General features: G+C 37.6%; 1 long non-coding RNA gene across 1 annotated transcript; it reads right to left on the bottom strand.

Annotated features, from left to right (window-relative positions):
• Positions 1 to 42,107: 42,107 nt before the first annotated feature.
• On the bottom strand, positions 42,108 to 65,069 carry LOC311435942. Its single transcript, XR_014692497.1, has 3 exons — positions 65,036 to 65,069; positions 55,275 to 55,361; positions 42,108 to 43,629 (listed from the first exon to the last, which is right to left on the bottom strand). It is a non-coding gene; the product is annotated as an uncharacterized lncRNA (long non-coding RNA).
• Positions 65,070 to 72,089: the final 7,020 nt, after the last annotated feature.

Raw genomic sequence — 72,089 nt, 5'->3', positions numbered from 1 at the left:
GAGAACAGGTGGAGTATGAAAGAAGAAGTAAAGGGCAGATTATAGGGAAAATGAATTTGTAGAATTATTGACTTGTCATCTCAACTTCGGATAAGAGAAAAATTCTGGAATGGAAAAAATCAAACCATCTGTAAGCTCCTGGAAAATCATCAAAGAGATGAGTAGCCGCCAACATGGTTCATTTGTTCAACCCAGTTTCCTTCTGTGACAGAGTAACTGGCCAGTGGATAAAGGAGAAGCATTAGATGTTATATTTTGAGATTTGTAAGGTTTTTGCTACTCCCTTGCATCACACTTTCAAAAATATGCACGTAAATTAAATTACAGGGTGAAATGTCAAACCAATTGGAAATTATGCCCAGAAAATTAATCAAATATCTGACTCAACAAAAACATGAAATGAGGTTTCACAGGGTCTTCTGAACAGAATACTGAGTTAGCTTATTATGTATGATTTTAATAGCAAGCTAGAAGCAAGCAGAATGATATTATTACCGAGCTAGTCCTTCAGTCTTGATAAACTTAAGATATAATAAAGAGATGGAAATTGAATTTAGAGGGGAAGTGTAAGGTATTCAGTTGGGGCAATCAATAGAGCAAATATGTGATGGGTAATGTTGTGTGGTTCAGAAAGTTTCCTGGAAAAGGAGATGGGGAAAAGGGGGATTTGGCATGTGATAGTAATCAGAAGTGTCATGTTGTTTTTTTTGGCATAGGATAGAAGCAAGTGTCACACCAATAAATAAACATTTATGTTGTCTGCAAAATACAGACTGTACTTCCATTATGCTCAACATTATCAAGGTCTTAGCTGTAGTGTTATGCCTACTTTTGGGCAGTACACTCCAAAGAAAATTCAGAATGGAGATTTTCCAGAGGAGAGAGATTGGAATTATCATTTGTTTTTAGAAGTGGTGTTCTTGGATGAGAGAAGGCTGAATGTGACAGGTCTTCTAATAGAAAAAAAGCTGTTATGAATCTGTTCATTGAGACTGTTACACACAGGATGATAAACTTTATTAGTGGTTAAGATCACAGGAAAGATGTTCAGTACGTATTTTCATATCCTATCTTTCCTGAGCTTACTGGTAAGGCCCCGTAACAATGTGATGGGTTTCTGGAAGTCTGTGGTCTCTCTGCTTTGGATATCTTATAGGTGGGACTAAAGAAGGAAGCTTAGCCCAGTGTTTTGACTGTTTTATGCAGAACTAGTTATCAACCAATATTCATTACAATTTTGCTAGTTTATGTAAAGGACAATTCTTAACAAGTTGAACAAAAATTTTTATCTTGATATCAGGAGCCTTCCTGGATGAATTTTAGTCTGGTTAAGGAAAGTAAGAACTTGAGGCAAAAAGAAGAAAATGAAACAGGAGAGGAAAGGAGATAGCTGGCTAATTCTGAGGAAAGATGAGAATAGTATATGTTAACTGGGTTTGAGAAAATCTTCTGAATGTGTCCACAGTGCTCTTGTTTAATTCCTTTTGCTTCTTAAACATATCAAATTTTTTGTATGTACTGGACCTCTCAGGGAGCAAGGTCCAAAAAATATGCTGATCTCTTTATCCTGGGGCTTTATTCAGGACTATATGGACTTGGATCTGTGCAAACCACCTCCATAACCTGCCAGAAGGTGACCTGGGGGATTTGCATTTCTTGCTAGGTGTGTGACCCTGAGCAATACTGCTTCTAATGCAAGCAAATACATGTGACTCTAGAGCAGTGCCAAAAATAGACATGGTACAGATTTGCTGCTGTGAAGTTACATAGGACCAGCATAAGCTTCTGGACCAATAGCAAATCCCTGAGTTTGAGGCCAGGCCTGTACTTTCAGCAAGAGGAGAAAGTACTGGAAAATCCAGCATTCCAGCCAGTCTCCTGATATTTGCCATCTTGCACCTTATCGAAACTTAAGGTCTGGCTGACTATTTGCATATTGCTGCACAGCCTGTGTTAGGACTAGTTAAAAGACATCTGCAGCTCTTGAGCCTCAGATTGGCTTATACCTGTAGACAGAAGGGGTGTTTACTGGTGATATGGCTCTCTTGCAAACAAATGTTGGCTGATCAGACCTCCATCACAATCCATCTAATGTAAGTCTTAGATCTCCACTGGCTGGTGATGGTTTAGCTGGAAAGGCTATGGAGGGAGAGGCAAACCTCTCCTCTACTGGTCTGGCTTCTCACTAGGGGATGGGTTTTCTTTTGAGAATGCTTCAGGGGCACTTCCATGTATTCTTGCTGAAAGTATTGGACACTACTTTCAAGTCTGTTGGGTGTGACCATGAATTTTAGAGAAAACATGTTATTCATGGTACATTCAAGTGCTAGAGTGTCACGCACGTTATATACAACATTATCTAGGCTATGCACCAGGTTAGGATATTTTTTTTCCACACTATGTAACAGTGCGGCTATAGACAGCTCACCCTGCAAGAAAGGGCCAGCCTATCCTTAACTGAGTCTGCAGTATTTGGCTGACAGGATGGAGTGCTCCCCCTTGCTGATATGTTCCACAATAAATACATGCATTGATCCTTCTTTGTTGGGCTGATACAGACCTTCCATGATTTGGTGCAGGAATTTAACCTTTGGGAGCATTGCAGAGATATCTTCTGAAAGTGTGCTGAAACATAGCGAAGCTACCAGGCTTCATGCTGCTACTGCCCTGGTTGGGGGAAGGCAGAATGGTTCTTGCTGATCACTAGAAAACAGCAGCATTTTTATACATTGATTTCACCTCAGCACCTCTTTGTTGATGCAGCTACCATGGACTGGCCTGACTATGTAGCTAAGTCTGTAAGATACAAACAGGTATATAAATAGTCATCTCTGTTAATGGCATCGCTTGGCACCAGAAGAGAGGACTGGGTGTAGAGGTTTCATTGGCTCTTATCTAGAGCGGAGCTCAAGCTTTTTAAAGCTTGACTTACTTACAGTAAACAGCTAATGACCTTCAGAGGTCTGAGTTTATTAGGAAGTGTTGTCAACAAAAGTGTTCAGGGATAGATTGCTACTGTTCAAACAGCCTGTCATCTGTACATGAACCATTTTTCCCCTCCTGTCTACTCTTTTCTGGATAGAAGGAAGAGAAAGAACCACTCCAGTCTGAATTGTGCAAGGAAGAGGACAAGGAGTTTAAAAAGGGGCCCCAAGGAGAGAAAGGGGTTTTAGGAGAAGGGAAGAGCTAAACAAGAGCACACTCAAGTGAAAACCTGGAAATTTAACCAGAATTTTTGTGTCTCTGTAAAGCAGTAAGTATCTGAAAAGTGCAGGGGCTTCCAAACCTTGATATCCTGGCAGGTTATCTATTAGCCTTAAATGTCAGAAGCACAAAATTGCATGTTGGCTGGTGGTGTGGTAACACTCCTGCTGCTGTGGTTCACCTTCGTAGAAGATAACCCTGTTACTGCCAATTTGTTAGGTCTGTGGTCTGGTCCTCAAGGTCACTGCATGACTCAATTCTTGTTGAAAGAAGAGATTAGTATTCTATGTCACACCCTACACTTTGCATGATATACTCCTTAGTTTATCTGCTTTTACCTTTTTTTTTTTCCTACATATGTGAGCAGATTAATGTGCAGATGTGCAGAGCTGAGCTTGCAGTAAATGTCCCATGAAAAATCTAATTTTTGCATCCTCAGGGCATGCTTTTTTTTATTTATTTGAACAAATAATCTCTGAAGTCTGTAGAAGACATACATAAGTATGTGTTGTGGTGTAACCTGCAAGGCTGTTTACTGAAATATAACTCTTCATTTATTGCTTTGACAAAGTTAGGTGATGTTTGTCATGAAAAACTACATTGACCTTTCACTGAGTGCTATCTCATGGGTTTGCATGTATTTCCTGTGATGAAAGTAGAAAAAGACATTGACCCATGATGTTTTCTGAAGCTTTGAAGTTGGTCTTAGCATATTAATAGTTGTAGCTGAAGTTCAAAGTATAGGTGGGATGCTGTTTGAGATTCTTATGTGCTATAGTTTTGTCTTTAAGTTTTAGTGTCTTCTCTAGGCATCTGTCATATTTTTAAAGAGCATGGCTTGTACTTGTGTGGTTTATCTAACACTGTACATGTCAGGAATTGTGTGGCTAGACTCATGCTTTTTGACATGGGAGTTCATGTGGATGAAAGACTGGAAAAACTTCAAAGCTGTCTTAAAGTTCTCTGTACATTCTCTATTTAATATTACACTTAATCTAAACACCAATATCCAGATCTGAGACTTTGTGAGTTTTTGTTGTTATTTGTTTTGTTTTGTCTTGTTTAACCCTTTGAAGTGGGAGCCTCTTTATACCACTATTTCAGAAACTTTATTTTATGGATGCTTGTAGCTCATCTATAAAAATAAAATTCTTTTTATTAGACAGGAAAGTTCTTCTGCCAATTTCCAACTTCTGCCAGAGTTTCTTCTTTTGGTAGCGGTGATAGTAGGATAGTAGAGAAGAGAATATTTTAACTCTTGCTGTAGAGAAACATATTATCGTCTCTGGGAGACAGGGATCTGCTCTTCTAATAAAAAACAATAATAAATAAATAAATGTATATATATATAAATGCTTACATCATGGCACTCCAGGTTTCTCTCACTTAGTATAAATCTGTACCATTGAAAAATTTTGCACAGTTAACATGAACATCTGTCTGTTCTCCTGCTGTCCTCAATAAAAGTGATCTGTTCTGTCTTGAAGCTTACTTTTCAGCCAAATGTCATCAACTGTATTTGACAAATGTTTTTATATTATATTTGTCTTAGGTTTATATCCCCACAACTCACGAAGAAGGAAAGGAAAGACAATCACTGTAATCTTTTCCTACAGATATTTTGGAGAGTACTTCAAAATCAAATAAAATCCTAATGACTAGACCTCCACTCATATTGCTACTTTTTTTTTTTTTTTTTTTTTTTTTTTTTTTTTTTTTCCCTTTTGGAAGTGTTTTAAGATTGGTTCAGCATCACAGGGATGGGTTATAAGATTGTAGTTGATAGAGGGGATCTAAGGACATCAATGTTTCTAGCACATGTTTAGACCAACTCACTTATTCTGCCTATTCCAGACAAGCAGGCCTATAGTGGTAACCATATTTGGCAGTTTTTTTTAAACTAATCCCGATGAATGAATGGGCCAAGTACTAACCATCATAAAAACAGTATCTGACTCTTTGTCTTGAGGGAACCTCAAAACTTCTCTCAGATTTCCCTGCTTGTAGTAGGTAACATTGAAACAAGTAACTGTGCTTAACTTGGTACTTTTCCTGACCTAACTTTGATTCTCACTTGCAGGTTGATAAGATTTTTCCACTGACCTTAGACAGTGAGTGCCACAGTCATGTTACTGAAAAATCTCACGGGATCTCTTGATCATTTCTAATCAAGGTAAAAGTGCAAGTCTAACTTCTTACCAGCAGTAAGAGGAAAGGGAAAGGGAAAGGGAAAGGGAAAGGGAAAGGGAAAGGGAAAGGGAAAGGGAAAGGGAAAGGGAAAGGGAAAGGGAAAGGGAAAGGGAAAGGGAAAGGGAAAGGGAAAGGGAAAGGGAAAGGGAAAGGGAAAGGGAAAGGGAAAGGGAAAGGGAAAGGGAAAGGGAAAGGGAAAGGGAAAGGGAAGGGAAGGGGAAAGGGAAGGGAAGGGGGAAGGGAAGGGAAGGGGGAAGGGAAGGAAAGGGAAGGGAAGGGAAGGGAAGGGAAGGGAAGGGAAGGGAAGGGAAGGGAAGGGAAGGGAAGGGAAGGGAAGGGAAGGGAAGGGAAGGGAAGGGAAGGGAAGGGAAGGGAAGGGAAGGGAAGGGAAGGGAAGGGAAGGGAAGGGAAGGGAAGGGAAGGGAAGGGAAGGGAAGGGAAGGGAAGGGAAGGGAAGGGAAGGGAGGGGAGGGGAGGGGAGGGGAGGGGAGGGGAGGGGAGGGGAGGGGAGGGGAGGGGAGGGGAGGGGAGGGGAGGGGAGGGAGGGGAGGGGAGGGGAGGGGAGGGGAGGGGAGGGGAGGGGAGGGGAGGGGAGGGGAGGGGAGGGAGGGGAGGGGAGGGGAGGGGAGGGGAGGGGAGGGGAGGGGAGGGGAGGGGAGGGGAGGGGAGGGGAGGGGAGGGGAGGGGAGGGGAGGGGAGGGGAGGGGAGGGGAGGGGAGGGGAGGGGAGGGGAGGGGAGGGAGGGGAGGGGAGGGGAGGGGAGGGGAGGGGAGGGGAAGGAAAGGAAAGGAAAGGAAAGGAAAGGAAAGGAAAGGAAAGGAAAGGAAAGGAAAGGAAAGGAAAGGAAAGGAAAGGAAGGAAAGGAAAGGAAAGGAAAGGAAAGGAAAGGAAAGGAAAGGAAAGGAAAGGAAAGGAAAGGAAAGGAAAGGAAAGGAAAGGAAAGGAAAGGAAAGGAAAGGAAAGGAAAGGAAAGGAAAGGAAAGGAAAGGAAAGGAAAGGAAAGGAAAGGAGAGGAAAGGAGAGGAAAGGAGAGGAAAGGAGAGGAAAGGAGAGGAAAGGAGAGGAAAGGAGAGGAAAGGAGAGGAAAGGAGAGGAAAGGAGAGGAAAGGAAAGGAAAGGAAAGGAAAGGAAAGGAAAGGAAAGGAAAGGAAAGGAAAGGAAAGGAAAGGAAAGGAAAGGAAAGGAAAGGAAAGGAAAGGAAAGGAAAGGAAAGGAAAGGAAAGGAAAGGAAAGGAAAGGAAAGGAAAGGAAAGGAAAGGAAAGGAAAGGAAAGTCTCTGCTGTCCTGCTAGTCAAGCAGCAGTGAACTTTGTCTCTTTATGAGGAGGTTTTTTAATCTAGAGAGTTACTCTAAAACTTGGGTATTACTGCATTGCTCAGATGGGTCCGAGGTCACCTGCTTCACTTTATTTGAGGCTTCATCAGACCTTTGTTCATGCTCTGTTCCCAAAGCAATGCTGGCTTGTGTCAGTCCCCTGAAACAGCTCACCCAGTCTTTGAATTTTTGAGACAGTAGCAGTTGAATGACAATTCTGCAATGACTTCTTGCTACCCATTTTATCCAGGAAAAAGGGTAACTGTTTATGTTCTCAGAAATTAAATGAGTTAACAAGACTTGTTTGAGTAGAGAAATGGAAATCACAAAGCGGATGGAAATTAGAAAGAGTAAGGAAAGAACTCTGCTAAGCCATTAATCAGAGGAAAAGAACCAATGATTGTTACTGATCTAGGGATTTTTCCCCCCTTTTCAAAACAAGTAACCCATGTTTAGGGTTAAAAAAAAACTTCTATTTTTAGAAGTGAGAGAACAGTTTCGTAATGGGGAATAATACTAAACAGAAGCCAGAGGAGATAAGAGGAAAGCAAGTTTTATTCACCTTGCAACTGTGAGATTTGGTCACAGCCTGTGGACTTTATTCCATGCCTTGATGAAGGATGTGTGAATCTGTGCATCTCCCAGAATTACACTGTTGAGACCAAACGGTCATCTCCTAAGTGAATGCCCCTGTTAATAGAGTTGTTCTTCCCCTCCTACTCGCAGCACAATGAGTAATCAAATATCCTACCACTGAGTTAAACAACGTCAAACAGAAGATTGTTTCTGCACATTATTGTAGCCTGTTATATCTGGGATGCCTGTCAAAGATGAGGTTGGTGTGTTTGAAGACAGAAATGAATGTGTGTGTGATATACTAAGCACTACTGAGCTACTTGACTGTGTTCATCCTATTAGGATGGAAACAAAGAACATCAAGGGGTGTTTTGAGCAAACTTAGCAAAAAGGCTGGGTGTTCTTTCATCATGATGACTGTGGATTTATTTTCTGATTTATTACTTTTTTTTCTTTCTCCCCAGACATTACAATTGACTGAGTAAAATGACTTTCCTGGAGCATTTTTTCTTTTCCTCATGGAATAAGGAGAGTAACTGATGGTAAAATTTATATGGTGAAGAATCTCAGAACTAAAATATTCACCAAGTGTCCAGATACTGGATAAAGGATTTTTGTTTTTTTGTTTGTTTGGGATTGCCTAGTTTTGCCTTAAGTTAATGCCTTTCTGCAATGGGCAAGATTATTTGAGTATGTGTTTCTGAATTCATTTTCATGTTTCTGAATTTTAAATGTTTGTTTTTCTTCTTGTTGATTTTTTTCCCCTCAAATACTTAGCTTCTTTGAAAAATTTTCTTTCTATGAACATAAATTTATGTGCATAAAAATAATGAAAATGGCTGCAGAGATTGCTAAAGAAACTGAACTTGTTATTTTATGGATAAACATATATTTGTACAGCTCAGACAGACATTGTCTTTCCTTGTTTCACCTTGCAGCTTTGAGATCGGTTTCATTGTTTGTTGCCTTCCTGCTGAGTCTAGAAGATCCTAACATGGAAAAACAGTCTAGAAAGCTAATGAATGTTTTTATTTGAAAGCATTGTGCGAAAACAGGCTTTTTGTGAGCTACAACATTCAAACAGGAATTCTGGACCTGTCAGCTGTCCCAAGACCTCTCTTTCTTAGACCTTATTTTGTTGATTTTCTTGGACGTGTAATAATAAGCCAAATATAGTTTTTGAATAGTGTTCAATATCATGATTTGATGTAAAGACATTGTATTTTCAGTTTTCCCTTCTTAATTAAGACTATTTTTGACAGTTTAAACAAGCACCTCTTAGTGATAATGCATAAGTCTTTTAACTGAAATGTAAAATGTTGATCAGAAATTAACGGTATGTGGGTTGTTTTTCTCACTTAACATTTTGTTATCCTGTTTTAATTTTTCATTGCCCCAGTTTATTTTGGCCTTCATTATAACCTTACTATGACCTGTGTCATCAGCATGGTATTTTTTTTTTTTCTCTGCCTCATATCTCTCCTCTGTTTACTTCACAGAACTGAAGTAGACCAATGTTGATCTGAATATCTATTCACAACTGTTTTTTGGCAGTATTTTCCCCTAACAAAATTGTTATTTTCTTTTCTCTGGCTTTTAACCAGTTCCTAATCTATAACAGGGCTTGATTTCCTAGCCTTGTTACCCTACTTTCCCCTTCCCAATTTTCTTTAATAGTTCTGTCCAAAATTATCATTATATGCCTACAAACTGCTTTTAGATATTTGTCTAGTAATGTCTTTCATGATCTTAGACTTGTAGGGAGGATCTCTGGATCCATAGCACCCAGAAGGAAAGAGATACCCATCCGAGGATATTTAAGGCAAGTAGTGGTATCCATGCCATGCCATATCACTGTCAGTCTTCCAGAGTTGAGGATGAGGAAGAAACTTCTCCAGAAGACCACTTTTTCCGAAGTGATAAAAATCCTGTAGTGAGTTAGAAAGCATGAACACCTTCCTCTGTCAAAAGTGTCTGTTTCTGAAAATTCAATTCAGCCAAGTTACTTCTAGCTGAAGTATTACCTTTTCTCTGAGGTATGGTTTTCTCCATGCAGTGGGTTAGCGTCATTTTTAGGAGGACAAGACAAGGAAGTTCTGAAAGTACTAATGCAGTTGTTCTCCCTCTTTACTGATAGACCTGTAGTGTAACAGGAAACTTCAAAAGATTCTTCAGCCTGGGGGCCACATTGTTCATGGATCTCTTGCAGTCCATATAATTCGACCTTGAAGGTCGAATTATAGAATTATAGAAGAATTATGGTTCAGAAGAATTTCTATTCAGTTGTCTACTATTATGTTTTCTTATACAAAGGCATAGGCTGGTGCCTTCCAGCATATAGCAGTGAATATAAGATTATTTTTTGTCTACATGAATACTAGTATTTATTCCTCTTATAAGAGGCAAGTCTGCTACCAAATTAATGGATACTAACAGAAGACATCAAAATGTCAGCCCCGAGTTAATTTAACACGATAATTAATATAATAATTTTGAGATCTTGCACACAAAGCCCATATCTTGTTCTCCTAGTGGAGAGAAGGAGAGAAGAACATCAATAAGTAGAGACGCAATCTGCCCTATCCTGAGGAATTGTATCACTTCAGGAAGGTTCCTCCCAGAACTGATATGGATTTGTGCAGTTTTCATCCAGCACTTATATCAGTGCTGTGTTTTCCAATTCCTAATTGTAGCGTTGCCATTTTTATTTAAATATCCATACATGACAGATGAAGCATTTACATTCCCATTTCTGTTTAGATATCCCTATCCCCTCCTCCTGCAAATGGCCACGGTAGCTATACAAATTGTTTTCCTTCCCTAGCCTCTGAACACTGCTCTTACTGATAGCTTATGATGGAAACAAATTATTTTTTAACCCAAAATAACTTAAATTAGCATGAAATTTGAATTCATCTAATACTCCTTTGTACTGCTAAATCGAAGAGGTTGCAACCTGTATTTCAGAGTTGTCTGTATATATAGCTCTTAAAGTCATGCCCATTTTCTGTCTGAAGAAAATAAATTGTAGTTGAGCAAAGTTGTTTATAATCTGTTGTGGTTAAGTAGTTTTGGAGCTATGTTTTGTTGATTTGAAAAGACTTTTTGAACAGCAGCCTGCTTGCAATAATATTTACTGTGGAGAATCTTTTGTCATTTGACTTTCTCAACAAAAATGTGTGGTGCATTTTTGAGCACTTATTCCTTTGGCTGCTCAAACCTCCAACCTTCTGTAAAAACTGCATTTTGGTTTACCACAGTGTGTGACTGGGACAGCAGTACCTTCAAGAATGATGTGCCATGACAATGGCAGAAGGTGCTTCTGCACATGAAGGTCTCACCTGAGCTGAATCCCAGTTAGCTGTACTGAGCTGTGTAATAAGAACTATAGTTAAGGACAGTCATAACCTTCATCTGCCACCTTTCTCCTTTGGGTTTAGAGCTGTTTGTTCAGTCTCTAAATATATTTATGATAGAGACTGTGTTTCTCTACTTATCTATACAGAATCCAGCAGAGTTTTGAAAAGTTACTGTGATTAAAATAGCAATTCCATACTATTAGCTGGCTTACAATGCAGACAGCTCTCAACCTAGTTCAAGGTGAAGGCTCCTAACTACTTCAGGAGGAAGGTAGTTCTGATCTTGTATCTCCAGACTGTTTATTGTTTACAGACCAGTTATCCATAGCTAAATCTGTGACACAACAATATTATTTCTAGGACTGGTTTTGATTGTGTTGTCAGTTCTCAGAGAAGAAAAGTATACTCTCATATCTTGGAATGAGCCACTGAGATGTCTTCAAATCTGAAATTTCTCAGTCTAAACACAGATTTTGGAAGACAAGTAAGTATTTGTTCTTTTAATGTTTCAAATAAACATACATATATGCACTATAATAAACATAATATATATTTGTAATATATATATATTACATATTATACATATTATATATATATAATATATATTTTTACATATTATTTATATTATTTATATAAATATATAATATATACTATATTATTTATACATATTATATACATATAATATAATATATAATATATTATTTATACATATTAATACATATTAATATATATATATATTATATATTATATATATACACATATTATATACATATATATATATATATAATATGTAATAAACATACAAATATATGCACTATTTTGGAGTCCCTTAGCCTGCCAAAGAACATCCATTATATATTTGAATTTTAAACATTAGAAGGTACTGAAATCTATAATAGACCAGCTGCAAGTCAGAAATGATTAACAGTTTGAAGAAATATCTGCTGTTTGAAATGGGTAACATTCTTGGTTAGCAAAGCCAATAGGAGAAAAGACAAAATTAGACATGAAAAATGCAGTGTTTGCTCTCCCAGATAGGAAAAGTAATTCCAGTATATGGGGAGTGGGGAGTATGTGGGGTGGAATATTCTTTACTTTTTGCAAAATTGTCTCACTTGTTCAGTGTCATACCTTTCTTTAGACTTGTTCCTCCCTCCTCCCCCACCTTTGGATTATTAACTTCTTCCCTGATGTAGAAAAACATTGAAGACATACTCATTGCCACACACTAAGAAAGTTCTGCATCATTTCTCAGTCAGCTTTCTGGAAATTAGTTCTGTGGGAACACAAAATTTCAGCTTCTTTACAAATCTTAAGTGGAGTGAAACTTTGAAATGCAGCAACAGATGCAAAGTGTCACAAAAGCATTGTTTCAGCTAACCTCTGCCTTTTGGTAGAATTTAAGTCTTTTTCAGATGTCAACTGGAGAGAATATAATGATGGAAACTTAATCTCATTTAGACGGAACTGGTCTAAACAGCATTTAGGCTCATTACTACACTGCTAACAATAGCAGCAACTGCCTCCTATTTATGTTTTGAAATGAAAGCAGCAGTGATTTTACTTTCTGAAGGTTCTGATTATCTTTCTGTAGGTGTACTTTGTCTGACAAATGAAAATTTTATCATGCCCTTTGTCCTACTCTGTTCATTTCTGGAGTAGAAACTTATGAGTAATGAGCAATGTCCAGAACAAAAATGTAATCACCAAGACAAAGATAAAATCAAAACAGGGAGAAGGTTAGACATTTATAAATATATAAATGTATAAATTTAGGTGTCCTAAATTTGGTCGGAAATTTTTGGTCTGAGGAAGTAATATTCATACAAATCAATAATTTTTGCTTAATTAAAATGGACCAAAATAAATATACTAAAACGAAATAGATTAACTGTAAAATAATGTTTATTCTCTTTTGGGAGAAAGATTTCTGTGTTTGGAGACTACAAAAATCTCTTACAAGATCTTAGAAAAAAGTCCTAAATTTCTGACATGCATGGGATATGTCATAATTTCACATTTGCAATGGTGGTAGTATTTTGCAATGAATCTTGGGCAAAGAAAAGGTTGGTGGTCATTTGGCTGACAGCAACTCAGAACTCCCTAAAACAGGGTAAAATCTGGGGTGTTTTAAGGATCCTGAGCTCGATGTGGGTAATTGTTTTATTTTCTACATCTTTACAAATTGAAAAGTTGAACAGATTGAATTGTTGCTGATGTAGAGCACTTGAGGAAGCTATTGTTTTTCATAGTTTATTCAACCTAAATGCAAAATGAGCATTTGTTTGGGAATGTAATGACTTAAGGTCAAACATTTTTTTCTTTACTGTGAACAAATCACTTGAGCCTCATACTTGCATTTGGCAGCTGTTAAAGTGCTTATGTTTTCTATTCTTCATGCCAAGACTGACATGTGAAAAGAGAACTTTCCAGTAATGTTCTTGCCACAAAGAGAAGCTTGAACTTTCCATGTTAGTTAGCACTTTATTTTTCAAATGCTCTTGTCTTGTCATTTCCTTGTGCTCTCTAATATGCTCTCTAGTAAAAATATTTAAAGCCACATATATATATATATATATTTTTTTTTTTTTGAGTAGTATTTCTCCTTAGACCCAAGACAGAATTCTGCAACAAATACAAGATGTTGCTTAGCGGCCTTAATAGTCTTGCAATCAAGTTGCCAAAAAAAAATATAAATAAATAAATAATAGTGTATGTGAGATTTCTGAAATATGGGGACTACAAAAAAGGTATAAAATTGATTGTTTTCAGTAAGCTAATAAGCTTTCAGGATATGTAAGTGAGTGTACTACTTTTCTTTTTAAACTCTCCAAGTATTTTTCTCACTTCTAAAATTTAGCTTGGCAAGTGATATCTGAATTTGGCTTGTTCTAAACCAAAGTATTTTTGACTCTCATGAGATCACAGAAATTGATTCAGTTAAGTAGAATAGTTGTCATATTCTTTTCTTTGTCTAAAACCCTCACTCTAATTTCTTCCATGGGTGTTCATTTTATTTTAGGAAAAATTTATCATCTAAGATGATGAAAGCTACAATTTTCTCAGCAAGCTGTCAAACAACTGTTCTATTATCCTGTCATTTACACATGAATAAAATGTCTGTTAGATCTAATAATAAATTGGCTTGCATTTTAATGAGACTACTGATGTATTGCTCAAGGAAGACTGCAGAATACTATAGGAAACCCAAACTGAAAAGGCAGTGAATGTCATTTTATCCCATCTTCTGATATGTGGGAAACCCATCACCATCTGCAAATGCTTGTTTGTGCATGTAAAGTAGGAGCAATGAAGATCTACCTAAATTAGTGTTTGTTTAACTACTATGATTCAGGCATGATAATAGGTGAGTTGGAATATCCTAACTCATGTGGATTGCTGGGCAAATCATCAATTAATGTGACAGGAGATTCTCTGTAAGTTTATCACAGTTATTGGCCTTTTGATTTTTTGCTTTTTTTTTTTTTATGGTGTGCTGTGAACATTTCTTAAAGGCATAATTATTATTATTTTTTTTTTATGTTATCTTAAATATTTGAGGGAGTTAGCCATGTGAGCATGCTTGGTGTAAAAACATAAAATTCTACATTCTATTTCAGATTTGGGGGTTTTGGGAATGAGGTTAGTGAAAGGAAGGAGGGGAGGGAGAAGGGAGAAGGGAGAGCATGCAGTCATCTGGAGAAAAGATTAAACATTCTTTGATCATAAGCAGTGGGACTGATTTTCCCATACTGTGTCCTGCAGCTCTGACTTTAAAGTGCCAGGGCTGAGAAATACAGAGATTCCTCTTTTTCTCCAGAAGCAGATTATGCCACCTGAAACACAAGGATCTGGATTTACAGGAAGGTTTAAAGCAGGACTGCCTTGCCACAGGTGCAGGTTTCTAAAAGCAGGTCCACAGCCACATTGCCTTCATTGTGGTGCAGATGTATTCAGTCTTCATGGGGCCACAGCTGAAATCAAGTCTGTAAAACCATGATCTTACGCTGTCCCACCTCTTTATAGGCTTTATGTTTTGAGGAAAGAGTGTTTTGAACAAAACATGATTGTCTGATTGCTGACTTCTGACACAGTATGTCTCCAGGATCATGCGAGCCCTTGACATTGGGGCAATGCCAGCCAGATGTGTTTATTCCCTGTATAGTACATGGGCAAAGTATGGGCATGTATGCCCCCATGTGCCATCAATATCAGAATGAAGAGGAGGCAAGTGTGTCACCTACTGAGATACTTTTCTACATCATTACTGCATTTTGCGCAAGGTAAAGAATGTGAAGCTACTTTTGAACTGCAATGGCAAGCAAAAGTTACACCAGAAAATCAGAACAAGAGCAGTCTTAGCCTTCCAAAAGGCATTTCTTGTTGTTCATCATGTTCAGGTTATGGGGCACAGTCAAAGTTAAGTTTAATGTAAAGGAATTAAGACATAACTGTACTCTAACCTTTCTTATGAAATAGTATGGTTTCTAATCCATTTTTAATCTACCTTGCAATGTACATATACACTATGAAAAAGGTATTTATAGTCTCATAAATATGTGGATTGATGCAGCAAATGTAATAGAGATAAGCAGCTCAATTACTGCCACATGGTTAATATTTTTCGTAAATTTCATCTCTTACTCAGTATTTTTTGTTGTAAGCATGAAAAGGAATGTTATAAAAGGACTAATCTTTAGAACCAGACATAATATTTGATCCCAAACAAAGTGCAGAGAATTTCTGTGAGAAGTTGAGCTGGTCTCCCACCCCAGTTGGCTCCCATCCCTTTTTAGACCACTTTTTAATACACAGCTATGAGGGATTAGAAATACGATTCTTGTGTTGTTTACAGAACTGTGGAGTTAAATCAGAGTTCAACTTTTAATAATAACAAAAGTGGTTTACAAATATTTTTGATCTGTATAACCCATTTAGGGCATAGAAATAGTACAGTTATTCTCTTAAGAAGAGAATAGAAATTGTGAGAAAAATGAATTTGTTCCTGTGTTAATAGCTACGAAACTTAAATGAGTTTTAAGTAAGAAACTCAGGTTTGTCTTTAAGTTATAATGAAGCTGAGTGCCAAGGCTGTGCCTGTATGAATAACCAGTACACTTCTGTCATAAACTCCTTGGCTGGCTGAAGAGCTCCAGGGTTTCCCACAAGCACAGTTGAGATAACTGACAGGTTTGAGAAGATGGATCAACTTTACTATCTGTTCAGTCAATCACCTTACTTCATCTTCACAACAAATTATTTGATTAATTGGTACAATCTCTAGCTGGGAATGTCATAACAACCTGAAGACTCCTTCCAGAAAGATTCTACTGTATCTAGGTCAATTTCTGTACTTGAGTTTTTTGATTAAGCTCCTAGAAGGACAATCTGGTTCTTCCACCCACAGACTCGACTCCACTAGAGGCTTCTGCTGCAAAATTGATAAAATAATAAATAGATAAGATGCTTTCAAATGCGTAGAAGCTCCTCCTGCAGGTGGAAAAATGATCATTTAGAACATAGTCTTCTGCATTTAGTTACAGTGATCTGTAGTAGTGAATCCAGCATATGCTGGGATGGTTACGCAGGACCATGGGCCAGTTGGATTACAAAGGTTTGGGAAAGCAGTGGTTCAAAGAGTCTCACATAATCCAAAGATCCTTACAAGAGAGACTCCTGTTGCCATCTGGACAAAAACAAGACATCCTGTTCAAAATTTTAATTCGACTCATTAACATTATCCTATGCAACATCTTAAGATGTTGCTTTATTTAATTTTAACAAACACTGAGTGCCTATGTAATGTTTCCTCTAGGAACTCCTAGTACTTTTAGTTGTGCTTTTCAGGCAGTCCTGACTCTAGATTATTCTTTGTGTCTTGTTGGGTGTTTCACAGTACTAGCTTGAGCTGGAAGTTAGAGTCTGAGCTCAAAAGTGAGTCATGTTGCCTGGAAGAAATAGACTGGTTCTGTGGAACCCATTTCTGACTTCAGCTTTTATAAGTGGTAGTAAAACACACACATCAGAAAAAAATAAAATAAATTAAAAAAAAATAAACTTTTCTAATCACTATAGAATTGGAAATAGATTTTAGAGTTCATCTAGAATCACTTTCAAGTGTTGACAGAAATGACATGTTCTCACAAAACTGTCTTTTTTTTTTTTTTTTTTTTTTTTTTCATAGTCAGTAGACATATCTCAAGCAGCAAGCATTTGGAACTGAAGATCTGATGGAAAACTTGGAGTGAGGAGTTCATGAACAACTTACAGGCAACAGCTGAAGTTCCAAATAAGAGATATTTGAGCTTCTTTGTTATGGACTGTTTAGATGTGTTGCTATTCTGTTTTGTTTTATTTATATTTCACATTTGCACAACAGCATGTTTGGAGTAGAGGTTGTAAATCAGAATGTCTCCCACCTAACAGAATTTCCTAAATCACCAGAATGAGAAGCTGTGCAGTCTTTTATGATAGCTGGCTGGGTTGATGGACATCAATTCCATGACCCTTTCCCTCCAATAGTTTTGGCTGAGAACTAGGAAAGAAGCTATATAAAAATAAAAATAAAAAATTGAAGTATGCTTGTCTTATTGATGTTAACTACAACTAAAAGAATTCTTAGTTTTCTTTCCTCTGCTAGAGAATGGAAATGTCTGGTAACTAAGACGGTAAGTTTTTTGTTTGTTTGTTTGTTTGTTTGTTTGTTTAATGGGTTGGCTCCTTTATTCTCCCAGGTCTTTGCTTTCTACACCTCCTTTTTGATCCATTGTCTAAGCTGTAACATTATCAGTAGCACTTGATTTGAAGAGATGTTTGTAGAGTAGTGTTTTGGCCTCTAGATTTGTTATAGTCTTGTAAATTTTGTTGTAATTTTCCTGCAGAATAGCATGATATTCAGTGTGCACTTCTCAATTTTTGTGGAAGATATTTTACATGTAGGAAGTCTGGTCTTTAGGAGTGTGTCTGCTTGATTTGTATAAACAGTATTGTTTTTTCCCCAGTTCTGTTTCTTGTGGGGAAATGCAGATTCAAACTGTCTGATTTAATTTTATTAATAATCAGTTCAACTACTTATTCATAGTACAACCAAATGGAATATGTAGCACATCTTATTATATAGATACAAATTCTTTTTCAATAAATGTTTACTCTGTTCTGTGTCTATTTATTCCTTCTGTTTCATTCATTGTGTAAATAAAGTTAACAGCTAATGCATGCAAAGGACATAATTTCCCTCTTCCTTTTGTTGTTGGTTGTTTTTCTAATATGATCACAGGCTATAAATCCCCTTGAGATCTTGGCAGAAACTTAAAGCTTAAGAAACTCCAATTCATGCTTATAGTGATACCAGATGGGAAGAATAAAGCCATAGGATGCTTTACATTCCCAAGCTTCTCTCTCCTCTTAAACAGTTTCTGGTACTATCATTGTATATGCATGTGGCAGTAAGAATAAATCTCATCTATTAAATACCTGGTGGAAAAAATCTCCTGCCTCTGAGAATACTGGATTACATTTTTATCGCCCATATATACATTTTCTCTTGGTTGGTCTTTTTGGATTTGAAAACATAGAACTCATCACTGCTCTACTTTAAAAAGACAAGAAGTAAAACTGTTACTTCAGAGTGCGAAGATGAAAAGATTTTCTATCCAAAACTTCAGAAATCAGAGAGCATTTCTTGTTTCCACTTAGTCAGCACTTCTATCATTATAACTGCCAGGGATCAATTCTATTCAGGCCCAAATAAAAGCTGCTGTGCAGCTAAGTGTGCCTGTCTGAGGGAGGACTTGTCTCAAACCTTTTGCTCAACCACAGACTTTGTGTGAGACTTTGAGTAAATGTGCTTGGATTTAAAAATAAAATAAAATAATAATAACAATAATAATAATAAAATTTAAAGCATTTCATCAGTCTACCTGACTCATTATTATTAGTTTTTAATCCAAAATGCAGAAATTTTTAAGAGATAAAAAATATGATATTTCTGTAAGTACTCTATACAGCTCAGACGACAAGAAATAGCAGTTGGTGATTATCCACTAGTGTCAGCGTTGGGATTTGTCCTCCATGCTTTTGTGTTTTCCTAGCATTGATGATGAACTGAAATTGGGTACTGTAAGAAGCTGCTTTCAAATTCCATCTGCATGTTGACTCAAGCACTGCTGTTCCTATGTTTGTGCCCCTGGAGAGATAGGATTTTCAGAGACCATGTGGTTGTGGTGCATGTGTGCAGTGGTGCTAGAACATGATGACTGGAAATCTTGAAGAGGGCATTATCACTATATGTTTTAGCCGTTTCCTCCCATATGAATGTGTAAAACTGTTATGAGACCATATTCTTAGAATGAAAGGCTGGTGAGATCTTTGGGAAAAGTTTGTTTTTATTTACCTTCATTATCTGTCAGTACAATCTGATATGTTTTGTCATAGTTCAATAAGAAAAAAGGTGAACAAAGTGAATTTTTTTTTTTTTTAATTATTTAAATTTACTTGCTTTTTTGCATACCAGCAGCTATGCTTTTGTACAGTCCTAAAATTGGGGTTATGCTCCTATTGTTTGCTTCTGAGTAATAACTCTGAAAATTTGCTTTGATACACAAAGCTCTAGGCCTCTCGGTGTTTGCTTTGAGGGGCATTCGTGGCTTACAGTAAAATAAAATAAAGCTACATTATCACCTGGAGAGAAGCTCCCAAAGTCAAGTTAACTAATACATTGTGAGAAAGCACAACGTGGCCACTGTTTCATTACTATCTGATCTGATCTGACTGTCAGCACTTGCTCAGTCCTTCTCTGCTCCAACCTGTGTGATTCTGCCACCGTCTTTCCAGTGACCCCAGAACTTGTCACACCTTCTCGTGTGCCAGTTTAGTTCATTAACCCAGTAGAAACATTATCTTTTTCGTTTGTTTGTTCTGCTCAGCTGCTGAGCTGAATCTGTCCTTAGAAGCATCCAGCAGCTGCCAGATCTGGTGCAGGTTAAGTTGTGACTGAGCATAGCTTGCAATGTGGTAAAAGAGAAAAGATAGATAAGAAGAGCAAGGTCAGAGATACCACCCAACAGATATTTTTGTGGGTGATTGATTGGCTTACTTTGTGCTAGGAGACAACTCATGGTAAGAGGAGTCAAAAAAGCTAAACATTAGATTAAAGCTTCTCATCTGCCATGGTTTGCAAGAGTCACTGGAGGGGGACTGTGCTCTAGGTGTTAAGTGTCAAAATGTCAATCCACCTCTTGCCACAAATCAGCATCTTTTCTCAAGCAGGGCCACAAAGAGCAGATTGCCCAGGACCATGTCCAGGTGGCTTTTGAATATGTCCAAGGAGGCTCACTCCACCACCTCTCTGGCAGCCTGTCCCAATGCCCTGTCACTGGCACAGTAAGGAAGTGTTTCCTTTTTCTCTCATCTTTTCTACAGCTGAAATTCTGTTTTCCAATTTACGCTTTTAAACTTTGATTTAATTTGCATCTTCTGAATAATATAATGTCTTAGGAAGTCTCAAATATTACACTAAAAATAGAGACAGAAAGTCGTTACAAAGCTATGGTATACTTTGTCTTCTCAAATAACTTTCTTTTCATCTGTAGTTGAGAAGACATTTCATTCTTTTTGTTATTATTTCAAGGAATTGAACATTGATCCATGGAAAAAAATAAGAAACCTATTTTATAAAATTCAGACATGTGGAATAATAGTTACAATTTTAAGACAAATAGAGAGCTAAAGTCTTGAAGGTAGCTTGTCTGCTTTGGTGTGTGTAGGTCAGGTATTCTCATGGTGACTAGGCAAGGGCTTAGACTGAGGGAAACATTAAACATCAAATAAACATTGTCTCAAAGGTAAGCAGAGCCAGTTGTTTGAGGTATTGTAATATCTATGAGTAGGAACCATAACAGAAAGTGGATGGATTTCAAAATGAAATGGACTTAAATATTTTAATGTTGTCTTCATTTACAATTAGGGAAGAGGGGAAAGAAATAAGATTCTGCCTTGCTTATATTGTTATGACTACTGCAAACAGAAAGCCTCAGAGTTCTGAACATAGTAGTCCATCTTCATGGGGTGTTTTGAAGTGCTGCTGGATGAATAACTGAGATACAGGGAAACCAAGGGACCCAGACAGCACAAGGCAATCCACACAGTAGGCTCAACAGGCATGAGTCAGATAGATTTCTCTGAAATGCTAGAAGAGAGCTAGCCTTCTTGGAAAGAAACTGGGAAAGTTTAGAATCATGAGCAGAGAGCTAGTTATTACAGCTCTACAATCAGCACTGCCAGATCTGTGTTGCACTGAACTTTCTGCTATGAATACAGATGAGAGAAGAATGAGAAGGTTTGGAATAGATGGAATGGATTCACCAAGGTTAAATCATGCCTGATTGCCCTGACTGCCTTTGTGATGAAGTGACTAGTTTTATGGATTAGGCAATGACAGTGAATGTAACTTACCTTGATGTTAGCAATGCTAACAAATATATTCTTTTGTCAGAGCTGGGACATCAGAATCTGGGTGAGTAGGCAACTGGGTAGGTAGGCAACTGGTTGGATAATCAGGCTTGGATGGTCAGGTTTAGAGGGTAGTGGTTAAGGAGTCATATACAGCGTGGAGCCAATGGTAGGTAGAATACTGTAGCACCCTGTCCTGGCACTTCTCATGTGTAAAATCTTCTGTCTCTGAAACTGAGAGGACTGGGTTTGTTCAGCCTGGAAATAAGAAGGCTTTATGGGGACTCAGTAGCAGTCTTTCTGTAAGAAGATTATTGAGAAGATGTAGAATCATAGAATCATAGAATATCCTGAGTTGGAAGGGACCCTTAAGGATCATCAAGTCCAACTCTTGACACCGCACAGGTCTACCCAAAAGTTCAGACCATGTGACTAAGTGCACAGTCCAATCTCTTCTTAAATTCAGACAGGCTCGGTGCAGTGACCACTTCCCTGGGGAGCCTGTTCCAGTGTGCAACCACCCTCTCTGTGAAGAACCCCCTCCTGATGTCAAGCCTAAATTTCCCCTGCCTCAGCTTAACCCCGTTCCCGTGGGTCCTGTCACTGGTGTTAATGGAGAAAAGGTCTCCTGCCTCTCGACACCCCCTTACGAGGAAGTTGTAGACTGTGATGAGGTCTCCCCTCAGCCTCCTCTTCTCCAGGCTAAACAGGCCCAGTGACCTCAGCCGTTCTTCGTACGTCTTCCCCTCCAGGCCTTTCACCATCTTCGTAGCCCTCCTCTGGACACTCTCCAACAGTTTCATGTCCTTTTTATACTGTGGTGCCCAGAAATGGACACAGTACTCGAGGTGAGGCTGCACCAGCGCAGAGTAGAGCGGGACAATCACCTCCCTTGACCTACTAGCGATGCCGTGCTTGATGCACCCCAGGACACGGTTGGCCCTCCTGGCTGCCAGGGCACACTGCTGGCTCATGTTCAACTTGCTGTCTACCACGACCCCCAGATCCCTCTCTTCTAGGCTGCTCTCCAGCGTCTCATCGCCCAGTCTGTACGTGCAGCCAGGGTTTCCCCGTCCCAGGTGCAGGACCCGGCACTTGCTCTTATTGAACTTCATGCGGTTGGTGATCGCCCAGCTCTCCAACCTATCCAGATCCCTCTGCAAGGCCTTTCCACCCTCATTCGAGTCCACAACTCCTCCAAGTTTGGTGTCATCAGCAAACTTGCTCAAAATACCTTCTATTCCTACATCCAGATCATTTATAAAAATATTGAAAGGTACCGGCCCTAAAATGGAGCCTTGAGGGACCCCACTGGTGACCGCCTGCCAGCCTGACGCAGCCCCATTTACCATAACCCTTTGGGCCCTGCCCGTTAGCCAATTGCTCACCCATCGTATGATGTTTTTATTTAGCTGTATGGTGGACATTTTGTCCAGTAGGATCCTATGGGAAACCGTGTCAAAAGCCTTGCTGAAGTCCAAAAAAATCACTTCAGCTGGTTTCCCTTGGTCCACCATACGGGTGATCTTATCATAAAAGGAAATCAGGTTAGTTAGGCAGGACCTACCCTTCACAAACCCATGCTGGCTGGGACCAATGACTGCTTTGTCCCCCAGGTGCGCCTCAATAAGTTCGAGAACCATCTTCTCCATGATTTTACCAGGCACTGACGTGAGACTGACAGGCCTGTAATTGCTAGGGTCTTCTTTCTGACCCTTCTTGAAAATTGGCACAACATTTGCCAGCTTCCAGTCTACCGGGACCTCTCCAAATTCCCAGGATCGTTGAAAAATAATTGAGAGAGGTTCCGCGATGACATCCGCCAGCTCTTTCAGCACCCGGGGATGAATCCCATCCGGACCCATGGACTTGTAGGGATCCAGGTGGAGTAGCAAATCCCGCACACGTTCAGGGTCGGTTGGGAGTTTGTCATCCCCACCGTCCCGGTCCTCCAGCTCAGGGCACCCTGGGTCCCGAAGCCCATCATCGGCATTGAAGACAGAGGCAAAGAAGGCGTTAAGCGTCTCTGCTTTGCCTATGTCATTGTCTGTGAGGAGACCTTCCCTTTCAAGGAGCGGCCCTATGTATTCTTTAGTTCTCCTTTTTCCATTCACATATCTAAAAAAAAACTTTTTTTTTTCTCTCACAGACACAGCCAGCTTCAACTCTAGGTGTGCTTTGGCCACACGAGTTTTCTCCCTACAAACACGAACAGCATCCCTGTATTCTTTCCATGACACCTGGCCCTCCTTCCAGTAGCGAAACACTCTCTGTTTCCGCCTAATCTCCATTAGAATGTTCCTTGTCAGCCAATCCGGCCTCCTGCCCCGCCTGCCTGACTTGCGATATTTAGGAATTGCCTGATCTTGTGCTTCTAGGAGGCATCGCTTAAAGAATGACCAGCACTGGTGGACATCGAGGCCTTCAAGAGCAGTTTCCCAGGGGACCTTGCTGACTAGTTCCCTGAGCAGCCTGAAGTCCGCTTTCCCCATATCTAGGGATGAGGTTTTGGTGGCACTTTTCCTTCTGTCACCGTAAATTTTGAACTCAACCACTTCATGGTCGCTATGACCAAGGCAGCCACCAATCACCACATCTCCCACCAGACCCTCTCTGTTTTCTAGCAACAGGTCTAGGAGGGCACCTTTCCTAGTTGGCTCCGTTAGCACCTGCACCAAGAAGTTATCATCTAGGTGCTTCATGAACCTCCTGGACTTGCTCGTGTCAGCCGTGTGGCACTCCCAGTTAACGTCTGGCAAGTTGAAGGCCCCCATAAGGACAAGGGGAGTTAATCTTGAGGCCTCTCTTAGTTCTGTAAAGAATAATTTATCGGCGCTATTGTCCTGGCCAGGCGGTCTGTAATAGACTCCCACAACGACATCCCCTTTATTCCCTATGTAGCCAGGTTCTTCACAGTGGCAAGCTCTCTCACATGGCAAGAGAATGAGACAGTTAACATAAACATAAGGACTTTTTTTTTTTTTTTTTTTTTTACTGTGAGGACAGTCAAGCCTGGAGAACCTTTTGCTACAGTCATTAAGGTGCCTTCAGAGAGAGATGTGGCCTTGAATGTTTGATAAAGATTGAATTTATTCACCAAACTACATATGGGTTTATAACTTTTGGGGGAAGACAGACATCTTCCAAGCCTAGCTCTTTTATGGAGTCATTCTTAGTTCATGTTAAGATTATCTGAATTTAGTTCCAAGGCAGAAAACTAGCGGTCTGTAAATTCCCATATTTGCTTGTGTAGTTATATCCTCCAAATGCAATAAGCCATGGATCTTAATGGAAATATACTTTTCTCCTACCAAAATGCAGTAGCTATTGTCTCTTGTGGCTGAGAATAAAACTCAGTGTGACTATATAAATTGTTTTTTTTTTTCTTTCTTCTTAAATTTACATTCTGGTGTTGCACCACGTCTTGTCAAATTTTCTGGTCCTAATCCCTTACCGGTGTTGCACATGACTTTGAATGAGTAAGAATTTAAATACATAAAAAAAATATTGTCTTCTAACCACAAAATGAGGCATAAAAACATCTTTACCTTTACTTTTTTATAGGAAAAAAAAGAAAAAAGAAAAAGTGAGTATAAAAGGCTGTCTTCTTTATATCTTGAATCAGGCCCAGAAATGTGTCTGTTTTTCCTACATCTAAGCTACCAATCCTGAGGTTTGCTATAATGGTGCTATCAATCTCTCCTCTCCTATGACAATGTGGAGGAGGAAAAACTGCTTTTTGTCTTTTTTAGCTTTTATACATTAGGTGTGTCTTTTTTTTTTTTTTTTCCCCATGAATTAGTCTTGAATTTGTTTATGTGGTAACCAAAAAATTAGCTCTTTGTTCTTGGATTCTCTGTCATGTTTCACATCCTCAAAGTATACAGCATTTATTAGCTCATCTGGTTTGACCTGTTCATTTCTTCAAATCATTCAGTTTCCTTAACACAATAGAATTTCATTTTAACCAAAACCCTTCATTCTCTCAGAAATTCCATTATATTCCATTATATGCATTATACTATGTGCTATAAACAGAAACTTCAAGCAGCAGTTTTCTTGTCTTTAGCCAGACAGATTCTGCTTCACACCTAAAGAAAAGCTTGTGTCATTTTTGTTGTTTGTTTGTACTTTTAACTTCTGTTTATACTTGTTAGTCTAGCAACATTCCCACTCACCCTCCACACCCACTCCCCTCCCTGCCCCATGAGTTTTACCTCTATTATAGGTTTTAGAATCATAGGGCTAAATCAATGGTTATTGGCCTTTGCTGCTGTTAAATAGTAGTATTATTTTCAACAGACTTATCAACAGTGGGACGAAATGCATGGAAGTCCAGATAGGTATTATTTTGTGCTTCAGAGCAATGTGGAAAAACAGCATCCTTCTTATCTGGTGCAAGAGAAATATTTGCAGGACTTCTGAGATATTTTAATGAAACTAAAGAATATCAATTCTCACTGTAAGGGAATAATGCTTATTCAATGCAGCCCATGGTGTTTTACTATCATTTTTTTTTCAGACTGCAAAACTCAAACTTCAAATGAAATATAAAAATGTTCCATTACACACTTTCCTCTTTCTTTAGAGCATGCTGGAAAATAAGCATGACATCTGAGGCCCTTTTTGTAAGGTTACTAAGAAATAAAAACTGACCCAATCCCTAGTGTACTATGCTGTCTACAAACAGAACAAAAATACCCTTGCTTTCCTCCATAAAATGGCTATGTAAACATAGGAGGTAGAAGTTGCATTCAGACAAACAGAAAAATGTACCCAAGCTGCAAGACTGCACTCAGCAGTGGACACTTGATAGTCTCTCCCTAGCAATGGCCAGTCTTAGGAGTTTCCATGCGGTATAAACCCCCAAAGACACATGTGCACCCACTACAGTAAATGCTGTAGATAAAGAAGCTGCCTCAGCTACTGATGTTACCTTACCGGTGCAAGAGCTGCCTGCCCTTTTCCAGACCTCCCATATCACTCTTTTGGTGTGCATTTTATGGGCACTCTCAAAGCCAATTCACAAATGCCTCTCTTAGTCTTGGGAAGACACAGGAAAAGTGCTTAAAATAACTAAAAAGCTGAGAGTGAGTACCGAAGTCTCAAATCCCACCATGAGTTTGATTCTTGAAATGAGAGTGTTTTTTATTGTCACTGCAATACACACAGCAGGGTGTGGTGGAGGAAGATGTTTTTGCATTTCTAGTTTTGACTGTCCTGATGTGTTTAGTATGCATATTTATTCCATCACATGTTCACTGTGAGTTGCTGCTCTGAACTTTTCAGTTCTGAAAGACAAGAGTGAATCAGTGAATGCAAGTGGAGAATGTGGTTGTGTAGTCTGCAATCTGTGCGCATCCTCCAGGGCTGCCAGTTAAAACTGGGGTCTCTGCAAAAAGGAGATCTGCCTACTGTGGAATAGCTCAAACATTGTGGTTGAAATACTATAGTTGTGCAATCAGTAACCATGAATGGAATCTGGTATTCTGCCTCAAAAAAAGATTAAAACTACATAAGGTCAAGCAGCAACCCATAACCTTCTGGCTCTGCCCCCAGTAATTGGCCCTGGCTTTTTGATTCCTCATTCAGAGCCAGAGAATGTGAGACCACTTGGCTCTTGCAAAACTTCATCATCTCACAGGACTATGAGTGCAAAAGAGCTGAGGAAAATGAAAGAACACATGGACTGAAACTTTTAGGCTTTATTAGAGGTGTATTTGTTGTATCACATAGTGTTGTATGCTTACAGCATGAGAAGGATGCTACCACTGCAGTTTGTTACACCACTGCTGCCTCAGCCTCCTATCCTTGTGCTTCTTCATTCTGGCTTTCAGTTATTGCAAATTTAACTTAAAAGCACATAGGGATGGAGCCTCTCTGTATGTATATATATGTACATACCTAATGCAGGAAGGCTCTTTGGTGTCAGGGTCTCTACCACTGTATGAGGCCATTATCAAAGAGCTGCTGCTTCTCCTTCAGTGACCAGAGAGCAGAGGTCAGTGTGGGGCAGCAATGGGTTGAAGAGCAATGACACCATACCATTCTTTGTTTTCTCCACCTCAGTTACTTGGATGTCATGGGCAGAGGCTTCTAAGGCAGTTGGAAAGTTGTCTTTTAAGTGTCCAGTTTATTTCCCTTTTAACATTAATATTTTTATATTTTTGCTGTCTTCATCACAAAATAAGTGTTTTTTTTTTTTTTTTTTTCTTTTTCTTTTTTTCTTGTCAAGCTTCGGGAAGAGCTGCTGATGGGTAGCTCTCCCATCTTATCTTCTTCTTATCTTCTTCACTTGATTTTTTCATGCTCAGCACTAGTCTCTATTAAAAGATGGTGTCCCCCCACCCTGTAGTGCACTCTGATTTCTCAGTGCACTTCCATACATTGTCTCAAGTGTTGACTCCCTCTTTGTCAGTCTCATTTCACAGTTCTGATATCAGGTCTCTTCAGCTGATATGTATCAGCTTCCCTTTTGAAACAGGAAGAAAATATTCCCAGGTGTTTTTTGCTATTTTTAAACTTTCAGAGAGTGTAGAAAATTTGGGGTGAAATTTTATACCTTGTAGGAAGCAGAAGGTCAGGGCACTTTCAAACCATGCAGATTCTTTGCAATGCTCTGATGATGCTTAACAGGCTTTGTAGGATATCAAGAGACAGCAAAGTCAAAAGTGTACCTGACTGGTCTTGGCTTGTAGTGATCTCAATGACCTCTCCATTGCTTTGAAAATTACCTTCAAAGACATAATGCCTGTGTTCTGTGCCATGACTTTTATGTTTTTAATGGAACCATTGCACACTCTCATCATTCTCTATAGTGCTTCTCTTCGGCCTTTCACAGTACTTTGAAGAAGGTTTTTACTTGATCTGAGAATTAAATGCACAATCCCCATGAAGGCATTTACAGGTCTCCTAAATATTCAAAGCTGAGATGAGACTGAACAGGACATAATTCCTTTTGATGTCAAGTGGTGCTGAGTATTTCTAAACTGACAAGAATAAGCTTCAGAATGCTCAAGAGTTTGTATCTTCACCAATTAGCTTCATGGTGCACAACAGCAGGCTGAAATCATTGATTCCACCTCCCTGTTATATGGATTGCCCTCCAAGGGCAATACATTTATAACACCAAGGATATATTTCCTAGATAAGAGACAGTCTTTAAATTAGGAATAGAAGAAAAGCACTGCCAAAGCTGAACTACCACTAGAACATACTTTATGGAATAACAGCTGTAGTCCTACCACTTACATGGTGCTTTCCATCTTCAAAGTGCTTAAAAATATTAACTGCTAAGTGACTACATCAGAAGATTGATTCCCATCTACAATAGGGCTTTCTGACTCTGCTCTAGTGAATAGAAGCCTTCAAGTGGAAGTTATTGATGTCACAAGTACTTTTCAAAGTATTTGGCCATCGTAAATTGTTGAAATATAGAAGAAGCTTAGCATGAGGGAGCATGAGATTTGTTTGGTGTCTGCTGGCCTCAAATCAGCTTTCAAATGATCAGTACAATCACAAAGATAACAAAGAGAAAAAAATCAGAATAATGTGTCTAATTTGGTCTAATTCAAATAATTGTTTATTGGGTAATAGGTGTAATAGAGAAATTATGTGCATTTACCAGCAAAAATGAGCAAAACTGTTGGAGCACTGGCTCACTTATTAAGGTTTTGGCTGGGAGAAATAACACAATTTGGAAATGCTTTCATTATTTTTTCCAAGAAATCACTACTATAATTTCGAGGTAGTTAGTGATGCCAAAGCCACAGTGAACCACTAGAAGGTGATGCGTTTTAAAAACAACAAATCAAATAGCACATGATTGCAATGAGCTCATTATACAGTCTTTTTCACAGGTAATGTTTATGCATTTTTTTTCACTCTCACCGTATCTATCATTGTTAAACATCTGAGAGCATAGTCTGCCTTACTATTACATATACTTTTGTGTTGTACTGTACGAGTGTCTCAGAACTTTTACTGATACTCCCCTAGGTGAGCTTTCCTTATTCCTTCTCATGTGTGTTTCTCTTCTCCCACTGCACAGACTTCATTCATTAGCACTGGACAACATCAACATAATGTATTAAAGGTATACTCAGAGACAAAAGTCACGGAAGTTTTTAAGGAGAGTGTGCTTTCTTTCCAGGAGGATAAAACTGAAGCCTTTTCTCAGTTGTCTCAATTCTGTTTCTTATTATGCTCTTTCTACAGCATAATTTGCAACTACCAGAGAAGCACAGCATGGGCGTGAGTCAACAGCAGGTGAGGACATGGCTTGCTTAGCACTGGCTTGTCACACAAGTATTTAGGGTTCACATTTCTGTGTATTTCATGAAGCTAAAATAACTCAGTGCTTGTAACTCACAAATATATAATTCTATTCAGTGAAGAGTTCAAGTCTTGTGAATTAGAGGATGAGAGGGTGGAACATGTTTTAGAGGAATCTTTCAAATGTCATTTTAGTCAACAGCAGGTATTGATTTTTTTTTCCTCTTGCACTTTTGGATATAATAAGAAAAAAATGTTTTAAAAGGAGATAAAGAAATATATCTAATGGCAGTGCACAGTTTAGGAATTGAGATGCTACCTGCGAGGAGCTTTTGAAGATGTTAACTGCTAAAAGCAAGAAGGGTTAGAGAAAGGAGCACTCTACTAATTCTCTGTGGCTTACACATCATCTTAAGCAGTGGTCAGTGCTGAAAACAAGGTTCTGGCCTGGATGGACCTGCTGCATGACCTGACATGGTTGTCTTCTGTGTGTGTTACAACTTCACTTATGAATTGGTAGGAAAGGTGGGATTTAAACTGGGAAGTACATTGTAGTAAGAACGCACAGTGAAACATGAGTGTGAAATATACACTGGGATACAAACCATTAAAAAACTAATGGACAGGTGCTACTACATCTCTCCTGGTCTTACCAGGAGACTGTGTATATCCTCATGGATAGTGTCATCCTTGTTTTTCTTGGTCTCTGAGGAATAAAGTATGAAACAGCAAGAAAAGAGCTGCCCAACCTGCCCTGAGTTCTTATTTCTATTCTTCAGTAATTAGAGGCTGTCCCAGCTCTTGCAGAATTGAGTCTTTGCTAACAGACGAATCTTAACACTGCAAAGAGAAATGTCATTGTAAATTAAAAAATGAAAGCAAAGAAACACTACCCTTTTCACCCCTCAAAAGAGGAGTCAACTACTTATATATTTGTTCCTAGACAGTTTTCTTCAAGCGAAGGAGGGAAACATGCCTTGACTGGGAAGAAATCCTATGAATTAGAGTTAGTCATAGGAATGGTGATGAGTTAAATTTAAATAAGAAAGAGGTTTGCTTAACAGCTAGTGAGCTCTCCGTAGAAGTGATGCCATTGAAGAAGAAACATAATTACAGTTTAAGCATTCTGAAATAACATTCATAACATTTTTTTTCTTCGTTCAGCAAATGTAATGTGAGGACTGTGAAGAGGAGTTAAATTAAGCAACTTCTGAAAACCCTGAGTGAGCTGTTTCCTTCCAAGATATACTTTAATAACACCATAGCTGCCATCTAGAGGAATGATATTCAAAGATGTTACTAATACAGGCATAAATCCTGTATATTTGTGTTAAAATCATATTCACCTAGGCAGAGATCTGATGTGTTTTGTAATATACTATCTGAACCTATCATTTTTGAAATGATATATCAGACTGAGCAGAAAGTAAAAGAAAAGCTATTCATGCAACTATCTCGTGCAGAGAGAATCTCTCCCAAGTTTTCCTTCTGTGAAGGAACTGGACTACATAGCCTTACTTAACTGGTATTGGTGGTGTCAGGGTGGCTCATTTCCTTCTGCTCAGGGACAGAAATAAAGTGGCTTCTGACACTGTGAACTAATCCAACAAGAGAAAGATCCTCTTCAGTCTCTGCAGGTAGCTGAACTGCTGTCACCAAAGATTATGTAAAATGAATTTGTTTTTAATTCTTAAATCTCTGTCCCTGCCCTTTGAAATGAGGGCTTGCAACTAGACACCCGTTGTTTATATTTCTCTGTGGCAAGTCAGGGTGTAAGGGCTAGGAGTCAACACCAAGTCTGGCATACAGCCACACGAGCATTCAAAATGGGCTGGAACAAGCTTTCAGGGTTTGGATGTTTATTTGAAGCTTTTTCATATTGTCTCAAAAGTTTTTTTTTTTTTTTTTTTTATATGTCTTAAACCTGCACTTGCAGTTCTTCATAGCTAGCTGCTGTATGGTGTGGTGGTGGAGATACCTCCTTTTCTTCTACTTCAAGCACCCATGTCCCAGGCAGAACTGTGTATGTCTGCAGTGCACAAGTGTGAAGTGAAAATGATGCCAACCAGAGCCAAATGCTTCACAGTCTCCATAGCTAAATTTAAGCTGAGCTTGTTTGTACAGATGAACACTGGCTCCAGAAGGGATGTCAAGCAAGAGAAATTGGGGTGTTACTGGTTTGGTTGCTAGTAACAGCTTTCCAGTCACCCTGAAATGCCCTGGGAGGGTGGTGGGAGTAAACTTGCACTATGTATGGGTTTTTATACATCTGTTTGGGGAGAAAAATAAGTCATTTCACTTACTGTCACCCTGGCACTACCTCTAAGCATTTGATTCATTGAAAAATAGCTTTCCCTAAACAAATCATTTTATTATTGCTGTGACTTTTTGTATCTGGATCCAGGATGTGGCATGTGGCAGATGTAATTGATTGGCATTAGAGATAGCTGGAAGTTCCCATTTTCATTCTCTGTCCCTAAAATAATACTAGTAACAAATAAATAAATAAAATGAAATCCTGTTTCTTCTCAAATGGTCTACTGTGATATCTCCACCCATAGATGCACGTTCATGTATTTGACATAAAATTCAACATCCCTAAATTCGCAGTAACAAAAGGTATTGCTAGTCATGGTTAGTCACTTGCTGGTTGTCTTTTTCCATATCCAAACTGACTTGCTACATGTGTTTTGCCATATGGGTGAAGCTGTGCAATAAGTTGTCTTTGTGCCATGGGATATTGAAGTCCCACAGATGAAGGTTGATATTACTTGATCAAATCTTTTAAGTGAACAAGTTGAATTCAGCCTCCTAGACAATTCTATTCATGCATTCATTTTCAAGAGTTTGGCCAATATAGGTAATATTTTGAAAATCACTTGCATTGCTTTTTGTCTGTTATTTAATAACTTGTAATAACTTGTAATAATAATTTACAGTCAGAGATGAATGGATTGCTACATCTCAGTCTGGCATCTTAATATTATTCTTAACTGTCGTCTCTTTGAGAATGCTTGAATGTTTCAGTGTTAGAAAATAGATGCATACGTATATAGATTTTTTTTTCCATATGTATTCATTATTCATAAGTAATTCATAGAATAGTTCAAGTGAACAAATTGCAGTCTATGGGTACTTTCTGAATTATTGATTGTAAACTACTGAGCATTTGTGGCCTTTTATTGAAATAAACTCTTATGTGGCTGGAACTTCAGAATTTCAGAAAACAAAATCAGAAAAATAGTAAATAATTAACATAAAATTTATGGTGTTAAATTTTATTTAAATAAATTTATGTCATGCTTTGTGGACCTTGTATGTTTTGCCAAAGAGCTAGTTTGATCCTGCAAAACCATTGTATCTGTCACACTTATTTGCAGAAACTACTTGAAAATTTCCATAATTATTTTCTAATCTAAGGACATAAAAAGTAAAGCGATGATATAACATACTGACTGCTATGATTCAGATCTGTTTTTAGACCTGCAAAATATATTCAGTTCAAGCTGTTGGTTTTACTATAGGCTTCACAATAAGGATATGTTAGAAAGTATTGATAGTTTTGGTTAATGTTTTCTTTGTTGTTGTTTTCCACATGAATTTATTGTAGACAGAGTTTCAGTCTGTGATATTCAGCAGAGAGCAACATACTGAATTATTTTATTTCAATGTGTTGGCATTTCCCACTGGCACTTTCACAGTGGAAAAATACTAGATAAAATTGTTACAGCTTTCAGCAAGCTCAGAAATGAGGTTTGGTCAACAACCTCAGAGGGTTTACCTTTAATGGGCTATCCTTGGATTGCTCTTTTGATGACAACAGAGTTGTATAAAATTGAATATAAATAAATTTGAATGTATTTATATTGTGACTTTAAGGTAGTAAATTGGCTTCACTTTCCAGGAGAACCTAATAAAATACCTCTGGTTTTCCTTGGACTGATTGGACTGATGCCTGAGGATATTGGGGAGACAGTACCTCTTGTTTGCAATGCTGTGCCCTTCCTGGGTACACAGATTACTGGTGGAGCTCCCATAGACATCTTCTTCATACAGGGATTGGTGTTACACATTTCTAGAACAAAACTAGGGATGACGGGAGAAGAGTTTCTGTGTGCACTGAACATATCTATTTTGGATTAATGTCTCCTTTATATATGTATAATTTTCTCCCCACAAGAGAAACATAGGAAAGATTCTCCTAGCAGGCATTAGTGACCTGGGAGTCTTAGTAATCAGTTATCTACAGGTTACAAGTAAACTACCTACCCTACCCAGAAAAAAGGATAGTGAAAGCGCAGATACTCAGCCACAGACTCTAATGCAAATGTTTGCTTTTCCTAGGGAAATGTATTCTGTGCAATTACTATTTCTACTTGCTGCTGCAATTATGTTTGATACCAGCAAAACCTCATGTTTCAGTCACTGTCATTTTCACAGAGGTTGTGAAGTATCAACTTCAGCTGAACTGTTTCCAAATGTGAGAGAGGGCAGAATCAGCCTTCAGGGAGAAGAGCATAACTTCTTTTCCCAGGTTGAGAAATTATTTATCTTTGCTTCATATGTTGTAGAAACAATAAAACCAAGCTCTTATTCTTCTTTTTCACATGCATTATTAAATAGAGCATCTATTCATGTTATACTCTTTAATTTATTAATTTCACTTTTGCAAAATCCTATTCACACACATCCTTTGGGTGTTATTTTTCTTAGTGAGGTGAGTAAAATATAATTGTTTTCTCATCATCGTTATGCATTATGGTAAAAGGCAGGCAAGTACATTCTGCTTCTGTGCTCATAAACTTTAAAGAAACATTTGTTTGATTGATTTTATTATTTCCTCAGACTTATTTCAACTCCATTCTAAGTATGGATAAGTAATAAGATAATTGTATCAGAGTCCAAGTAATCAAATGTGTAAGAACAGTCTGAAATGCATATACTCAATCTCAATAATGTTGAACATTAGAAATAACATTCTCCTTAACTCTGATGTTTCCCTTCCTCTGCCCTCAGCCCAGATCTTATTATCTGTCTACCTCTCAGAGCTCAGATCTTTTTTCTGTGTGTGTCTATCTCTTAATACCTACTTTAAATCCATTTCAGGGAGGGGAATTTGTAGATTGCCTAGGAGATTAACAATTAAAAGTTGTGGGAACAGCATCTCTATGCATCTCATGAGGATATAGACCCACATGAAGCTTCTGTTTTCAGGCTGGCCACAGGAACAGAGTTATACTAGACCTAGGAGTTGTTTAGCTTGAGATCTCTCTACAGGAAACAGGAACGGTGGAAGTGCATGGGCAGTGAAAGTAGGGACATGTGGCCCAGAAAGAGTACAGGGATGTTGTCCAGATGTGCAGGGATGGGATCAGAAAAAACAAGGCACAGATGTGCCTGAGCTTTGAAAGGGATGCAAAGAATTTTCCATTGGCTGGAAAAGAAAGGCCAAGGAGAGTGTTCCCCCTCTGATAATGAGAAGGGAGAACTGGTAACAACAGATGCAGAAAAGGCTGTTATTCAATAACTTCTTTGCCTCAGTCTTCACTGCTAGTCAGACTTCCCATGGCTCTCCTTTCCCTGAACCTATAGATACGGACTGGGGGAACAAAGTCCCTCCCACTGTAAGCAAAGAGCAGGTTTAAGACCACCTGATGAAAGTGGAAAGGTACCAGTTTAGGGGGCCTGATGCCATGCATCCCAGGGTCCTGAGGAAACTGTTTGATGGAGTTGCTAAGCCACTTCAGTCTGGGGATGTTTGGCCTGAAGAAGAGAAGGCTCCAGGGTGACCTTATGGCCTTTCAATATTTGAATGGGTTTACAAAAAAAAGGTGGAGAGTAATTTTTTACTTGGACAGAGAATGACAGGACAAAGGGCAATGGTTTTAAATGAAGAGAGGGTAGATATTGATTAGATACAAGGAATAAATTATTTTCTCAGAGGTGGTGAGGCACAATTTTTCACAGAGTTGGCACAGGCTGCCCAGAGAAGCTGTGGATGTCCCATCCCCGGAGGTGTTCAAGACCAGGTTGGATGGGGCCCTGGACAGCCTGACCTAGTGTGTGGCATCCTGTTCATGGCAGGGGGTTAGAATTAGACGATCTTTACAGTCCTTTCCAATTTAAGGCCTTCTATGATTCTATGAAATGTGTTGTTGTTATTGTTGAATCTCTGAACTTTTGTGCTTCAAAATTTCTTGAAGATTGAGCAGTATTTCAAGCCAGCAGAGGTTGATTGTGACCTCTTGGGTCAAGTTCCCTGGAAGAAACTATGTTTAGTGCCACTTTCAGATGGTTTCTTTGCAAAGAGCAAATCCCCCAGGCTCCCTGCATTCTCACACATGTTCTCCTAAATGTTTCGCGCTAGAGACAATGCTGTTATATGGTTTAACATTCAAGAAATGGATGAAAGAAACCTTTTGATAACCCATTTCAGACCACCTCTAAAGAAAAACAAATAGCCCAAACACAGAAAAGTCTTTTTTTTTTTTCTTTTTTTTTTTTTTTTCCCTTGATTCCTCACTGCTTTAGGAATTCTTTGGGTTGAAGGACAGTGTTTTTACCAAAAATTCAAGACTTGTCAGCAGCCCTCTTCCTCTGCAGATACATCATTTCCTTCAAAAGGACATGTTGAAGCTAGAGGTCCTCAGCACTTAATAGAGTCATTTAAGAGAGGTCCTCAGCACTTACATAGTTTCTGCTTCCTCTTTCTGCCAATCTTCCCCATTCAGCATGCCATTGCTGCCACATGGCACTTCTGTAACAGCAGCTACAGCAGCATGTTAAACTTCTTGGGCAAATTGTCTCAAGTAAGAAGACAGTTTCCTGAAACCCCAGCTCTTTATTTGAGATGGTTATAACTGATCAGATTATCTGTGCAGAAGTTTGCCTCCAACACATGATGACTGGGAAACAAACAAACAAACAAACAAACAAAACAAACAAACAAACAAACAAACAAATACACAGGGCAGTTCAGCAGTACAGGCAGTCTTTGGAGCATGAAAAATCAAAGGGATTTGACAGACAGCTTCTGCCAAATATTGATGGGGCAGTTGAGATATCCTGTTTCAGGATAGCTCAGTAGAATTCAAAGTGGAGCAAGAGAAAGATAAAAAGATTATTTTTTTTATTTCTCCTTTTTTTGGCTAGGTCCCAGAAAGCTGTCCCTTTACTGTATAGTCATTATGATAGCTTGTACATCTGTGGAAACATGTAAGCCCTTTCAGGTTATCAGTAGCCAGCAAATTCTCAGTAAGGCAGAATAAAGTGATGGCCATGTTAACGGAACCAGAATTTTAGCTTGTTGATGAAATTGCTTCCAACTGTTAGAGTGGACCCTATGTAAATAAGCAGACTGAGACTTCTGATGAAAGTAGGAAAGGAAATGTCTTTTTTCTTCCCTACTCAATACAAAAGTGAAATGAAGACTTTCACCTTATGGAACAGCATGTAGTCTAAGACATTGAAGATGAGAAAAAAATGAAAGAGGGAACAAAATTTAGAGCTGCTTGTTGTGGCACTTAGTTCTCAGTTTCTATTTATCCATGGTATGGGAAGGATGTGCACATATACAGACATGAGCATGTGATTAGATTAAACTTCTGTAAATAGAGTCTTCCTTTTCAGTCCGAAAACTGTATGCATTTGTGTGTGTTTATATATATATAATCTATATAGCTGTGCTTTTATCTTTGTTAAAGATCACTTATTATTGGCAGTGGAGTGATACAGCTCAGACAGCTCTTGGCACATGGTGTTAGCTATGGGGGGGGGGAAACAATGACATAGACTTGGGAGGAGTTTGCAAAGATAACCTTGTAGTCTTAATCAGGGACGTTATGGCTTGTGTTGTGCAAAGACTGGCTGTCAAAGCAAACCTGTAACCCTGGCTGAAGAAAGGTGTTTCTGCAGAAATAGTGCAAATCTGTGAGACCCAAGATAAGCAGAGTAGGAAATACAAAATATGTGACTACCAGGTAGCCGAGCAGTGATGATCAGGTGGAGAAGAGGGCCTAAATAAGTAGGAGTTTTACCAATGACAGCCTGAGAGTCGATTGAATGAGGTCTTGTCAAGGGAAAGGAAAAGAGAAAAAAACTAGAAAGGTGAAGGAAAGAAAAGGGAAAAGGACAGGAAGAATTCATGTAGCAAAATTAACACATGAAGTATTAAAGATAAACAGAAGGGAGTGGGAGGAAGAGAAAGAGAAGGCAAAATTCAAAATATACAAGGAGCAATGTTATCTTTTTTTTTTTTTTTTTACTACTTTGTGAACAGCTAGCTTATTGTGAATCTGGTTAAATATCTAGTAGAGCAGAACTTGTGCAACTGAATGCACTGAAGTAAAACTGACTAGAAAGAAAGATGGAAAGAAAAATGTCTTTTATCTTTACCTGTAAGGCTTGAATAGAAGAAGAGACCCTCTTCTCAAAGAATAATTTAGATGGAGCAATTGAAGGCAAAGAGAAGCCACATGACCTCTTCAAGGTCATCTCACAGGCACCAGACAAAGAGAAAAAGCTAGGAGTGCATAGTGAATTAAATTGCAAAGCTGATAGAAAGCTGGCATGCTTTAATCCAGCTTTGCTTTTTCTTTCTCCTCAAATAGATTTCAAACATCAGGACTTTGTTTTTCTTGCCTTTAGAAAAACTCTTTTATTTTAAAAATGAAATGGATGTTCCAATGCTGTCCAAAGTCTCATGATGCTGCCTAGGATGGTCCTTCTCAATGTATGCTTCCTATCCAAAGCACAATCTTCACAATTAAGGACAAATTTTGATCTGAATCATGGCTAAGGTATACTAAGTTAGCTAACATAACATCTGTGCCCCAGTGATTCCCAGTAAAGAATGGAAAGTTATACAACAAATTCCTGCCTATGGAGTTTCCTCTTCAAAGTCTTCTTTCTATAGTTATATTGCTTAATATTTCTAAAGACAAAAAGTAATGTAAGCATCAGACACTGGAATGAAAATTTCAGTTTAATGCCAAAACACTAATCATAACTTGAAGAAGAATTCACCTTAAAATGTATTAATGTGAGAGAGGACATTTTGCAAAAGAATCATATAAATAGATATACCTAAACTTTTTGAACTATAGCAAACTGTATCTGGTTTAAACAGTATCTATGCCTTCAGGTTAAAGCATTAGCAAATTATATTAAATTAAATTTTTTTTTTCTAAAAACCCCTTGATAGAGTATGCTTCTAAATACAATTTTGTTAAACCTTTTACTGAAGTCACAAGATTTTTCTTTATTAAGTCTTAGATCTCCTAGGATAGTCCTCAAAGTGCAGTTCTAGTGTGTCTTCTAAGAAGACATTTAAATCTCTTATATCCCTAGAATACTTTCCTGATTCAGGACACCATTCTGGTGGAAAACACAGTTAACTTATGAAACCAAATCAATGATTTATAAAACATGGAACATTTCTACATTGAAGACACATGGCACTAACCAAAAAGAAAAAAAAAAAAAAAAAGGAAAAAAAAAATGTCATTATCAAGAATATACAAGTTAAAGTAGACTGATTACTCACTCCCTACCACTTACATTATTAAAATAAAGAATTACATATTTAGTTTATGTATTTACAAATGTATTTTCCTAAACTGCTGCTGTTGCAAAAAATTCTTGGATATAATTTACAAACGAGTTTGCTCCTTTTATTGCAAGATGGAGCATAGTACTAAAAAAAATTAATAATAACAAAGCAAGCAATTAAAGATGTTATCATGTAATACACAACATTGTAGTGGGAAGACTATATCATCAGTGATTTGTGTACAAGTCTCTCAAACTGAAATATTCTCAGTGATGAATATGTAGTCATGCCAATAATGAAACTATGAGTACATTGTGCTTATTTAAGGATCATGTACTTAGGTGACATATATACAGTTCTAATGAGGATAGCAATGTTCACATTCAAGTAAAAAGTAATATAAAATATCAAATGTACAGTAGAAATAGAATACTATCTCTGATAATGTTATATTCCAGGGATTAATAGTAGAAGTGTTGAAGTATCTTGATAAAGATTGAGCTCAATTGGGGGGATGTTTGGGAAATGTGGAAGTAGATAGCCACAGCATGTCTAGAGTATCTAGAAATTTTGCAGGGTTCTGAGGAGCCAATGCAAAACCCTGTGGAGGCATGAAATGTAAAAGCCATTTTAGGCAAACATTGTTAGTCAATAAGATGGTTTTTTTGGTTGTTCTCCACTGGCCATGAATCAGAACCAATGGTTCTTTTTTTATTAGCTCAGACTAGAACTTGTAGCTCCTGAAAACAAATCTCTTGGCAAAGTATTTCTGTCTCCTTTCCAAACAAGATGAAATTTATCCCAAATATAACCATTTTAAGATTAAAATATACAAGACACTTGACTTGACCTTTAAGACTAATAATGAAATGGAGTCATGAGAAAGAGATCCAGTGTCTCTTTCTCCTCCCAGTCTAAGACCTATTAGATGGTCAAGCATAAACTAAATTTTGAAAAATATTATTTATATAATCACATGGCTTTAGAAGGAAATGGATTTTCCCTTATCCAGATGACAAATTCCGGTTTTGTGTCTACAACCCCTAGCTTTGAGATTGTTTTATTTTGGGGGCAGAAGACCTTTTGAGTCAATGGGCCTAATTTGGGAATTACATTAATGTAAATAAATAAAGTCAGACTTCTACAAGACTACATCTGTTGTAAGGACAGTTAGATGCAAGTGAAAACATAGTCTTGCCCATTTCATACAATTACATGTGAAGCCTCTTTACCAATTTCCTAACCAAGGCAAACAAACTATATATAATATATATACATGTATGTGTATATGTATATTGCCATAGGCGCCTGAAAACTGTGATCTTATGCTTCTGACGTAGGCAGGAATCCTCTCAGTGTATGAGACACCCTGCCAGATGTCACATTGAGTTTCATGACCCTGAGCAGCTCCTATATTTCTCTTCAAATTAGTTTCAAGTGCCCTTTTTCATGCTGGACTGTGATCTACCCTACCATTATTTCCCTCCCAACCCGTGAACTCATCTCTCTCAGTATGTCACTATCACAGGCTCTGATGAAGGTAGCTGAGCTACCTTTAAAACATGTGATCTGGGCTACATATGGATTCATAGCTCTTTTATTAGAACTCAATCTTAGCAGTTTTGCCTTAATGCAGAGCATTGGTGGTAACTTTTTGACACAGGTGGTGGATCCATGAGGAGATATGTGCTGATGGACCTTGTATTGACAAACAAGGAAGGACTGGCTGGAGGTGTGAAGGCTGGGGGCAGACCTGGCTGCTGTGACCAGAAGATCACAGAGTTTAGGATCCTGCATGGAGGAAGTAGGGCAACAAGTAGGATTGCAAGGCTGGACTTCAGGAGTTCTTCCTCATAGGTAAGCTCAGGAAGTATGAACAATGATGAAGAACTGGCTGAATGGCAGGTCTCAGAAGGTTGTGATCAGTAGTGCAGAGTCTGGAGGTCTGTAGCTAGTGGTGTCCCCCAGGGGTCAGTACTGGGTCCAGTCCCTTTAAATTTATTCATCAGTGACCTGGATTAAGGGACAGAGTGCATCCTCAGCAAGTTTGCTGATGAAACAAGACTGGGAGGAGTGGCCAGAGGGTTTTGCTGCCATTCAGAGATAATTGGACAGGCTGAAGAGATGGAGAGGAACCTCATGAAGTTCAACAAAAACAAGTGCAATGTCCCTACATGTAGGGAGGACTAACCCCGTGCACCAGTACAGGATGGGGGTTGACTTGCTGGAAAGCAGCTCTGTAGAGAAGAGACTTGTCTGGTGGACAACAAGTTGCCCATGAGACAACATTGTTCCTTTGTGGCCAAGAAGGCCAATAGTGTCTTGGGGTGTAATAGGAAAGCACCGCCAGCAAGTTGAGGGAGGTTATCCTTCTGCTCTACTCAGTTCTGGTAAGGCTGCATCTGGAGTGCTCTGTCTAGTTCTGGGCTCTCCCATACAAGAGAGACCACTGGAGACAGTCCAGCAGGGGGCTACAAAGGTGATCAAGGGACTGGAGCATCTCTCCTACGAGGAGAGGCTGAGAGTGCTGGGCCTGTTTAGCCTGGAAAAGAGAATAATTCACTTCTTTTATACAAGAAGGGGGAATTTGTATTAAAATATCTTAAGGCAGTTGTTAAGAGGGTGGGAACAGACTCTTTTCAGTACTGCCTAGCAACAGGATAAAAGGAAATGGACATAAGCTGAAACACAGAAAGTTCCATCTGTATATGAGAAAAAACTTATTTTCTGTGGGAATGACAGGGCACTGGAACAGTTTGCCTGGAGATTCTGTGGAGTCTCCTTGCCTGGAATGGAGTCTCCTTCCTTGGAAATATTCATAACCCACCTGGTTGTGATCCTGTGCAAAGTGCTCTATGTGACTTTGCTTTTCCAGGGGGGTTGAACTAGATGATCTCCAGAGTACCCTTCCAACCTCAACCACTCAGAGACTGTGTCTCTATGACTATAAGTATTTATTCATGATGGCATGTTATTATATTGAGACTTCAGCTATGATAGATCCTAAGACTTGTTTGAAGTATGGCTATTATAGATTCAGTTATGCTTTTGGCCACATGGGACTTCACTGGAATTATTTTGAATTTATGTAACTGTAACTGAAACTAGAATTTGTCCCCATGGCAATTAAACATTTCAAAGTCTGGCTTGCTGATGATTAGTAAACTAATGCATTTGAAAAATAGCTCACACAAATGTATATTAATTGTATTTTCACGTTCAATTACAGGATCAGTTTTAGCCTGTAGGGAAATATCTACAGTATAATACCATTTTCACAATTAATGCTTTCTAAATTAAAGTGATTTTTAGTTTATTTTTCAAATCAGGAGAATGACAAGTCATTATTTGAAAATGAAAGATGAGACAATTTGACAGGCTTGAGCTACCAAAAAGAACTAATATCTAAGGTGTTAACATACACATAAAACCCACTAGTGTGGGCAGAAGATATATTCCCTAATCTAGCAAAATTTAAATTAGAACAGTCAAATTCTAAGCAAGTTCTTAATGGAAATGTCAGTATAGCTGTAATCATGGCAGCAGTAGCAGGAACCATTTCAAGAAATAACCATTCAAAGACCTGGACTAAAAGAACATGCTGAAACTAAAGTACATTTAGAAAGTCATTAAGCTTTCCCAGTGTTCTATGTCTTTGCAGTAACAGGAATTTGTTAAATCCAGATCTGCAGAGGAAAGCTCCTGTGGTCACAACTACTCTGATTTTGAGGAATAAAAGTTCCTCCTGACTACAAATCTAGCAGTGGGTATTTCATTCATCAAAATAATGGGACATTTTTGTTGTTTTGTTTTGGTTTGGCTTTTTCAGTGTTAATGAAATGCTGATGGCAGTGAGTAAAATGGTGCATCTTATTAATGCAAGATCAGTTGGAGTTATTTATTACAACAAAGGTAGCATACATTTTTCTTAATTAATCAGCCACATCATCAACACATCTTGGATGTAGCTGACTACAGATTACAAATTGACTCTGAGGTAGCTGGTCTCTCCTTTGAAAAAGGAATGTTTTAAATCATCTCATTTTCTTGTGTGGTACAAACTTGTGCATATGTGCACACAAGTAGATTTTATTTCCTTTGCAATTTAGCCAAGATCTGGATCCTATCCAACAGCTATTAAATCATTCTGTCTTCTGTAGACTTCAGCAGAAAGGGGCAATTTTATCCTCTTATGAGAGGAAATGCTTCTGTGTAATTGTTTCATCAACAGGAGAATCAAACTCAAGTTACACATGGCTGTGATTTATTCCAGTTTATGTGTTGTGTCTGTAACAATGGCATTGGTCTTGCTGGAAATGAAACTCCACTAATTTCTTTCTCCCTCCTTTCCTCCTCTCCTCCCTTTTTCTGTTCCTTAGCAACAGGTGGAAGAAAATAGTTTGTTTAGATTATAGTCCATTTACCTTTTGTGTGCAGATTGATCATACTTTTTTCTCTTCCTTAGCAGAAGGTGCCAGAAAACGGTTATATCCTTCTCAGTAAACTTTTGGGTCTTAGAGCGGGTGAGGGTCAAACTTAACTCGTATTCACGTTCTTTGGTTTCCTTCTGTGGTCGTAGATGGATCCAACAGTACTTATAAACAACTTTCCAGAAGGCTGTGTGCAGGCCTGGATCAATCCATGTAGGGAATAAAGAGCTTAAATTTATAAGTGTGAAAAGAAGAGTCCACAAAGCCAAATGAATCTGAAAAACTGGAGAAAAGAGGTAACTGACACAATGTTGTCAGACAACTTTTAAACTTGTGTCTCCCACCTGATAGGAGAATACACAGGAGAAACAGGAAAATATGTGGCTGCAGATAGGGGTGTGAGGTGTTCACTTTTGTGCCAGGATATATGCTAAATATCCCTCAGTTAAGGATTTTCCTAATTGAAGGAAACTTTTCTGTGTCCAAAGTTGAAGTCAGCATGATTTTGGCAAGTGCCTCAAAAATAATGTCAAAAGGAAGGCAAGAAAAGTCATGTTACAATACCCAATATATACTGAGATACTTAAACTGAGTTATATTTTCAATAAGAACTAAATGTCATCATGAATGTATATAAGATCTTTTCTTCACATTTAACCTATTTATTTCTTTAATTATTCAAGTTGGAAATGAACTACAGCAGAAGAATTGCTACAGATCTTCAACTACATATTCAAAATTTGGGCAGTGTGGGGTGCGGGTGTCACATAGTATAATGCCAAACCAGCAGATTAAGTCAGGAGTGAATCTCATTCCAGTAAAAAAAATAAATATATATATATATATATATAGACATATATATTTTTTTTTCATTCTTCCATTTCATTGCAGTTTGAAGAAAAAGCTTTTGTGTGTTCGCATTTCATGACTATTCATAACAGATATAGTGATCACAGCTTAACTTCCATTGCCTGAAAATAGCATCGCTTAGGTGGTTTAACTTAAACTCTGCTCACTACCATGGGAAAAAATCTACGAGTAGTGAATCTGCCTTCTGGTAGTTTTTCCTTCTCTGTTGTACCCTGTTGCTATCAGTTCAATTATATGCTCTCAAGTTACTTTTCATAGCACTCTTGACCAATTTAAGAAGTCTGCTGTCAATGTGCAGACTTCCGAGTCTGTAATATCATAAAGATAAGCACTGCTGTTGCTAAGAGAAGCGTCCCTGTCTCTCGCTTAGGCTTTTTTGTAAAGTAGAAAAATTGAGATAATAATATTATGTGAAATATGATTAATATGGTAATCCTATTTGTCATCTCAAAAGCATTCTATTAGCTCTTCTTCTGGTTCAGACAAGGGAGCTCTCTTCTTATTTTCTTCCATGCTTTATCTTTTTAAAAGGGAAAAAGTAAATAAATTTTGCTGAAGAAGGGTGTCCTTATTTAGTTTATATCTCTGTGAAAGGAATATTCTACTATCTAAACCTCAAAGGACAGAGAATGTCATGCAGGGTGTGCCAACATGTTTTGTATCGAGTGTGTTTGTATGATCAGTGTGAGACTGGCCAAAAAAATGCTTCCATGATTAAGCTTGATTAGAGATGCATTCACAGGAAATACCATATTTCTTGTTCCTCAGACTCTGGTCAGTCAACCATATATTTATGGGGCTCTTCTCCACACTGATTTCAAGGGTCTGTTTATGGCCTTGATCCAGAAAAACACTTAGGCACGTACTTAGGATTTAATGTGCATCTAAAGTTGCGCTAGATTTAAAAAGAACTGGAGGTATATAATGCCATCATTTTTGGACAGCAGCCTATATTAATGTTGATAGAAATTTCTGCATCAAAGTCTGTGGTAAGTACTTACCAGTGCCACCATATAGGCTAACAGACTGCTACAATTCATGTTTGAAAAGATACAGTTGCAGAATATAATTTCTATGAGCTGCAGCATATAATGGGTTTAAGATATCCCTATTGTGTCTTACATTAAGAAAGAAACTTCTTGTTTGTGTACATTTTTTGCTTTTGCTTTTGCTTTATATGCAGATCTAATCTCCTAGTAATTCACTTAGTTATTTAGGGAAGGGCTGGTTCTGTGTCCCTTTGTATGTACTCATATACCTGTTACAGCTCAGGGAAGCTTTTTTCAGAGAAATCCTCTGACAAAATCAGGTCTTCAAACACTAAAATCTGAGGCATAGAAGTAAGAATTTGCAGTATATCTGTACTTACTGTACTGCTGCGGGGAACAGAAAAAGCGGGTAAGATGCACTAGTGAGAGCTGAAAGCTGACTGCTGTTGAAAGCATCTAAGGTAGATCAAACCAAGGCCAACCAGGTGCTCTTCAAACAGCTTCTCAGAACCAGTGTTGTACAAGGGCATAGACATTCTGGTACTTCACAGCCATGAACTTCAGAAAAGCCTTTTATAAAACAAAGGCCTACAAGGTATCTGCCTACAAATTAGACTTAACTTTTGAAGAAAGCTTTTAAGCAACTCTGTGCTGGCATCCACTTGCAGCAAAGGTTTAGGCTCTTCTGCTGATAACAGACAGTCCTCTGACCTTCCCAATAAAAGGTCAAATGCTGAAATTGTGCTGAGCACCTGTAATTTTCATTACAATCAACCTCTGAATGTTATGTACATTTGAGGACTTGGCTGAAAGACTTCCTACAGAAGAATGTGTTGGAGGAACTGGCTTTTGACATCCCAGTCAGGACGGGTGGGTTTTTCAAGAGAAAACCAAGTGATTAGAAAAAATACTTTAGATGATTTCAAAATCTACCATTATCACCTACTAGAGACCAGTATGTCTTTGATTTGCCCTGTGATGGGAAAGAAATGACTTGTGTACCATAAGGAACCTGACCGGCAAATGAATGAGTGGGAACAAACTCTGAAAAGAGTTGTCCTCACTGCCTCTTGGCTGGGAAGATCTGGTTTGTGTCAGTAGCCTTGGCACTGTCAAGTTAGGCAGATTGAGGAAAAAATATGCAAAACACAGGCAATGCCAACACAATATTAGACTGGAGCAAGACTGGGTCCCATTAACCTGTATGGATATGATATTCTGACTCCTCAACACTGAGGCAAAAGTGCTGTATATGTCATCAAAGAAGGAAAAATATTTAAAAGACAAGTAAAAATACAATAGAGGCTTAACATAGTAGCACAATAATTTCACCCTTCCAGGTGCATAAGAAAATACATATTGAAGTTGTATGCATTTTGACTCCTGATGGTTTTGAGGGAAAGGAAAGGAAAGGAAAGGAAAGGAAAGGAAAGGAAAGGAAAGGAAAGGAAAGGAAAGGAAAGGAAAGGAAAGGAAAGGAAAGGAAAGGAAAGGAAAGGAAAGGAAAGGAAAGGAAAGGAAAGGAAAGGAAAGGAAAGGAGCATAGGGAGAAAGCCCATTTAGGTTTAATTTTGGCAAAACCATTCTGTAAAGGCTTTAAAAAAAGTTTAAGTAAAGTTGGCTTGGAAAAAAAAAAAAAAAAAAAAAAAAGATTAAATATAAATTGTCTTTCAAAGTTCCAAGTAAGGATAGCAAGGATATAATAGATAAAGGGAAAGCCAGAGGAATAAGAGTTCAAAGACAAGACTTAGAAGGAATTTTCATTCTTTTATGTCCTACTTTATAAAAGGATATAAAAATTGCTATTTGATCAATTGGTTGCACTGTACTGCTGAATTGTGATTCAGCATGTAGTCTTCAATTAGAAACAAGCTAGAAAAGTGCAAAAAATTAAGTTTCCGGGAAAACAAAACAAAACAAAACAAAAAAACATAAACCAGCATTCATATATAATTCTCTTAATTGAATCATACTTTTTCTGTGGGTTTACTGAGAAGTTACACAATATGGTTTCAGCAGAGAATTAAATCCATTTTTGAAACGGCACATAATTCTTGAACTGAAATCTATGGATTGGCTAAGAAAACTGAGCTCATATTAATTTCCTTATTAGAGAAAATCCATTAAAGGGAAATGCAAATGTATTAATGGTAATGTTAGGAAGAAAAAGCAAGGAAAACTTTTGGTAGCAGCCAAAGCTTTTATTAAATAAGATCAAATTTGCTGCTCAAATACAAGAGTTTCATCAGAAAGATAGTTGGAGATGTTCTGAATTTTTTAATAGGTGCTAAACTTTACTTACTCGCACCAACCTCACAGAAGTTTGGATACAGGTCCATATTGTCCCTCTAATGCAAACATGCCTCCTTGACATCAGTCACCTCTCAAACACCAACTTTACTTGGGAAGACAGGGTTAACGAATTTCTCCTGTTCTAAAGAGGGATGCAAAATAAGTTGCAGTATGTTAGAAATTAGAAATTATAAAAGCAGTTTTAGGGCAGTGCTTTAGTTGTCTTGCTGCCTTGACTCCCTGAGAGGAGCCGTCTACAGACTGAAAGACAGAGTGTGTGAACAGAAGGTATTTGAGATTACCTATAGTGATCTTTGGTGGTCTGGTTACTGCGTCCATGCTTTCCAAAGATATTATAGAACACAAAATGCAAAGATGAGTCCTTTTAAATCTGTTTCTTAGGGTCTTTGAAGAAAGGAACATCAGTGAGTGCAACGCTTTCCCTAGAAGGTACAAATTGTTTATTATCAATTTTCCTTAGGTAAATCTGGTAGGAGAAGTGAAAAAGTCACTTGATTTTTCTTATCACAGTGTTCCCTACCCTTACCCTGTAACAGGGAGCCTCTCCAAGGGCTCTGAAAAATAAACATCTGTGCCAGTGAGGTGGCAGAATATGCAGCATCTGTTCCAGAGGCTACTTACTTCTGAAGAAAAGCTTTATGCAGTATGAGACCTTTTAAAATAACTACATGCTTAAAATCAGTTGATGTTTATGAAATCCTGCTAGGTCAATTTGGTCATTTTGCAACTGGAAAATATGAAACTGCTTGTGTGCTCTTTTTATCCTGCTGGAGAACATGGCCTGCAATATGACATGTTGGATAATGGAAAAACATTAGAAATCTTTAGACTATCCATTGCTATGGTGGCCCGGTCACTTGTGTTTATTTTGCACATTTTCTTCCCAACAAAGACAGGTGCTTCAGCTACATTATCACCAAAAAATGCCAAAAGGACTCTGACTGAATCTTTGGACATCTTCAGGCTTTTGAAAGAGCAGTGGGTTTTATATATATATATATATATATATTTTTTTTTTTTTTGGATGCATTTTCTGTGTCTTAAAATATCTAAACCGCAGCCAAAACTCCAGTGTCCTCTAACTAGACCTGAGATCATACTTTAAAATATCAGACACTGATAAAATGGCTCTACACATTGTATCTTAAAGCAGTAGGAATTCATTGGTTGTCATCACATAATGAAGCACTGTGGTTACAGTTTTAACAAAGCACCTAAGTCAGGATTCTCATTTTCCTAAAAGTAGGTGATGAGGCTATCAAAGGGCTGATAAGAATCTAATCTCTCTGATGAGAATCTTTCAAAGTTGCTCTTTGAAGGCAAGTGATGCACACTTCTGTATAAATAAGTTTAAAAAGCTGAGTGCTGGTGGTTGTGCTAGATACCTCAACTGGAGTGGATGAGTTGACGTTCTTTTCTTGTCTTTACAGAAAAGAAAAGCTTGGCTTTACAGAACTCTTGAAAGCAGAGTGGTTTATTTTTGTGTATTTGTTTTTGATGTTGTTGTTTTCCTTTTTTGTTTGTTTGTTTGTTTGTTTCTTCTACATGGCTGAGCTAGGCCCAGGCTGAGCTGGCCAAGGCTATAGGCTCTGGCATTAAGATGTGGGAAATCATATAGAAAGATACATGTTTTTCTCCAGGTCCTTTTTTTTTTTTTTTTTTTTTTTTTTTTTACCTTCTCTCCAGAACAGCTGCTGTGGCTGTCTTTTCTGCCTAAGTTCCTTTCCTTGACACATATATTTTTTGAGGTCACTGTCTCAGCCACTGCCATGTATACTGTTTTTTTATCACTACCTGACCTTTCCTTCCATGTAACTCTTTGACCTTGTATTTATCCTACTACGGTGGATTTATCCTACTTACTTAACTTATTGTGCTTCCTTCCTTCCTTCCTTCCTTGACCTTTGGAGGACTTCGTTTCCTTTTCATAGCAAGTCAAAGGGATATTTTTAAGCTTTGACCATGTTTATTCTTTTCTTAAAACTTATCTTCAGGAATGAAAAAGGCAGTTTTTCACCCTGGCCTGTTTTGTCCTTGCTTGCTGGAAGGATCCTGAAATTAGGATTCAGCTTCTGGGCTTGTTGCAGGTCCTTTTGATACCCTCTGCCATCAAATCTTCTTTATTGCTATGAAAGGCAGGCAGTTAACTTCCTCTCCTTTTTTTTTTTTTTTTTTGTTTGTTTGTTTGTTTGTTTGTTTCTGTTTTTTGTTTTTGTTTTTTCCAAAATGACTTGTTGCTCTGGGCAAGGAGGTTTTCCTCCATTTTCTTTGTGTAGGACCTCACACAGAATTAAATGCTGGTATATCAATACAAGTACCCTGATGAGCACAGCTGAGAATATGCTCCTAAAGCTTCTTTTGCTGTTCTATTGGTACATTTTTGCATCCTTTCCTTGCCTTGCCTTGCCTTGCCTTGCCTTGCCTTCCTCTTTTTTTTTTCTTTTTAACTTGTGAATTTTGTTACCGCATTCTGTTTTTCACTAAAGGCAACATTTTGACAAAGAAAATGGTTGTAGAAAATTTTACATGGCTAATTTTCTAAAGAGACAGGTCTATATTACAAGATGAATTTCCACATGCATTTGAGACAGTGCCAAGAACTGCATCAGACAGACTGCATAGACCTTTTGAAGCACAATATTTTTTGTATCAGAGATGGTGTTTTCAGTAACCCACTAGGAGCCAATTACGTTTTTTTGTTTGTTTGTTTGTTTGTTGTTTTTTATATGTTTCTGGCCTGTTTTAGCAATGACAGCTCCTGAGTTCAGCTCAAGTCAAGTTTGCCTCAACCATACTTAGCTTCTTCTGCACGAGATTCATGCGAGTATTCACAGGCCATCACCTACCTTTTCTACCTTTGGTAGAAATCCCCTCATAGTTTACAGACCTTTTCAAAAATGAGAGAAGTGAAGGTTGTCTGGACATCTTGACTTCTGCTATGTTCATATTGTTCCTTTTGCAAGACTTTGTCTAGCCCTTTACTTGACCAAATCCTTTATGACTTTTGCCAGGCACCACCTTTCCTGCTCCAATTAATATCTATGCTAGTGGAGATCTGGTTCTGGTAAAAGGCTTGAGAAGAGAGCCACGAACCAGAAAACAAAAGAGGGAGGAATGACCTAAATCTCATCAAAGAAAAAAAAATGAATCCATTATCCCTTGCTACCTGTTTTTTAGTACCACATCTCAAAAGGTAGAAACATCTTTACAGATCCCCTAACACAGGCCTGACTCCTCCTGTGTTTTATGTCTCCTGTCTGGCTGCTGATTTTTAAGGAGGTTGTAAGTGACTTTGAGATTTTTGTCTCCCTCCTATTAGAATTCAGTTGATGTAAGCAGTTCTATGTATAAACTTGGTGAAGAAGTAGTGTGCCATAATACATCTCTCATTTCAATTAGTGCATGTAGATTTGTGTCAGGAGGAGCATAGTTAACCTTTTTATTTGACCAAAGGCTACCATAGAAAGGAACAGAGCTGTCCCTAAAACAGAAGAAGCACTACATGGAGGTGACACAATTTTTCCTTCATATTTCACTCCTGTGAGGACCAGAATTGAGAATGGGGGAACCTCCATCACTATGAACAAGCCAGAATTCCTTCATGCTCAGAAGGAGTCCAGAAATAGGCAAAAACACTGTTTCTGATGTAAACAGGGTCATCAGAAAGGCATCCTCTGTTTATAATTTGGAAAACTCTATGACATTCTTCTGAAAAGAGGAGCCAATAGGGTGAAAACATTTATTTCCCAAGAAAAGTTTTCTGGTGGGCACTGAATTCAGAAAGCAGCAGCTACTATGAATATAAGCAAAAAGTCTGACTTCCGTACTGTTTGGATGTCCTTGGTAGCTGAAGATTTTTATTTTTTTTTTCCCCTAAGTAATTACATTTTCCCATGATGTATAATACCAAAATGATGCTAGTTTGGCTGAGTCTTAGCCTAAAGAGACTGTGCTGTTTTTAAGTCCTTATACCCAGTAGTCCTTTGAGGGTTTGATACTGAAAAGTGCAGGGTACACACAGTTCACATGACAAGCAATGAGAAGAGCAGGTGTTCAGTCCTAATCAGGACAAAATGGACAACAGGGAGACATTTGGTGCAAGGCCAAGCATATATGGATATTTAGGATTCCTCAAGAAAGAAAGCATACTATTGAGGCATTGTTGTATCAAAGTTGACCTAAGTTTTAGTTATAATTTGAGGACTATTAGTGCAAAAACGAAATGAAAACTCTCATTTCAATTAACTCTAAATTACTTGTTATCATGGGATGTAATGACTGGTATTTCAATTTCATAAAGAAAATACATTTATTGAGTCAGACGTTAAAATCATTTTTTTTAAACAAACAAACGAACTTCCTCCCAGTCATATGCAAAACATTTATATAATAAAGTAATGATATTGTTATTGAGAGGAATGGTAGTACACTATAATTACTACTAATAAAAAGGGGCATTATCTATAAAATGATTTAACAAAATAATTGCTTGGCAAAATTAATTAACTCTTTCAGATTTTTCAAAAGAGATATATTTTAACTTTCCAATTATGGAATATGAAAGATTGAGTTGAGTTTAGCAGTATTTACTTTGCCAGCTTTGCCTTTAATTCAAAATATTTTCAAAGAAGGAACTTCAGATACTGGAACTGAAGCTGCGATATGAAATGTGTGGATTATTTCAGAAATAGTCCAGTAAGATATCTCTTAATATGGTAGGCTATTTTCAAAGCTACTCTATATATGAGCTTACACAGCCAGGGATCTTGGTTAGTCATTTTGCAGCAACTGCTGCCTCACCAGTTGTTTTTCTGCTTACTCGTGACTGTGCAGTTCAGCATGTCAGGATGCAGCCTGGCAGCTTTAAAGGACTTTAAAGGTTTAGGACTAGCCCGAGAGGACTAAGCCATTTTCTGTGTCAAGTGCATCTCAGGAAAAAGACTGTCAGTGGGAAGCTGTGATTTGTGGTTTACATGCACGGTGAGCCGGCCAGCATATTTTATGGAGAATAGTCTGAGCGATCCCATAAGTCCTAGTGCTACCTGGAACCTCTATTCCTCTATTTACAGTTATGAATCTTTTTTCTTTTTTTTCTTTTTTCCTCTCTTTCTCTTTTTTCTCTCTCTCTCTCTTATTTTTTTTTTCCCCTAAGTGCCCAAAGAGTTTTTCATTATTTTGTTTGTATACAAGGGTATTTTTGTGTAGGCACATGAAATGTCAGTGAACAGTGAATTGGTAGAGATTGATTCAAGTCCTCAGCAACTTTCACTGTGATATTTTAATATTCAGAGTTTCAGAGCAACTTCACTCCAAATATTGTAAATCTGTTCATTCACGAGATGCTTGCATGGGAACTGAATAGGAGATCATTCTATTTCTTCAGTCTCAGTACTGCTTGTAATTCCTCCTAATTCAGTTTCTTCTGCAGATGTTACAAATTTGCAATTTATTCCTTTTTGACGTGATTATATAAAATCAGGTACCACAACAATTTCAGAATTGTCCACTAAATATTTTGGACAGCTGAGGAACAGTGCAAATGTTGAGCAAGGAACAGGCTGAAGAAGAAAATGACAGTTATAAGGAAGAATGGATGAAGTCTCAAGGATATTATTTGATATTTTCACTGAAAGTCTAGTATGTGTGTGCTAACAAAATATTCTGGTAACAGAAATTGAAGTTTTATCAATAGACAGAGAATCAAAATACAGTACAGAAAGAACTACTCAGCTGTGAGTAGCATGCTGAAAAAAAAGTTGCAGGTCATGCTATGAGGAATTAATCCCACAAAGAAATCAGGTACTTGTAGTTTGCAATAATAGGCATAGAAAAGACCTACATGTATTTTCAGAAGTTATTTCAAGAAAAAATAGGTACAAAGCTGCCATAAATAAAAAGAGAAGTTTCTTTCAATCTTTGTAATGTAGTAGCAAAGTCAAAATCCCTCATTCTTTAAAACAGATTTTACATAAGGGGTTGGATGACATGTTTTCAGCTCTAGCAGGGCATGTTGCAGACATTGACCCAAGAGTGCTATTAAAATAGCTTCTTATATACCTTCACCTCATCTTTCACCATTCCTAGCTAAGGTTAATGGTGTTTATACAATTATCCTGTATTATATTGATGTGTTTTAATCTGCAGTGCCCGTGTGGTTAAAAACTTCTAATGTTATGTAAAATTGAATACTCTGATCAAAAATACAGTTCTGCTGGTTCTGGATTTTGTAGCACTGACATAGTCATGCACTGTCTAGGCTGACAAGGTTGAACTATAACAATGGGACTGTGGATTTAAAACAAAATTATAATGGATGTAGCAAACTTAGTACATGAACTAAAGGTCACTATTTTAGGGAGCCACTGTATAAATTCACATCATTACTGACTCATATGCATTCTTTAGTATGGATTACTCATGTTTCTGTTAATGTAATTGGGAGTGGTTTGCAATTGAGACTGTTTGGCTGCTGTCAGCTAGGATAGAGGTGCTTATTAATGTTCCTTTAAGGGTGAGTGGGTGTGTGCACATGTTTCAGAAACATTTCAGTCTTGGAATTGAATTCAGTGCTACACATTTAAAGAATCTTGTATTATTTGTTTCAGCTGGACTCTTTCCAGTAATTTTCTCATGCTTCTGTGAACATCCATCAAAATTATCTCAGACAGTTCTAAACAATATATTGTAATAAGCACTTGAATATTCAAGATCAACCCTCAAAATTGTTGTAGCATAGCATGTCTTTCATTCTTTTCCAAAGTGTTCACACTAACTGGTGGACATATAATCAAATCCTTAGCACATGGAAAAATAATCTATAGTGTTGTTAGTGAATAATTTTAAGATGCTTTCAAGATAATTGATTTCTTCTTTTGTTATTGCTAAAGAAGAGAGTTCAAACAAACAAACAAAAAAATCACAGAATGTAACACAGATTGTCATATGAAATTTATCCACATGTATAACAATTGCAGTAGTAAGGATTCCAAACTGAATATTTATCAACTATTACTTCCATTATTGGCTCATTAGCAAGTTGCTATGGTGTGGTGAAAATGATTCTGTGGTGGTGGTGGGATATTCATTAATTCAGTGTCTGGCCTAAGACTTTTTTATTTTGGTTTGTTATACTTTTATTTTGTGTGTGTGTGTGTGTGTGTCTGCTGAAGTCACTGCATGTGACAGATTCATTCTGCATGTGTGGAGAATGCAGGGTGAGCTGCAGGACTTGTAAGAGCCCCTTGTAGTACATATTTCGACTTGCATGAAAACATAAATTGGTCGGTGATCAACAGATGTGTGAGAATTTTGTGAGTCCTGGCAGATGGTGAGCACACATAAGGGATTAAAGCTTATGATAAGGAATGTGTTGTATCCCACAGCAATCTGTATCATAATGATTCTGTTAAATCATCTAACAGCCACATATTTTGTTTGACCTAAATTTGCATTTACAGTCATCAAAATCTCAGAGGAAATGGTTTTAAACTAAGATGAAGTATCCACATTCATGTTTTAACACTAAAGTTAAATTCAAAACTTTGGCATGTAGATGACTGTACTGACTTTTTCTTTTTTTCTTCATACAATAAAGCTAAAATAGTCTGTTTATACAAAGAAATATTTTTGGGTTTGGTGTTCAGCCTAAATACAACAGTTATCCTGAATTTGTGTTTTTGAGAAAGATAAAAACTTTATAAATAATCAGGCAAGAAAGAGAAAGCCTGAAGTTAATAGATAATGTTTAGCTACTTACTGTCGGAGAGAATTATTAGGACAATAATCTGGTGTCCTCAGAGGGCGGGTTGAACAACCTTTCCTTGTACTTGCAATACATTCAGACCTATTAAATAAGCAAACAAACAAACAAAAAACAAGCATAAAACTAGTGTACAACAGCATCTGACTAGTGAAGAGCATACAAGCAATTACTGAACAGCAAGCTGGAATGAGATTTAGTCTGAAAATATTTGTTTTGAATATTAGTATTTCAGCAATATTTCATAAGTATTTCATTATTAATATTTATTTTGTTTTTTGACAAAATATGTCATCAGAAAAGACTGCAAAACTATACTCACTGTGTTGTTTTTTGTTTTTTTTTTCCTTAAAATAAATACAGAAAAATGGTAGAAAACTATATTGTCCTTCTTGTACATTAAGGTGTCTCTAACACCATGGCCAAATCCTTTTCTGAGCATTTAAATTCAGCAGAAAATAAGAATTTGGAAAATCTGCTGCCATTTCCATCTTTAGAACTGAGACCAAGACCTGATCAATTTCTCTATTTAGTTTTGTATTAACTTTACACCTTCTGCAAACTCAATCCATTCAGCATTGTCTGAGTGACAAAGCCTTTTCAAAATCCTGTGTCAAGCTACTTTCCAATACGATATAATTTTAATTTGTTATGTATATTTTGGGCTCTGTGGAGCTGTTAGAATTTGTCTTTGTCTACCCAGTGAAGACAACCCATAATTTCTTTACTCCAAAATAGATCTTGACTTCTCATGGCATTTTGCACATGGGAACATTTCCCTACTATTACTGTCTGATATTTAAATAGTACGCGTTTTCTCACAGGAAGGGCTTGCTGGGAACGTTGAAACTTTCCAAACATGCACGACTTTCTCTCCTCAATGTTCAAGTCCACCCACTCATTGAGTGGGAGCCTTGTAACACAGGTAATTGGAGCGTCAAGCACTGAAGAACTGGGAGGAGGAAGGTTTGGGTAAAGATACTGGTGCAGACCAATGCCTTTGAATCTGACATGCTCATGAAGAGCAGGAGGTCTTACACCTTGGTCACAGTGCTCCTGAATGGTCAAATTTCTCTCATATCATTTGTATAGATTTGGACTGTATCTGAACAGGACGTTCAAATGTTTCTATTATCTTTTCTTGCTGGGGGAATGAAAGAAGTGGTTAACTGAATAGTAACATGAAAAAAAACACACCTACTTCCATATAATAAATCTATATAAATTATATTTCAAGTAGACAACATTTATTTGCTATAAACTGACTCAGTTTCTATGGAAGTGTGCTCATTTTTGTTTGTTTTAATTTAGTGAGAGAACAATCCTCAATCTCTGTTTCTCATCTCTCGCAATGTTTATTAACATTCATAAACAATAAACTGGAATATTTAATTTATTACTTCTAGCAGCAAAGAAGCTGTAGGACTTCACCATGATGCCAACTTCACTTAGATGCTTCTTTATCATTCAAAATATATTTGATAATCTAATATGAATAGATGAAATACTAGACAGAGAAGTAGATCTTTGGGAGCTTGTTGTGTTTATATCAACTCCAGATCTTGCTATGAGAGCCATGCATAAATATGTCTAAATATATTGCAAAATAATGCAATCCTTAAAGCATTCTTTTGGAAGGAAAAAAAAAAAAAAAAAAAAAAAAGAGAGAGAGAGAACAAGAGGACGCAAGAGTTTTAGTTTTTGCAGTATCAGTTAAATGTATTGGATTTGATCTGGAGTAAATCTTGGCTGTATTTGGTGTTAGTTTTTGATTTTACCACAGAGGCAGTGATTACTGAACATACAGAAGATTCAAAATGTCTTTGTATTATATGTGGTGATTCAGTTTGTAGTTTTAAAGATGACAATATCCAGAATGTGCAAAGGGTCATCCTGAGGACTGTTATCTAATAATCTGAGAGGGATACCACCATAGCCGCATATACTTTTATTAAAGATGGTCTCAATCTATAATGAGTTAGTGAGAACTTTTGTATATAGTATTCTTTCAGCTTTCTCTTTGCAAGATACTTATACCTCATATGTTAATAATAGATGTACTATTTTCTAGAATAAGCTCAGACTATGGAAGTTCAACTTTCAATACAGTATTGAATGTTATATATACTTCAGTGGTTTACAACCCTTTGAGATCCCTTTGTGGACAAGGAATATCCCTATGAGACTCCAGGGCCAAAAACCTATTGCACTTTCTTACCTATCAAGGCCCCTGCAAGTTTTTGCCTCCCAAAATTTTAAGCATACCTGAAAAAGGGCAGTGTGTGAAGTCTCTCTTTACCCTGTGGCCAGTTCTGTCCTCCTTTTGAGAGCCTCCTGGTTAATGCAGTCAGTTCTCCAGCTGCAATGGCAGCTGTTTGTGCTAACATGTTTCTGAGTCATAAAACGGTGCCTGAAAAAGCAACTTTCTTATTCCTTTTCCCTTAAGAGAAAGCTTAGGAAATACAGTAAAATGACAAACATGAAAGTTGCTTATGTCACTTGAATTTATCCTGAACTGTGGATACAGTGTGATATTGGATAGAGTCGCATGATTGTGCATTTTCTCCATGTGGTGCTGATCCCATCAGATACACAAGGTAGACTAACAGAACAAGGATCACCGCAGGTTTACAAATATTTAGTCTGCAACCTGAGTGAGTCTACATTGACAGAGAGGTCAATGAGAGAGATTTGTATGTGCTTTCTACTGTTTTTGAAAGCCTGTTATCTGCCTTCATTTAAGTGAGGCAGAGACCTTACTGAGCCCAGTTAAAAATCAGAAAGAATGCTAGTAGTCTACTAGTCTATGTGACCAAGTCCGACTAGTTTCAATAAAGAGACTATCAACCAGGTGCTCTCTGTAGATATATAGTCAAGCAGGTCATGAGGAATGAGCCCTGGTTACGTCTGAAAGTGATTTTTTTACAGCTGCCTGTGCAGAGATGCTGAAAGATAGAAGAATGGTCTTCAAAAGTGTGCCACATTTTCTGAATAAAAGAGTGAAAGATATGGTAGTAATTTTATCTTAACTCCTGTTTTGCTGATTTCTGGCATTTTTACTGTTATTCTCACAGGGTTTTTGTTTGTTTGTTTGTTGGTTTGTTTTGTTTGTTTTTAACTGATATTCTCTGCCTTAATTAACCTTCTGAAAGTGAAATTTAAAACATATGTAGTTTTGAGGGGTCTATACCTTCTGATGGTCCCAGTTGTAGCTACTGCTATTTACCTAAGCAACCTGAGCAGGTTTATGGTCAGAGTAGTTCCAGCCAAACATCTCCGTTGTTGTGGGTGGAGATATTTTGCATGTGCTGCTGCACAACAGCATGCTCATTACAACCTGAATCATCCAAAGGAAGCATTTACAATGACATTCTCATGCAAGTCATTTTTCATTACTGTAAGCTATATATACTACCCCATATATCAACAAGAATTAATTACACAGGCTTAGCATGGTATTATTAGGAGCCAGATGGGGGAATATTTTAAAGAAATATAAAGAAAACTTTGACAAGTTTTCTGAGAGCAGTCCTATGAAAAACAAAATGTGAACATGAATGTGGTACTACATCTATCAAGTAAATATTTTTCAATAGAAAATCATCTTTTTAACATCTTATTTACATTAATACTTCAGATGTGACTCAAGAAAATTCCTGGCATTATTGCTTGCCTCAGCAATGAAACACTGCTATGTAAACTGCTTATTATATAATTGGGGGTTTAATTACTTACAATAATCTATGAATTTACAACTAAAAGTTTGTTTACTATGCTAATTTTAAGACTGACAAATTTATCTGACTGATTTTAATTACATATTTCTTTTATGTTTATGTTTCTTAAAAATTAAGAAATAGCATAATATCCTTAGTTGCTAAGTACATGGGTAAAATTAACTAATTTATTATTTACCCAGAGACAGCCTCTCAATGTTTAATGTGAATATATCACTAGTTAGAAGTTATTTTTTATAGGCTTCTATGCTACAGCCAGCCGTCACACTGTTTGAGTGATATGTTATCGCCAGAGGCAACATCAGCATGGAAAGAAAGGTGTTCTGCCTGCATGACACTCATCTGGAGTGGCATTACTCAATACCTTGCAAAAGGTGTGGGATGCCAGAGAGTTTGAAAAGATGTTCTCACAGCACCTCACGGTAATGGAGCAGGAAGGAGTGAAGTGATTTTGTTGAATCCTATTTGCAAATGTGGGTGGAATTCTCTGAATAATTTTGGCTGAAATGAAGCCTTTGCTCAATTTCCTCCCTTGCCTAGGGGAAGTGAACCTATACCCCAAGTGGCACTTCTTTATTCAGAAGGCTACCACTTCTTCTGGGGTAGGGTTCACTTGTCCCCTCTTTTGCAGGATATAATGACACATTGATTTGTCTGAAGAGAATTAGGATGGGAGAGACTTGACAGCAAAGAGATTATGGCATTCATCTGGCAAAAAATTAGCTGACTTTTCTCTAAAACAGCCAGAAAATGGAGTTGAACCTATGGCTGCTGTTTATTCACCCATCCTCAGAACCAAAGCAAGTCAGGTGACATCCACTCTCGTAGCTGGAGGTCACCATGAAAGGACAACAGCATAACAGCAGAAAATAGGTTCTTCATTTCATCTAAAATCATTTAATCAATTCATCAGAGAAGGATCTGACTCTGCAGTTCAATAGGAGATAGCATTGTCTGAAAAAAATCTTTAGTATCCCAGAGTTTGCTTCAAATACTTCATTATCAATAATTTGTGCACAGATCTCCAAAAAAATCATTATTTTGAACCCTGTCTCGGAGAGAACAAGTGCAACAGTGAATGTTGCAGGATTCACACAACCAATCTGAGCCATCAATTTGTAGTGAATAATATGTGAAAGAAAAAAAAAAATCATTAAAAGTATGTGGACCAACATATTACGGCCCTTATGCATCCTGAAAATTTCTTGCTTTATCACACAGAACATCATAAAATTAAATTGGCTGTCCAGATGCTCAGATCATGCCTATTTGAAAAGAAATAATGTTATCTAGATTTCCATACTACGTAGATTGAAACCAAATGAATTTTATGGGTTATGATACAATGTTAGATAAACATTCTGGGATGAATGTAATTAGATTGTTATTTCCCCAAAATGTAATTGAATGACCTTAATGCTTCTTGCAAAATCTTACTTCAAAAAGTATTTTTATGTACTCATTCAACTGTACAATTTACCACCTAAATGCTGTAGCTATCTCTTGAGTTTCATACAGTGGCTTTCATGCTGTTGCAGACTCTGCAAGCTCAAAGATAATGAGTCATATCATACTCTTCCTTACAAAGAATAATAATTGTGCCACAGGCTTAAAAATCATGGCATGTAATTATGCATTTGCATGGGTGGAAATTACCTCCTGTTTTTTGAAGCTTTCTAGGGAAGTTACTGGACTCTAAGTAATGTATGCAAGAGAAGTAAAGGATCAAATTCCAAATGCAAACATACATCCATAAAATACCCTCCTTTTTTGCTTATGAGAGAATTTAATCTGTGCATGGCACAGAATATAGGAGACCAGCCAACTTCTGTCTGTCACTTCTGTCAATGCTGTCTGTGCTCATGTTTTCTCATATTGTTCTTCAGGTATATGTTCTTTTAAATTCTTCATCTAAAGGCAGTACCAAGAACTGATGTTAGTGATGTGAAAAGTGAGAACATTTCCAAGTATTAGTTCTCCCAGGCTGCAGTCCTGGGATGTGCAATTTACATTTTTAGCATCTCTTCTCAAGCCATCTTGCTACTGCATGTGGAACAATATATCATTTGTTAACATTTGTGAGGTATTTTTGGATGGTGTGTCTGAAATGTCCTGGAACCTCTCACAGAAATCAGAGATATTTGTTTTCCTGGCTCTGCTAGTGTTAAATTACAAGCACTTAAAAACTGAACACAATTATTGCAAGACTGATGGCCTGAATATACTAGCTGTTACTGCACTGAAGCAATCAATTGGCTCTCTAGGATTCTACTCTGACTTTAGATTATAATAAGAACCTGAGCCAGTAGAAGTTCCCTCATACTGTGGTTATTTTTTCTAGGGCTAAATGGGTAAAGAATAATCTTTTGTTATATTAAAGGTTTGTAAATAGATGCAAGTCCATTGATTTAAATGGTATTTTGTCCACTCACTGGCCCAGAGCTTGTCTTGAGATGTAATCTAGTTTGTCATAGCAGTGAGAGGCCTGGTGGAATACACGATTATCACTGTCTGGAAGAAACAGGTAAATCTGTCAATTTCACCAGCAGATCTTTGCTCAGCCATGCCAGTTTCCAGCCTTCCCTGCTTGCTTTCTTATGCACAGGGATGGAGAGCCCTTGAATTCTAAGAAAAGAGTCCTTAAAGAGTTTCCAGCTCTGATCAGTTCCTCTGTCCCTGAGGACTATGTCTCAAGGGAACTCATTTGCTAGGTCCTTATATGGATGGAAATTGACTCTTTTAAAGTTCAGGATCCTGACTTTGCTCTTTGCCAGGCCCATATTCCTTGAGATCACAGTACAGTGATCAACTGTAGAGCACAACTCTACAGTAGCATGGTTGCTGCAGCCCAGACTGCCTCCAGTCTTACACTCTCTAATGAGTTCATCCACATTGGTGAGAACCAGGTCCGGTAATGCTTCACTTGGGCTGAGGCTAACTGTATGAAGTTCAACAAGGCCAAGTGTTGGGTCCTGCACCTGGGGCGCACAACAACGCCAAGCAGAGCTACAGGCTGGGAGATGAGTGGTTGGAAAGCTGCCTGGCAGAGAAGGACCTGGGAGTATTGGTTGATAGTTGGCTGAATGCGAGCCAGCAGTGTGCTCAGGTGGCCAAGGCCAACAGCATCCTGGTTTGTATAAGAAGCAGTGTGGCCAGCAGGAAGTGATTGTCCCCCTGTACTTGGCTTTGAAGAGGCTGCACCTCGAGTACTGTGTTCAGTTTTGGGCCCGTCACTACAAGAAGGACATGGAGGTTCTCGAGAGTCCAGAGAAAGGCAATGAAGCCGGTGAGTGGTCTGGAGAACAAGTCTTATGAGGAGCAGCTGAGGAAGCTGGGATTGTTCAGACTGGAGAAGGAGGCTTGTTCAGAGGAGGCTCAGGGGCAACCTTATTGCTCTCTATAGGTACCTTAAAGGAGGCTGTAACGAGGTGGGGATTGGTTATTCTCCAACGTGCCTGGCAACAGGATGAGGGGGAATGGGCTAAAGTTGTGCTAGGGGAGTTTTAGGCTGGATATTAGAAAAAACTTTTTTACCAAAAGGGTTGTTAGGCATTGGAATGGGCTGTCCAGGGAAGTGGTTGAGTCACCATCCCTGAAGGTCTTTAAAAGACATTTAGATGTAGAACTTAGTGACATGGTTTAGTGGAGGACTGGTTAGTATCAGGTCAGAGGTTGGACTAGCTGATCTTGAAGGTCTCTTCCAACCTAGATGATTCTGTGATTCTGTGACTTTCACTGATATTGCAGTCAGATTTTCTGACTTATTTATATATGTATGTATGAAAGTATGTATGTATGTATCTATCTATCTATCTATTTATTTATTTTGCTTGGGAAGTGTATCTGAAGCTGCGTGAACCTAGGGTTTTGTTACATGCTGCTGGGTGCAGCAATATTTTGGCATTTTTGTCCCTCAAGTTTATTGTAAATCTGTGTGCATGTTGGCTTAGATGTCTCCTTGGCTTCTACTTACCAACTTGATGTCTTCATCTCACTGTGAAGAAGATAAAAAGCTTACCCTCTTCTCTATAACACTCCATTCTGCAGGGCTTCACTGAAGGCTTCCTAAACCTCTTTTATGAAATATAAAGGATATTTGGCACTTACCACTTCCTTAATTGCCATCTTCCCAAACCAGGCTGAAAAGTCTGAGTTTTAGTTACAGACATTTTGTTTTTTCATCAGGTATAGAGATTTGAAGCTTTTGATAGAGAACATGTGCTGCTGGTGGCAAAGTGATGGACTGGGATAAGATCCTGCACTAAGGATTCCTCCCTGCCATTCTCAGAAATAATTTGAAGTAATCAACACAACCTCTGCTTACTAAGCAACAGGAAGACTTCATTTTTTTACTTCTGTCATCTCCTTCATATGTTTGTTTGTTTGTTTATTTTAATAATAAAATAATGCATACAAAATTTACAATCTTGGTACTGTCAAATGCAATGCTGAAACTGATTGATTTTACTCAACTGAAGGTTTTCAGCCCAACCTTTGAACATGTAGCACTAAGTCTGTTCACATCACTGATGTGTAGTCTTCCTGGGGTACCAAAATATCCAGCAAAATTTGTAATAGCAGTGCAGATACGTGAATGGTTAATTTAAATCTGCAGAAAACAAATTTGCTTTTCTCAGTTGTAATTTGAAAATGTTACAGACCATATATTGAAAACTAGTTGTCAATGCCTATTGGGTTTTAGTCTGCAACGGTAAAATTATGCAATTTGAAAAAGACAGGCAAAACATAACTAGAAGTTTCTCTCCTTTTCCAAGAAAAATAAATAAATAAATAAATAAATAAAAATATCCATAAAACATTTCATACTCTTTCCTCTGATCAAATTAGAAATGAAAGTTTATTTCCTGTTTCTTCAACTGTAATGAGATGCTAAGTATTCTCAATGAATGAAAAATAGAAAATATTAATATGAAATATTCCACTCCAACAACAGAGAAGAAAATTATATAAAGGTGATAAAAGAAATGCAAATCAAGTGCCTTCTGTTTGCTAATCGTGAAAATGAAAATCTTCATTTTCTCTAATCACAGTGATGCAGTATTATATTAATAAGTTAGTAATAAAACAGAGCCGAAATCCAGGCATTTGTATCATAAATCTTAATTATAGTCATAAGAAAATTAATTTTTCGGTAATAGTGTTTTGCTTCATGACCTTCATTAACAAAGTAGGAGGCTTGTAGTTTTCAGCCATATGTCAGGGTGCAAAGTCAATGCTAAATTCCTAAACAAGAATTTAATACAGCACATTTTTCTGCAGGTATTATAGTGTTGGTTTTACTGACAAGAGACTACTGAATGGAAGTATAATTGTGGGATTAAAACCTCATGTTTAACAAAGTGACCAAGGTGATAAATATGTCCATAGATTTGTTTGTAAAGTTGGTGTAGGTAACTCAATGTTGACGAAGTGAGAAATAAAAAGAAGCATTCAAAAATTTGGACCAAAAACAGAGGTAAGTAATAATAGAAAGATTTAAATGTAGAAGGTCTGGAAAGGTGAAAAATCAACCTCCAAATTTACTAATGTACAGGGAAAACTACATATCTAAAGCAACTGAAACAGCTAGTTAGTACTGCTCTAGACCCATTGTAGAAATGCATGATTATATTAGAGCTTCTTTGCTCCTTCCTCTGCACATTTCTTTTATCTTGTGTGAAATTACTGAGATGTAGGCTGGCTTTGGTGTGTGCATTGTCCAGATGACTTTGCACTGGAACAAAATTCCTACTTATGCCATTGTCGTGGTTTAACCCGGCTGGCAGCTAAACACCACGCAGCCGTTCGCTCACCCTCCCCCCTCCCTCTCTGGGACGGGGGAGAGAAATGGAAAGTGAAGCCCGTGAGTTGAGATAAAGACAGTTTAATAAGACAGGATAATAATAATAATAATAATAATAATAATAATAATAATAATAATAATAATAATAATACAATGATGATAATAGTACTACTACTAATAATATGTACAAACAAGTGATGCACAATGCAATTGCTCACCACCCGCTGACCGATGCCCAGCTTAACTCCGAGCAGTCCGGCCCCCTCCCCCCGGCTAGCCACCCCTATATATTGTTTAGCATGACGTCAGATGGTATGGAATACCCCTTTGGCTAGTTCGGGTCACCTGTCCTGGGTCTGTCCCCTCCCAGCTCTTACTGCACCCCCAGCCTGCCTGTTGGCAGGACAGAGTGAAAGGCTGAGATGTCCTTGGCTTGGTATAAGCACTGCTCTGCAACAATTAAAACATCGGGGTGTTATCAGCACTCTTCTCATCCTAAGCCAAAACACAGCATTCCACCAGCTACTAGGAAGAAAATTAATTCTGTTCTAACTGAAACCAGGACAGCCATTTGATGCTTTTATAGTATAATTAATTAATATAATTAGTATAATTAATTAATATAATTAATTAATTTAATTATAATTAATTTCAGAAGACCAAAAGGAAAAATGTTTTGTGTGCAAAATACCCTCAAGCAAAACAAACAAACAAACAAACAAACAAAACACTTTGCATTTTCTGATTAGATAAGCCTCACACCCCATAAGAAGCAAGCAAATATCACAGACACTGTTTTCCAACTGAATAAACAAAGGAACAGAGCAATTATTACAGGCTTCTGCCTTTACAGCTGCTAATAGCTCTATTTATCCTGCCACACTTTGGTATTACAGCAAATCCTCTGCTCCTCTCAGTGTGTACAGAACTTGGTACATCAGAGATCATACAGGAAATTTGTGAATGCAGGAGTCCCAGCTCACCAAAATGCATTCAAGTGTTGAGCCTGCTTAGCCCTAGTGTTACACTGAGTTGCTTTCAGTTTTAGACACTTTTAGTGTTTGCATTAGTAGGAAAACAAATAAATTTCATGTTGTAAATGCAGACCCTGCTGCATAATCTTCAATTTACTTTATCATAAACTTGAAGCTAGAAGAGCTATGAAAAACAAATATTTTGAATATTTATATCAGTTGCTCAATCAAGTTTATTATAAAGAGAAGGATGTGTTGGCTTTAGTAGATGGGTTGATATGTTGCACCAAGGTAACAGGACAGGATCTGTGTTTGTATTCCCCTCTGAAGTGTGTTGGAAAAGTTCCATGCATCAGGAATGCATAGAAATGAAAGCACCCCTCTATTTAAGCACATGAGTTGAGCCTTGCTTCAGTGAAGATAATGGTAGCTTTCACATTGACTGCAGAAAGAAGATGCTCAGGCTTCATAGACTGGATCCTGGTACAGAGAGGCAGGAGTTTGTCTTGATTTGTGTTATGTTGCAAAGGCCACTGGAATGGATCAATTTGCAAGTGTGTGCCCTTGTCAGTAGGTAAAAGATGAATTTTCACATTCAATGCACTCTTCTATCTGGAGCTAATTCTAAGCTAATACTATCTGCTAGAAGTAGGTAGTACTAAGATATAAACATTAATTAGACATTCAAGATCTGGGCAGAGAAATCCTATCTGAAAGAATACATAGTAGAAATCTGATATCAACAAGATTTCACCCGGAGAGGAATAGGTTCAAAAGTAGTCAGTACTGTTTCTGTCTAGCCCTGGGGTTGATCAGTTTGCTTTTGCTGGTGGTATATCAATGAATGCAGACAGTAGTGAGACAGCTGGTCAAAAATGAGACAATTTTGACGAACATTTTCTTAAATTGCTTTTTTGATTGTTGAAACTTTTTTGGGGGGTTAGTGGAGGGTGTTTTTTGTCCCACATTGTTTTGTTCCATCAAAGACTAAATGAGTATCATTTTCTGGATTTGTGGATCCCCTGATGTCTTATGGCTTCAGATGTTCTGTTTTCCTCTAAAAGAGAGATGGTACTTGATTGCCTGATTTCCTTGGGACTATTTAGAATATTACTGACTATGTGTACAATATAATGATATGCAAGTGTAAAGCAAAATGTCTCATAAAGTACACGTGTTTTACATACATATACATAAGAAAGGCTTCTATTTGGTGGTATCAAAAATGCTCAACTGTAAAAGAAAAAAGGTGGCTGGAAGATCAAATTTTATGCAATGTGGTAGTTTGTAGCTTCACAGCAAAAAGGCTTTTGGAACACAGATCAACCTGGAAGAGTACCTCGCTCCCAGCATTGGAGTTAACAGCAAATCTGTTTATAACACCTGCCATCCAGTTCAGTGCGTCACAGAAATTTCTATCTCTTTTACTGTCTTCAGCAGATTTAATTCAAATTTTCACCACTCTTAAAGGGAAAGATCACCACACAAGCATCTGTGTTTTAGTAGTTCAGTGCACTTAGCCAGTGGGATTGTTCCCTTTGATAGTCTCTCTGCTTGTCTGTCTACTTCTCTCCCCTTCTCTCACCCCTTCCAATATACAAAGACTGTAAGGCATATAGCAAACTTTTTAGCTTCTTAACTCTTAGCTTCTTTAACTCTTAGTTTCCATGCAGAATACTAGGGATTGGAAAGCATAATACAAAAGGAATAACAGGAATCACAAAAACATGTCCCCGAACCAGAAACCCTAAATTAAATTTGTCAACTTACCTAAGGAATAAAAGCTATCTTTGAATGCTGCCCTGCAACTTAAAAATTGAATTAACCACTTCCATCATGGTGTTTTTGTAGTACTAAATCCATTCCAACTTCACATAAAGAAAGTCACAAGCAATACAAAAGTGCAATTCTTAGAGTTTGGATAAGTATGTTACCAAGTTGGTGGAAATAATCACAAATTACAGTCTCTAAATTCTTTGAAAGCAAGGCCAGCATCCTTCAGTGAGGTCTGAAAGCTTCACTTGATTTCATTAAGACAAAAACATAAGCAGTATTATCCTTCCTAAGGGTGCTTTCAGGGCCTTTTAATGTTTGAGCATAAAGAGAAGTGCTGTTTAAGCTAAGGTGCCCTTAATATCTTCTATCTCTTGAAGTCAAATAATACAACTGTATCATCTCACCCACCACTTAGGTTTTAAGGGTGACATTAAAAATGACTAGAACCACAGGAGACAAAATGCATGATATCTTCCAGACTTCCCCCAAAAGACCAAATATTTTGAATTACTTGAAGATTTCAGGTAGGATCTGAGCCAAACCATCTCACTGTTACTCATTACTAGAGCTATGGGATGATAGGAATGAGACAGTAAAGGAAATCCATTAGCTGATAGAAAGGAAAGTCTAGCTTGGCTTTCCTAAGAGTTTGGTCTTTCAGAAATGTTAAAAGCATCACACAGTACACATACCTAGTATGTTTAAACACTGAGAGGAGCTCATTAATCATCCTGGGTGGTTTAAACACTTAATTTCTTGCTGACCCAGTCCCATCTCTTTTCCCTTATAATTCACAAAAACCTATCATTTGGTATCTGATTTCAGGCTTTTTTTTTTTTTTTCTTTCTTTTTTTTTTTTTTTCTGAAAGTGACTGTTACATTTTCAGCCTTGTGGTGTAAAGCCTGTCAGTTTCAATCCCAAATGTGCCTAAGACAATGTGAATAATTTTCAAAGCCTTGGTATCAGAATGAATTTCTTTGAGTAAGAATAGTATAGATAAGATTCTGCTTTAATGGTCTAATGCCTATCATTAGAGACCTAAACCTTAGCTATACACAGCAGTGAGAGAAGCTTGACCATGCAGAAAGAAATAATCAGGCTAAGACCTAAAATAGAAATCATATAGTAGTAGATAAGAGAATTATAGAGGGGGTGAAAGAATGATAAGAAAACATATGAAAGAATATTCACTAGGTACCTTGTGATCAAACCACTGCTTCCTTTCATCTCTGCTGCTCATTTCCAGCAGCGCTCACTTGTAAGGGTTGAAGTAATCTCATTTTGTTTCTTTGTGGCAGTTTCTGAGACAAAGATGCTCTTTACACATTATTTCTTCCTTCCTTTCTTTCCACTACATCCGTGCTACACAAGTTTGTATTTCTTCTTCTTGCACATGCTTGCATTCTTACGTCTTTAACGGAAAGCATTTAGTGCCATCTTGTCATACAGAAGCCACTGCTTGTTTGTCTGACTCTCTTCAAACTGTCATCTTGGTTAACAACTGTGAAGGCTTAAGTGATACTAGCTCTTAGCAGTGCCCTGCCATTGTATGTTTGACATAAAAGGTCACAAAAATGACAAGTAAAAGCACTTATATTTTTGTTTCCAAAATACATTGATTTGATTTCTAACCTTTTTTTCTAAGCAATGGGCATAAATCAGCTTTTACATACATAGTTCAAAGCAGTCATATCCTCATTGTCAGAAAGACTAGCCATATCTCTTCTTTGGAAAGCTTTAAAAATACTGGACAAACTTAACCCAAAACTAGATGTATTTCTCAAGCTGCCTTCCCAGAGGGTTCTCTACTCAGCTTCAACACTGATCCCAGGTATCCTCCCCTTGGCCATGAAGGTTTCCACTTCAGTAGTTAGCTTCAAATTGAGAGCTAGTAGGTTTCAGAGACTGGAGAAAAATAATAAATATATAGGTTTATTCTCATAAAAGCTTGAAAGTTATTAAACTGAGCCCTTTTGCATTGGGGCACCCTCATTCATCTGCACCTCAAAATCTAAGTTATGTTTTTTTCCCCGTTTCAGAGTATTTATATCTATGAGATGTTCAATAGAAGGTAAACAGATAATTTTCCTATCTAACGGAGAGGACAGAATAATTAGAATCTGAATTTTAGAAATTACATCATCAAGTTGCTGTGGGGTCAACCATTACACATCTCCACAGAAGATCAAAAAAAAAAAATCCTCACAATATTTCCTTACCTTCACCTTCATTATGTGTATGTGCCTTCACCTTGGCTTCACTGTTATTTAATGTAAATTTCTTGTATTTAGTATTGGAATCATTATTTGGTTTGTCTGTTAGTAACAACCCAGAAGAAATAGTCTGCTGCAAAGACCATCTATGTCAGGAAAAACAAACAAACAATTTCTTACAATTTTTGAACGTTTTAACAGCCTTAGTGGTAGAATCTCCCTTAATAAGAGCATTTAGATAGGGTTTTTAATCACAAATGGTTCATGGTGATTCTTTTTTGGGGGCTGAGAAATGGACAAGGTGTGTTCTTTAAGATCCCTTTCTTACCTTAGATGACTCAAAAGATTGCTCCTCATACTGAAACCTCCCTGAGGGCAGCCTGTTTAATTTTTGTGCACTCAGCACTTAAAACAACTAGTTTAAAGTTTCAATTTTTATATTTTTAACTTTTCTCATGAAATGTCCCAAGACTTCTATGAAGAGGAGGTTCTTGACTGCTTTTATTTTTATATTTATTTATTCCATGAAGAACACCATTCTCACTGCTCACATACAACGTAAGGGAGAATGCAGAGGCAAGATTCTGATTGAAAGGGTCTAGAGGAGATGTTATGCCACTAACATCTGCCCTTATCCAGGATTAAATGATATATGCATATGTTTCTACAGACAGTAAAGGCTGTTATGACAGTCTAGTCTGACTCCACTGCATAATACAGACGAAAGACCTTCACCAATCATTTCTGCATCAAGACTGTAACATTATGCTATAATCACTCTATTAAAAAAGCACTCTAAGTTGATTGGAAGATCTGTCTCATTACTTAATAGGTTGCTCCAACTATTAGCTATCCTCACTTAAAAGTTTTCTGTGCAGATTCTATTTGAATGTAGATTCTATTTGAACATATAGAATGTTCATCCTCTAAATTTTGAAACACTCTGTTCTGCATTAAACAGTCATAATCCTTCCACAATTAGATTGATCACTTGATTTTGATCTTCATCTATTAACCTTTTGAATTGACTAAATAGACTGTTTTCCATTATGTCTTTATGATAAAGACAATTTTTCAGAACTCATATCATTCTCGTAACACTTCTAGAGCACTTTTCAGATTGTCTTCTCTTCGAACTCCTGACCCTAGAAAAGATAATGGTCTCATTTGATGTCACCATTCCAAGAAAATGTCAATCACTACATTCACCACAGAGAACCAGCTGGTAAAAGCACCAGTATACTTAAATAATGAAACATAATGGCATGGACAAACATTGCACTAAATATTTAAGCCAAGAAGGCAATTACCAGAACTTAGAGAAGCCTCTCTTCATTACTGCACCCTTATGGTAATGTCTGACAGCCTATAAATAGCCATACACTAAGCAAATTGGGTATGGTTAAATGTTAGAAACAGATGATGTGATTAAACCCATACATCCATTCTATTGACTTTATCCTTCATTCGTCTAGTACTCCCCATACCCAGAAAAATGAATAAATAATGAGTGTGGTGCTCTGTAGTTGTGCATTGGCCATACTAGAACACATATCATATAAATGCATGATTATTTGACCTTTAAGGTAGAGTTCATAAAACAGAGCCTGGATTCTTACATTAACTGGCAAAATATGTAATTTAGCTTATCCATGAAGGTCCTATGTTTCAAGCTGTGATGACATATTCTCCTGTGCTTACAGAAGGATGTGTAATGCTAACAATGACTAAGATTTCTTTAGATGTTCCATCTGTGTTCCACATCCTCATGTAGGTTATGAAGTCTGAAACTAACCAGAGATCTCATCCAAGCAAAGTCCTGTTATCAATTTTTTTTCCAACTTTTTATAATTAATATTATAAATATACAATATATATATAACATAATAAATATATAAATTATATAAAAATAATATATAAAATTATAAATAACATTATAATTTTTCCCTATCTACAAATGTGCAATATAAAATGTCAAATCTGATAGTTCTGGGTGCAGTGTCATGATGAGAGATGGAAAAAGATCCCCACTGTATCAGATCCTGTAGTGTTACAAGGGAAGAAGATAGATACTAGTACTAGTGACAACTACCGCTTCATGCCACCTTCATGGATTTTGTGATATAGCTCTGAAAAACACCAGTGCACATCCTTTCATATTACTCTCTTTGTCTATCCAGACATATCATACTGTCATTTTTACAGAATTGTTACAGATGCAAAAATGTTCTTTTTTTCCTGCTTCTTCATGGAGATTAAACCTGCTTAGGAAAGTATGTAAATCCTTAAAGCACCAAGATCTGTTGCC

Source organism: Aythya ferina (genome assembly GCF_964211825.1).
Source record: "Aythya ferina genome assembly, chromosome: 4".
In the NCBI taxonomy this organism is placed as follows: domain Eukaryota; kingdom Metazoa; phylum Chordata; class Aves; order Anseriformes; family Anatidae; genus Aythya; species Aythya ferina.
The sequence above is the reverse complement of the archived record's forward strand: the minus strand, read 5'-3'. Positions and strand labels throughout refer to the sequence as shown.